The sequence below is a fragment of the Peromyscus leucopus genome, chromosome 20 (assembly GCF_004664715.2).
Source record: "Peromyscus leucopus breed LL Stock chromosome 20, UCI_PerLeu_2.1, whole genome shotgun sequence".
In the NCBI taxonomy this organism is placed as follows: Eukaryota; Metazoa; Chordata; class Mammalia; order Rodentia; family Cricetidae; genus Peromyscus; species Peromyscus leucopus.
Window position 1 is genome coordinate 14742453 of NC_051080.1, and position 70739 is coordinate 14813191.

Sequence of the window (70739 nt, forward strand, 5' to 3'; positions counted from 1 at the left end):
TGAATTTGAGAAGCAAAGGGAGTGGAGGACATGGGAAGAGTTGGAGGTATGAGAGGGAGAGGAAAATGATACAATCATATTTTAATTACATAAAAAGATTTTAAAATTGCAAAACATATTCAAGTATAAAATTCAAGTATAAAATTTAGTTCTGTGATTGAAAGAGTTTGCTTGAGTGAGAAAAATCTACATGTGCTGGGGATGTTGTACCTCAGCCTGGCACACAGAAGTCCTGGGTTTGATCCTCAGCACTTCATAAACTGTAAGTGATAGTGCATTCTTGTAACCCCAGAACTTGGGAAGCTGAGACAGGGTGATCAGAAGTTCATGATCATCCTCAGTTACACAGCAAATTCAAGGCTAACCTAAAACTCAAGAGACCTTGCCTTGAACAGAGAAAACTTAAATGAAAAAGTTAAGATACATTTCTACGTGGTCACTTACATCATCCCTTCTTTCATATGTAGGAAATACTTATTATTTACAAAGTTAAATTATACCCTTTTAACTTTATAACTTGTTATAATAACTCTTCACATACAGGATAAATATCAGGAAGCTTACAGCATTCTGTAATCTGTATTGTCTCTATACTTCTCTCTCTGTGAGAGAAAAAAATTACTAATGGTTTTGTTTGGTTTTTTTTTTTTTTATTTCCTGACAGCAGTGCCTCTACAGGAAGTTTTTTTCTCCAGAGTTGCCACACCAACTCCAGTGTCGTCCATGTGACATGAACAATTATGTCAATAATAGCGGACGGGAGATACGTGTCCCATGGGACTAAGCTCCCTGGAGGTCCCTGGCAGAGTGCCTGTGTTATGCCTCCTTCTCGAAGGGGACGTGCTTTACGGATCATGAGCTCTCTGGGCTATGGGTTCTGTATAACTGCTTTTCTGATAATGTTCTAATTAATCTATGAAGAACAGCCAAAATTAATTAATGCTTGGGTTGTGAACTATGGAGAAAAGGGGAAGCTGGACATGGACCTTATTTAGATATAACAGAATGAGCTATTCCTTAAAGACCTCAAGCCGCTAGATAGTAGAAAGTATAATAGTTCAGGCACTTCTAGGGAATGAATACTCACCTACTAGGAATCCTTTAGGAATCCCAACTAAAATGATTTATGGCAGAAAACATTATCTCATAGGAGGCAGATGGTGAGCCCCTCTGTTGAGGAAGTTCAGCATGGAAAACTTAAGGACTACAGAAGAACCCCTTCCTCTTACAGGCGAAAAAGTACAAGAGTCCATATTCCAGCAGGTAAAAATGTTTTATATTAGAAGAGATATATGGTAAAGAACTGAAGAAAGACTTAGAGAGGATCTGCAGCATCCAAATTGGCTAAATGGGTCATGAGAACCAAAAAAGTAGAAGTGCATAATAAACTAGAGAGCAGCTGAGATAAAGATGAAGGACACAGCCGCAACCGCAAAGAAGCCTTCACTAGTCTAGGGACTGTACTAAGTTTAAAAAACACAGACTGCTCTTTGGGTCATAAAGTTCTTGTGAGTGAAGGGATATGTCTAGCGCCGATTAATAATTATATGCTTACTGTTTTTAAAGATGATGTAATTGAATTATTGCCAAGATCTTCTTGTTCCTTGTATGACTTGATAGTTTTCTTTTCTGTATATAAACTACTGATTTGCAGAAGCAAAATTGCAGCAGATTCAAACCACTTCTGAGTGTGTTGTCTTGTCTGTCATTCGCCAAATCCTTGCCTTCCTGACTACCCAAGCTCTGGTCCCCCTACGGTCGTGGTACCCCCAATGGGCCAGTCCGTGGCACAGAATGCCACACAGAATCAAGAAGTGGAAGTTATAGAACATCACACTTTTAAGAGAAACACTGAAGAATTTTCTATCTACTGCAGATGGTCAGACTCAAACATGAGTCAGTGATTTCTCTATAACTAGAAATATCTAAGCAAAAGATTACACTACTTCAGTGATATATATCCTAGCTGATATTCTAAAGAATAAGAGAAGTGAAAGTTGGCTAAAATAGCAAATTTTGTGTGAAATGTGTTAATACAATACATAACTAGAGGGGTAAGAGCATCAGAGGAACTGGTATTCTGTTGCTCTGGGAGTCTTCCCAGCTCTGGAAACTGTGTAGCAGCATCATAAATTTCTATAGAGTAAAATCATTGGCCCTTTCAGCCTGTTCCTGTTTGTTAACTTGGGCAAAGAAAGACACTTGGGAAAGAAAGATCTACTTATTTACATGATTTCTAATCCCAGAGCCAAACATATAGTTGGAATGGCCCCAGCCCCTTTCTAAACACATCTTATTGTCTACCCTGCAGAATTCATTCTGTCTGCACTACCTTTTGAACTGTAAATTCCATGAGCTGACTACATACATGTAAATAAGGTATCATGTTATTCTACTTGTTTCAAAACTGCCTATTTCTTACCAGAGGGAAAATTGAAAGTCATTTTTGTCCTCACAAGTCATTGGACAAATTGAATTTAGAGACAAAAATAAAATATTAATAAATCCTACAAGAAAAAAAAGTACTCACAGAGATCCAAAGGGGGTCAACTAAAAAGAAGTATTGGGGGTGCTGCTAAGCCGTCTTTTGCTCTTGGAGGGAGAATTTTCAGCCCAGATGATAAAAGTTCATTCAAACTATATTTATACACAGAATTGTGTGTATTGTAGGTTTTTGTGGATAAACAGTTACTAGTATGATTTCTAACTGTTATTTTATACTCCTCCCTCCTTCTTCTGTATTAACCTCCTTCTCTCCTCCCTAAAGATTTTCTCCATGGCTGATATGAAAAGTTAAATTAATTATAAAATTTTAAAAAGGGGAAAACATATTTTCTCTTTCCAATGTTCCCAGTCAGATCACTTGTATCCTGCCATTCCCATCTCTATTGCTTCCCAATTCCCCTAATCTGGTATGGTCTCTTTTCCCTTGTCTGATTTCTGTAGTTACTCCAGGATATGTATTCACATCTGAAGACTTGGAGCTAAGTGCCTCCAATGAGAGAGAACATGGGACATTTGTCTTCCTAGATCTGAATTACCTCACTTAATACGATCTTTTCTAGTTCCATCTATGGACCTGCAGAGTTCATGGTTTCATTTTTTTTCTTTACAGCTGAATAACATTCCCTAGTGTATGTGTAACACATTTCATTATCCATTTATTGCATGAAGGACATTTAGGTTGTTTCCATGTCCTAGCTATCGTGAATAGAGCAGCAATGAATGTGACTGGGTGTATCTCTGAAGTAGGATGTCAACCTTGCCATATGCCAAGGAATAGGATAGCTGGGTCATATGGGGGATTTGTTTTTAGCTTTTTGAAGATTCTCTACACTTATTTTCATAGTGGCTGCACCAGTTTAATGGCTCAGGACACTGACTACGGATTTCTTCTTCACTGCATCCCCTCAGCATTTGTTGTGAATTGTTGATCTTGGCTATTCTAACTGGGGTAAAATGAAATCTCAAAGTTGTTTTGATTTGCATTTCCCTGATTACTAGTAACAGTGAAAAGTTTTGTGATATTTGTTAGCCATTTTTTTCTTCTTTTGAGAACTCTCTATTTGGGTCCCATTTTCAAGTGGGTTATTTGCAGTTTTGTTTTGTTTTTTCATTCTTTGCTTTTTGAGTTCTTTATGTATTCTGTGTCTTAATCCTCTGTCACATGTAGAACTGACAAGGGCTCTCTTTCATTCTCTGGGTTTCTTTTCACCCAGTCAATTGTTTCTTTATCTGTCCACTTTAGTTTTATAAAGTTCCACTTGTCAGTTGTCAATTGTTGGCCTTAATTCTTGGGAAAATGAAGTCCTATTCAGAAAGTCCCTCCCTACACCCAATATGGGGTACTGCCTATGATTTCTTCTTTCTAGTAGTTTCTGTGTTTCGGCTGTCATGATTGGGTCTCTCATCCATTTGAAGTTAGTTTTTCTGTAAGGTGATATACACAAGTAGCATTATTCAGACTGAGCAGGTTATATTTAGGAATACATATGTGTATACATACATATATGCATATCACAATGAAAAAAGAGGCCATTAATTTGAACAAGAGCAAAAAGTGGTATAAGGGAGGGTTTGTGGGGATATAATTACAAGGAAGTTCATATTATGAAGTCTATTTGCTGAATGAGGTATTTTAAAGATTATCTGGAAACACCAATCCCTGAGAGCGATCACTTCACCTTATTAACTTTCCTTAATTAATGAGACTACTTACAACATAATCATGCCACAATGTCTCTCCACGAGAATTTATTTGGCACCCTGTCTAAGCATTTCCAGATTGGTGATCCAACAAAGCTTAGAATATCGATACTTAAAATTAAGCTTTGGAATTAAATTCTCAAGTGAAGCAGGAATACAGGAATGAAACAATCCACCCTATTTCTGGGACGGGAGCAGTAATTCTGAGATTGTTTTCTACCTCAAAATCGAGACAAAGATTCCCATGCTTATTGTTGATCCCTCGTCATCAACCCTTTTTTTTCTGTCAGTAAATCTCCTCAGACTAGGTTTTTCCACAGGTCTCAATTCTGTCCTCTACAGTACATCCTAGTTCTCAGTACAGAGGCTCTGGCCATCTGCACACAATGCTGCAATTCCTTCGGCCTTGCAAAGGCTCTTTTGACCCGGACCTATACTGACACATACTTCATGGATTTCTGAGATGAGTTCACTCTGCAGCTCACTTTATTTAAACTACTTCAGAGATTCTAAACATTACCCCTAGCAATGTCTCCTCGAGTGAGACTGACAGTCTGCTGGAGACACTGGCTATTTGATTTTCTGACTCCATAAGAAAGATATACTTTCTTCACAAGTAAAAGAAACAGTTGTTTTCATATTTAAGTTATATATTAAATCATTAGATATGTGGCCAGCCACTCCTTTGCCATCGTGCCAAGCCTGCTACAGGGGTTGCCATGAGCAAGGCCCACCCTCCCGAACTGAAGAAATGTATGGACAAGAAGTTATCGTTGAAGTTAAATGATGGCAGACACGAATAAGGAACACCACGGGGCTTTGATCTTTATGAATCACGTGATTGATGAGTGTGTGGAGATGGCAAACAGTAGGCAACAGAATAACACCGGAACGGTGGCCATACAAGGAAACAGCAGCATCATGTTAGAAACCTTGGAAACAGTCTGAACAATGGCTGTTCACAGGGGCTGTTGAGCAGAGAAGTCTGCCTGCCTCCCCAAAGGGCCTCTTTGGGGTGTAGAATTGGCTCATGTACATTTTCCTATGAAACTTTTTGATAATTAAACTTTTGCGATACTCAAAAAAATTATTGGATATACATAGTAAATAATTCTTTGGAAATTAAAAGCAAAAGTCAAGACGACTAAATTGTAGAGCTTCCTGAATTTAGACATATTCCTTCACTGCATTAATTGCATTTTTGGAAAAAAAGACTTAACCTCAAAAAAGAAAAAAAAAGTAGCAAAAACAGGGCTAGGACTATTAATCAGTGGTAAAGCACTTGCCTGGCGTGGGCAAGGCCCTAGTCTCAGTCCCCAGAGCCAGGGAAATGTCAGGGGTTTCTTGCAAGTGAGTGATTCTATGACTCCATGCTAGTGTCCAAGACTGAATAGCGGCATTGACTTCCAAAGGTTTTCCTCACGAGGTTCCTCTAAAGAAATGAAACATGTTTTAAATGCCTCCTTTCATCATCAAGCTGAAAATAAAATTTTCTAACTCAAAACATAACACTTGCAACCTTTTTGCTATAAAACACTGTTGAGAGGAAATTTAACTATAGCATGGGAAGGACTGGGTCACCGTCACGCTGCCTGACTTCAGACTGATTACACCAAGCAATTCAATCAGTTAGTGATGACAAAATACAGTTTTTAAAAAAATCCTTTTATATGTTGAATGATCTTAATTTTACACAGTCAGTTATGATTTGATTGCTGGACTTTTTAAAAACAAGTGTGTACAAGAAGGAGCTGGAAACAGATCCTTCTACACCATAATATTAAGAAACCAAGGCAGTGGGCAGCATACTAGAGCTGACCCTATTGGCGGGGGATGCAGATGAGCAGGCCCTGAGGGTGTGAGAGCAGGAGAGCTGACTCTGCCCCCTCCCCTGTATGCCATTTGGTGGCATGGATGGAGGAAAGATGCCCCCCCCGGCCCCTTGCCACCTGCACAGGCTGGAGAGCTGGCCTCAGAGGCGTGAGAGGGGAAAAGCTGGTCCTGCCCTTCACCAGCTGCATCACCAGCTGCAGCCCTCACCTGGACAAAACAGTAGAGCTGGCCCTGGCAGTATGGGTGCAGGTGAGCCAGGCACAGGTGAGAGGGCATGAGAGCGGGAGAACTAACTGTCCCCCCTCCTTAATGCCTGCTGCATTGGGTGAGCTAGCCCTGGCAGTGCTGGAGAGCTCGCTGGGGTGGTGGCAATGAGGGAAAGCTGGCAGGCTGACCAACCCAGCTACCACCCAGGCCCAGGTCCAGGACTGCAAGGTAGCTCACCCCAGCACCCACCTCATCTATGAATGGCTGGAACATGTGAAGGGGCGGGACCTGCAGATCCAAAGCCACAGGATCTCCATGACACAAGGCAACAACAGGCTATCCAAGAGGAGTCCCAGCGAGGGTACAGGTAGTGTAGCAGAAGCCAGAGGCCTCCAACTAGACCCATGACTCTTTGCAATGAACACTTACAAGTGTTTGTTTGGTTTGATTTTGGTTTGGTTTTTGTTTGCTTTTTGTTTGTTTGGGTTTGGGTTTGGGGTTTTTCTTTTAGATTTTATTTTATTTTGAGGAGAGGTTGCAAGGGCAGAGAGTGGATACGAAGGCATGGGGAGATGAATTGGATCGGGATGCAGGATGTGAAATCCACAAAGAATCAATAAAAAGTTAAAAAGAAAAATAGCTGAGGCAGAATAATCATGTGTTCAAAGCCAGCTTATACTACGTAATGAGAGTCTGTCTATATGACACTCAGTCTGAAAGTCCATCAATGGCAGGATGGTTAAAATAGATAATGAATAAAAATTGGAGATATACTCAAATATGCTAATGCAATTGTACAAAAATGTTCAGGTTTCAATATAGTGTTAATGCTATAAGCCCAATGTAATAAAAACATATATTTGTAAGCCAAATGTAAGCATATATTAGTTTTTAAGTTTATTTGATCTTATATATATATATATATATATATATATGTAAACACAGGTTCATTTATGAATAGATATGAATTGCATTATACTTACACATCTACATGATTTCCCATGTGTTTGCTTTATATCTTGGAGTTGAAATTACTGGTGCTTTTTGCATTTTTGTTCCAATTTTACATTTATTTTTATTTTCTGCATGTTACACAATGAATAGTATGTTGATTGTATAAGTAACTAGAGGATTTGATAAACCCATAGAGCTTGAAGTTTGCACCCATTTTTCTTATGTGGTGTACCAGATACAGGAACCTGCTGGCGTAGATCATTTTCAGAGGCGTGAAAGGACACAAGTGTTGGTACTAACTTAATGACTTTTCTGCCTTCTAACTGTTTTCATCAATAATGAAATCACATGCTAGTTTTTAGGTGAAGCAGTTATTTTGTTCTATTAATCAAAAATGAGAGTGACAATACAGTGTGTCAGGAGTGCTTTTAGGCACAGACTAAATTACATGCACACATTCTGAGTGTTCGTTATCTAAAATGTTAGTGACCAGAAGGACTTCAGACTTCAGAGTCTTGTCACCCTGAAATATTTGCATATACATAATGAGGCAACTAGGGAATGGAACCCAAGTCTAAAACTTTTTTTTATATGTGCAAGATTATGAGGAAGTTGGATCTCTCATGGTTTGAGTGTAACTGAACAAGCTCCATTGTGAAGATGCCATCTTCTCAATTTTTTATATACCCATAGCCTCAAGGATATTCTATGTGATATTTTCAGTAATTTTGTACACAAAACAAAGTTTCATGATGTACGATTTTTCCACTGGGATCATCACTTTGGTACCCAGAAAGTTTCAAGTTTAGGAACATTTTGAATTTTAGATTTCAGATCAGGGGTCCTTTACTTGTATCATATCTAAAATCATCACCAAGATACTAAAAGGATTTAAGCAAAGAGAGGAGAATATTACTGAACCAAAGTCGAATGTACCCCCTTGAAATCTTAGTTTATTTCTTACAGCTCTTACATGTTTTCCTGTGACTAAAGTGTATCAAACAATACACTATGCTTTCCCTCCTCTGAATTCTTCAGATGTTGTTTATGTAACTTAGAATTCAGTCCAATATTTGCCTTTGCTGGCCTTTTGTTTTTCGTATGTGTTAGATCACTTTTTCCAAAGATAACATAAACAAAGCAGGGTCCAGATAATATTATGCATAAGCTGCTGACCCAATGCTGTGTGCAGAGCTGGCTGGTTCCATGGGTACAAGTGTGAGAAGATGGTATCTTCACAATGGAGCTTGTTCGGTTACACTCAAATCGTAAGAGATCCCACATCCTCATAATCTTGTACTTACTCCTGAATCAATTCTTTCAATCATCTGTCACAGCATATTTGACAATGATTCTGATGTACATAATCCATTGTTATTTACAATAATTATTGAAGGGCTCTAGCATGCCCAAGCCTGGCAAACATGGCGGGGGGGGGGTGCCCTTTCCCTTCCCCCTCCCTTGCTAAACCGTTACATTATATTCCTAAAGCTAGCCACCAAGATCCCTTTTATGGCCACTTTGTTACGCCTGACTCATTCCTGAGACTGATCACCAAGGTCCAGCAATCAAAATTAATTATTTTGGTTAACCTCATTAAAATACCCAATCAGAACTTACCAAGACATCCTAGCTCATTCTTACACAGACCTCCTGCTTTTCCCTATAAAATTAACACTTTGCAAATCTATTTGCTACTGTTTCTGCCCAATTCTGATTCAGCCACCTTGTCTCTTTTCCTTGCTTAATAGAGGATCTCTTCGTATTTGGTTTGTGCTTAGAAATTGGTGTTTGGGTATGGTCTGTTCCCAGTCCCGGGTCCAGAAGGGAGCACCCCACAGTACATGGGTCCCTTCAATTATGTCTTATCTGATCATGTGCATAATGCTTAATTAATCATGGAATGCTTTATTTAGGGAGCATATGTAAAAATTAAAACTAAAAGATAAATTTAGAGCAGGTTTTCTTGACATTTGTTTTGAATAATATAGGGTCATTAAAATATTCTGTTTAAAAAAGCAAGGAGGGCTGGGAAACAAAATGCTTGTATGGGGTCCGCTTGTGATACTAGGTTCAATTACAATATCACAGAAGAAGAAGGAGAAGGAGGAGGAGGAGGAGGAGGAGGAGGAGGAGGAGAAGAAGAAGAAGAAGAAGAAGAAGAGGAGGAGGAGGAGGAGGAGGAGGAGGAGGAGAGATGGTTCTGTGGCTGAACGCACCTGTCTAGCAAGCCTATGGACATAAATTTGAGCCCCAGAAACCACGTAGTAGAAGGAAAGAACCAACTCATGAAAGTTGACATTTGATCACTACGTGTGTGTGCACACACAAAATCTTCAAGAAGAAGAAGATGATGACGACGATGATTTCCATGGTAAAATAAGAATGAAAATTGACTACTTCAGCAATTCTTGGGGCTTCACATTGAGGGAATGAATAAATGAGCTGAATTTTGACTAGTGCACCATTTCTCAACAAAATTATTTTGTTGTGTAACATTCAATCTCATCTATCAAGCATACTTTAGGGAATGCAGATTGTGAAACTCATAATTCCATTTCCTCTTTCTTAAAGGTCATACCAAATATTGCACTTTGTTGTCAGGTTACCACCATATGGTTTAGACTTTAATTAAAGCAAATTAACTTCCTCAGTCTGTTGGGTCTACAGTTCTCCTTTGGGATCTGTTGTGCAGGTCTTCCTAATCTTCAGTGTCTAGGGAACCAACTATACAATGTATATATCTTGATGTTCTTAACCAAGAGTCATTTCATTTGCCAGAATTTTGGCTGGCAGCCTTCCGTTGACTCATGTTTCTCAGATGTGTGCTGCATTTCTCTGGCTCAACTTTAGAATGGTAATACTTAAAATATTCTACCCAAGAATGCATCTATCAACACCAAAGGATGCTGTAAATTACCCAGTGATAATGCTCACACACTCAAAAAAAAAAAAAAAAGGAGAAAGAGCAATGGAAAAGAACATCTATTTTGATAAAGAACAAAACCTCCTGGCCATACTTAAAACATTAAAGTCTGATTTGCAGCTGCTTCTATCTATCGCTCTGCAAAAACAGAAAGACAGTAAAAGCATAGAGCTGGAATAAGGTTCTGGATGCCATAGCAACGGCATATTCCATGATGGCATTATGTACCACCTGGCATGCTCCTGACTAAAGTGAAATATTTTGTCTCAGGATTAACCAAAATGGGACAAAACATAGACATAAAACAACAATCACATTAAAGGAACCTACCAGTTGGAGCATGAGGCATCAATCATTTTTATTTTCCTAATAATGTCTTTTTGTGCTACCAGATGTTAGCACCATGTCAAGATTTATGAGTAGAGCCAAACTTTGAAGTGTTCAAAGAGTAAAAGAAAAAAATGTGTATTATCAACCTGCTAAGAAGGACCTTACTGAAATGGATCTCAGTAAGAAATTCTAGCTAACCCTTCAGTTGCATGCATTCAACAGAAGGCTGAAATAGAGGAAACATAAAGGAAGACTGGCTATGACCACTAGACAATGTGACACCACTCTCCTATCTTCAAACCCAATGCTCTGTGACAGAGATACATGGCATTTCACAGAATTAGTACTGAACCAACCGCAAAACAAAGGTCTTGATAATTTCTATCTTCATATCAAAAGTAGGTTTAGACAATCTACCCAAGTAGAGAAGTATGGACTTAAATTCAACCCCAAAAATATTGGTATGTATCACTAATCATCTATTCACTGAGAACATGTGCTATATAGAACACTACAGATGTTATAGGGTATGTATGCATTGTCTATCAGCAAACATCTCTGGCTTTCTCCAGAATACATGGAGTTCACACTGCTTGATTAGTTTGAAATTAAGCACGGACATGTGCCTTGTTTGGACCGAGAGAATGTGAGTAATAAGGAAGTGTGTCACTGTCAGGCAGACGTCATAAGAACCAAAGTATCATTTGCCAAATGTTCCTGTTCCTGACATCAGAGAGGCACATGTGGAAATAATCTGTGTCACTTTGGGTCCTTGAGTCACCCCTTGAGAACTCAAAGCCCTGCTAGCCAAGGTTAGACCTAAAATCCAAAAGGAAAAATCTTGGTACATTCCAGGGAGTTGGGCTATTGGTTACCACAGCATAATTTAGCCTCTCTTGTCTAATAACCCTTTTTAAAGCACAAAGTACAAGCCACATTAAGTATCATTCCACCTTTGCTTCAGCATAATCACACCATCAAAATGTCTTTAATTTCAGTTAATAAGAAAGAAAATCATGTGTCAGAAAGGTAAAACAACTTGTCCAAGAGGGAGCAGATGGAAAATGACTAAAGCTACAAGCCAATCCAGGTTCTGAATCATGTTTTCCACCATCCATACAGCCTATTCTTGAGGAGGATTCTAGCCAGATTAAATTTTAAAAATATGTAACACAAAATTGTGAAGAAGCAATTGTGTAATGTCTACCAGAAAAAAAAAAAAAGCTCAGTTTAAAGAAAACATCTTCCCATAAATGCAAATATGAAAACAATTTCTTGGTTATTTGTGCCCTTTTGTGGTCCCATATGAATTCTTGGATTGGTTTTTCTAGATCTGTGTAAAATGCCATCAGAATTTTGATGAGTATTTCATGGAATCTGTAGGTTAAATTTGGTGGTATAGTCATTTTCACAATATAAACTCTGCCAATCCAGGAGTATGGAAGTTCTTTCCATAGTCTTGTGCCTTTTTTAATGTCATTTTACAATGTCTTAAAGTTTGCATTGTAGAAGTCTTTCACTTCTTTGTTACCTTTTATATTTGTTGGGCTATGTGGTGGGTAGCTGTTCCAGCTTTGACTTTGAAGCATTGCCCCTAGTGAGGCAGCCGGGAACTGCCATGCCTATGTATGACCTGCCCCAGGGGTATGGCCAAGACAGGGACCCTTAAGACCCCGAGATCCATACATGCCGCCCCTCTTGGCACCTCATGATCCTGAATGCTGGATTGTAGACCAAGTCAGAATTCTCCAGAGAACCACACTGGACTGCACCTCACCTCTCCTGGACCCTGTAACCAACCCCTTTACTGGTTGTAAGTTACCCCAAAATAAACCTCCTTTTAACTACCAGATAAACTATGTGGAGTTGCTTTGTTAAATCGATGCATTAGGGTTTTTTGTTTTGTTTTGTTTTGTTTTTTGGTTTGTTTTGTTGTTGTTGTTGTTGTTGCTGCTGTTGTTATTGTGGTTTGGTTTGGTTTTTTGAGACAGGGTTTCTCTGTAGCTTTTGGAGCATATCCTGGAACTTGCTCTGTAGATCAGCCTGGCTTTGAACTCACAGAGATCCACCTGCCTCTGCCTCCCTAGTGCTGGGATTAAAGGTGTGTGCCACCACCACCCGGCTTGTTGGGGCTATTATTAATGATATATTTTTTCCTAATTTTTTTCTCTGAGCGCTCATTGTTGCTATATATGAAGGCTGCTTTTGATATTGATTTTAGATCCTGAAATGTCACTGCAATTAGTTATCAGATGTGAGATTTTTTTTGAGCAGGAAGAGCACAGCTGGGGATATGATAGTAGCTGACTGTAATTTCTACTGCAAAGTTATAATGACAAAGACCGCATGGTACCAACATAAAAACAGACAGATAGGTACAAAATAATAATAATAATGATCCAGAAATAAACTGACAAAACTGTGTCCATCTTATTTTTCATCAAGATGCAAGACCACGCAGTGGGATAAAGAGAGCCTATTCAGCAAACGGTGCTGGTAAAATTGAAAACCAAATATCTACCTACAGAAGAATCCAACTAAGTCCATGTCTTTCGTCCTGTACAAAATCAACTCAAAGAAGATCAGAGACCTTAATTTAAAACCTGAAACACTGAAACTTCTTGAGGGAATATTCCTCAAGATGTTGGGGTAGGAGGACACTCTGAAAAGAACCCAGGAGCTACCCTGTTTGTGAGGTACTCCCCCACCCACCCACCCACCCCACCCCCCACCCACCCACCCCACCCCTGCTCCCATCTGCCGCTCCCATCTCTACAACCACAGGCCTAGCTCTAGAGCCATGGTTTTGGAGACGCCTTTGCCTGTCCAATTCGACGGCTCATGGCTCATTCACCAGCTTTACCTGGCCTTGTTCTGGTCCTGCAGCTCCTCCACTGGCCCAGTCTGTGGAAGGACAGGCTTCCACATCACAAGCAATGAGTAAAGTACACATTCCCAGGTCAAGTCATAAAAGCAAAAATAACATGAATAATGAAACCTACCTGTCTTCCATCAAAGTGGTCCCTGAGGAGGACTACCAAGACGAACCCCGGGACACGCAATTTATAAGAAAAAGCAATCATTAAATTTATCAAAGAATTCAAGAACTTTAAGGGAACACAAACAAAAATTTGGTTTAATTCCAAGAGGATAACAAGAAATGTCTCTGTGATGTTTAAGAAAACACCAATACACATCCACGTTAAATGACCCCTGACAAGCAAATTTAATATACAGGTGAGCATTCAAGACAATACAAGCTGAAATGAAAGCTGAGCCCTGAAAACCTTAGTCTCCCAGTTAGAAACTCAGTTGAATGAATCAAGCAAAAGATAGAATATGAGGACCTGAAGATAAAGATGGAAGATACAGACTGAATGAAAGAGAATGTAAAAAAGTATTTAAAGCACAGGAATGGAGCATTGAGGAAATGTGGAAGACCGTGGAAAAATCAAATCTTTGTCATTTCAGAGGCTACAGCCATAAAGTCTCACCCACATGACTGCCTAAGCATGAGATAAACCAGGAGAACGACAAAAGCCATGCCAATGTGGACAGAGGAGAACAAGGAGGCCCCGTCCCTCCACACCGAGAACTACAGGGAACTAAGGAAGGCCAAGAGTGAGGGAAAGAGTGTATTCCCCAGGGAAGTGCATGTCACTTGGTTATCCACTGTCAAATGGTCATCGGTGAAAACATCCATACGTCGATGAAAACATAGCATTATACAGACTGAGCAGGCTATACTTAGGAACACATATGTGTACAAACATACATATATGCATGTAACTACGAAAAATGAAAAAGGAGGAGTTTATGGGAAGGCTTGGGTGGAGGAAAGGGAAGGGGAAAATGGTGTCATTATATTATAGTCTCAGAAATAAAGAAAAAAATCAAATCTTTGAATTGGAGACATAGAAGAAGGGTAAGAGCTCAGGACAATGGCAACAAGATCACAGAAAAAAATTTTCCCCAAACTAAAGAAAGAATCACCTGTAGAAATATAAGAGGTATGCCAAACCCTAACTTGACAAGACCAGAAAAAGGTCTCCTAAGACATATCATAGTTAAAACACTAAATATACAGAACTATGTGTGTGTGTGTGTGTGTGTGTGTGTGTGTATGGTGGTATTGTGTTCCCCAAAATATTGTGTACCCTAATAAACCTATCTGGGGTCAGAGAACAGAACAGCCACTAGATATAGAGGCCAGAAAATGGTGGCACACATGCCTTTAATTCTATCACTTGGGAGACAGAGATCCATGGGATCTCTGTGAGTTTAAAGCCATACTGGAAACAGCCAGGCATGGTGACTCACATCTTTAATCCCAGGAAGTGAGCCCTTAATCCCAGGAAGTGATGGCAGAAAGCAGAAAGGTATATAAGGCATGAATACCAGGAACTAAAAGCTTTTAGCTGGTTAAGCTTTTAGGCTTTTGAGCAGCACAGTTCAGCTGAGACCCATTCGGATGAGGACACAGAGGCTTCCAGTCAGAAGAAACAGAATCAGCTGAGGAACTGGCGAGGCGAGGTGGCTGTGGCTTGTTCTGCTTCTCTGATCTTCCAGCTTTAACCCCAATAACTGGCCTCAGGTTTGATTTTATTAATAAGTACCTTTAATATTCATGCTACATATATATCATATATATATATATATATTGAAACTTGCAAGAGAAAAAAAATGTCACAGTATATGAGACAGACCCCCAAGGGTTTTCTTCTGACCTGAATACACCATGACGCATACTATGCTATGCACATGACCATACTTACACACACACACCACACACACACAAGTCTTCTGAGTCTACCAACACCTCAGTACAACATGTGTTCAAGAGGTAGCTGTATTCTGAGTCAATGGACAAGCAAGAAGATGTCTGTCAATCTCGCTTTGAATCAGTGACCTTCGACTCTGAAGGCAACCTATTCACACCTAATTATACTGGTTTTTAGAAGTTGTTAACCTTCACAGCACAGATTGTCCTTGTCACAATGCAGATTGTCACCATAACTTCACCTTTGTTCTTCAGCGGTATCTTTGAATATTTTTGTTTCATGAGGCTTTGTTTGGGCATTTTTTTTTTACATTTTTAGTCTTTTGCTTATATACTATAGTTTCCGATTTTGTGTGTTTATGGTGTACGTGAATACATGAGTGTTTGTGTGTGCATGTATATGTGTTTCTCGTGCTTTTTCTTTGATTTTCTTTTCCTGTTTATTATATTTTATTCCTGTTTGTTTTATTATTTGCCTGTTTGTTTTCTAAAGAATTTTTTTTTTTAAAGTGTGGAGTTGAATGGGTAGGGATGTGGAGAGGATCCGAGATTAAATGAGGGAAAAGAAACCAAGGACCATTTCTATTTAGTTTGGAACCCACACCAGGGCACAGGACAGGGTACTGCTGGCGGCTAGTGTCAAGAGAAAATCCCCCACCACCACACTCCGAGTCCAGTGTCATCAGGCTAAGACTCACTGAGCCTGGAAGATCTTCCTGCGAAAGTGATCCTCCTCTGCCCTCTCGTGGCCAAGATCCGCATCACACATACTGTTAAAGCAGAGGCCGACAAAGGCGGCTATTTGGAGACAGTGTTTGCCAGTGACAAAGCAAGGGGACAGGGGTGTTCATCGTGAGCTGTCACTGTGAAGAAAGCCTGGGATGGCTAGCAGAAGCTCTGCTTGGGTCAGTGGAATGATGAAGGAGATCCTAGAAAGACACCAAAGTAATCTGTGGCGCAGGGACAGGCACAAGGGAAAGGCACGGTGATCGAGGGGCCATTTCCAGAGCGTATGTTTTAGAATTTAGAATTATGGAGCTGGAGAGATGGCTCAAGGGTTTAAGAGCACTTGCTGTTCTTGCAGAAGACCCGGGTTCAGTTCCCACCAACCGCATGGTGGTGCACAGCCATTTACAACTCCAGTTCCAGGGAACCCAACACAAAAATAAAATAAAAATTTTCATTTGAAGTTGGGATTACACACACACAAAAATAATCATATTTCATTTACCAAAGTCAACTTGAAGCAACTTCTCCACATGGAAATATAATGGCTCAGGGCACCTTCTGAGCCACTGGGAACAAGGCTTTGGAAGACAGAGTTCTGTGTGCAGATGGCAGTATGTTTTCAGATCACATGATACTTGTATTCATTTGCAAACACACACACACACACACACACACACACACACACGGGGATGGGGGGGGAGTAATGATAAATATAAATTTTAAAAGTAAAATGCATGCTATCATACCAAATGTAAATAAAAATGATTTACCTCTTTTTCTATTCTTATGGTCCTATATTAGGAAGTATTAACTAAAGATGTCAATACAACATTGCATGATAGAATAGGATCCGCATGCCAACTTCTAATATATATATATACTTACATATTCCCATGCGTGTGCAAGTGAGCACACACACACACACACACACACACACACACACACACTTACAGGCCCTAAAATATCACCTTCCTCCCAATCACAGCTCTGTGTGGTGTGTAAAGACAGTCCCCATGCAACAGGTAGGGAACTGGAGGGTGGTGTTTCTGTGACCTTTTCCAGTCAAAGGGATTCATGTGCTTGTCCTGGGGGAAATGAGGATATGCACACCAGGCCTGGTGTGTCACCTTGTGAAAGTAAGAATTTGGTGCATCTGAACACAGACCAGAGTCTGCCTCAACACAAGCACATATCTTCTCTCAAAAAGAAAGCCAACCCCCACCAAGAAGGAAAGGTGCACCCACTCTCCAGTGAGATCCATGCTCACCCTTCAACCTGGCAAAAGTCTGAAGGTCTTCTGGACCCATGATATGGCTAGGGACCCCAAGGGCACTGATGTCCCTCAACAACTCAGGCCAGTGTTTTCTGTCTAGTCAAATGGGGCATCGTGTAGGGTACAGGTATATAGGAATAGATAGGAATATAGAAATAAGATAGGAATATAGGAATATATAGGAATATAGAAATAAGATAGGAATATAGGAATAAGATAGGAATATAGGAACAAGATAGGAATATAGGAATAGATAGGAATATAGGAACAAGATAGGAATATAGGAACAAGATAGGAATATAGGAACAAGATAGGAATATAGGAATAAGATAGGAATATAGGAACAAGATAGGAATATAAGAATAAGCTTACGGGATGGAAACTGACAGCCATCAGCTTGGCCAGCAAAAAGGGATTAACTTTTAACTGGACCTTCCGTGTTTTACGCTGGGCAGCTCTGCCAACAACCCAAATGTTAGTTTTCTTTTACTAAAGATTGCCCTTTGTAGCCATGGAGTTAGCTATTCTTCCATAACCCCCTACCACTCACTACGGAAACCAAAGTTAACTTTTAATGAGTTCTACATGACAATCTGCCCTGGGTTGTTTCGTATTCCTCCCCCATACCCCACTATGGGAACCCAGCTATGTCAGGGGAAGTTGCAGGTTTGGGCAAACATCAATTAACTGAGTCAGGGAGGGCTGCAGGAATATACAAATATTGTTTAGCTGAAAGCTCCTAAAACCTTGTTAGTGGGAAACTGTAAAAACCTACAAACAATTTGTCTCTAAAAGTTTAACTTCAAAATTGTAAAAATTCCTTTGTCCATGCCTAATGCTTTCCCCTTACTATAAAAAGGGGCTCATAACCCCCCTTCAGCTGCCACAGCCCCAGAATCCCAAACACTGGCTATGGTCTCAGCTAGGTGATAAGCTTTTGTGCCCCACGGTGATATTTCCGGGTTTTTTTCCCCCTCTTTGGTTTTTGGAATAAAGTCTGCTTCTGGTTTAACAGGCTTTGATGGTCTGTCCCCCATTATTGCATGACCCTGGACCCAACAATTGACCTCCAAATACCTCGATAAAAGTTCTCATTCTACAAGCCATATCAGGTATCATAGAATTCAGTCATTATCCTGAATCCCATAAACAAATGGCAATTTTTATAGTGAGATAATAGGAATTTAATCATTTGTGGTTGTGTGGCCCTAAGAAGAAACCACCCGGCATGGTGATAGATGCCTTTAGTCCCAACACTTAAGGAGGAGGTCAAGGATAGGCACATTCCTAGGAGTTTAAGACTAGTCTGATCAGCCAGGCAGTGATGGCGCACACCTTTAATCCCAACACTCGGGAGGCAGAGGCAGGTGGATCTTTGTGAATTCAAGGCCAGCCTGGGCTACCAAGTGAGTTCCAGGAAAGGCACAAAGCTACACAGAGAAACTCTGTCTCAAAAAACAAAAACAAAAAACAACAACAACAAATAAGACTAGTCTGATCTACATAAATAGCTCCAGGCTAGCCATAGTATGACCCTATCTCAAAAACAGAAACATAAGCATAAAGAAACTGGTTTTCATTAAGTGGAACCCCACATGAAATTATAAACTGCTGGGTCCCTTCTGTGTGCCGAGTGTAAAATCTAACTTTGTCATGCCAAAATAATAATAATAATGACAAATTCAGAAACCTACCAACCAAATAGAAACAGAAGTGAACAGACCATTAACATAATAAAGCTCACAAAAACTAATAATTGTATGTACAATATTTTGTAAGCCACATTAAATGAATTTATAATAATATTAGGAGAAATGAGCAAGTTAGGAAACTCTCAAGCATTTTGACTAATAAATTAACCTTTTACCTGCACTCCAGTACTACTTTACATAAAGATCCCAACTGTTCCTACTCACTAAAGCCTCTACAAAGGTCTCAAGTTCCTTTTCGGTTTTTGTCTTATTTTGGTTTTGTTATGGTGTCAAAAAACCTGGAGCTAACACCAAGATGTTTCAAGAGGAAAAAAAAAAATTAATTTTACAGCCAGGCCAAACTTACAGGCTCCTTGAGAGTAGGAGAATGAAGCAGCCAGAACTAAAAAGCAAGGGAGCCTTTTCATAGTCAAGCTCAAGCCTGAGGTGCATAACAAATGATTACAAAAACAGAATTTTTGGAGTTAGTAATTTAGTTAGCTATCAGCCAACTCCCTTAACAAATCATGAAACATTTTACGGTCAGCTAGTTCTCTTAACTTACCATGAAACAATGGAAACAATTTACGGCGTGTAAATCACGAGATTATAGAGGAAGAACAAAAGAGCAAACTGACTGACCTTTAGCTGAGGACATGATTAGAGAGGAGAAAAAGGAACAACAGAGAAATAAATCAAAGTCTAACACTGTTGAACTAAAAAAGGAAGAAAAAAATGGAGTCAACTGGCCCTTACCAGTTTTGTTTTGTTGTGGGAGCCTGCTGAAGTCCAGCTCCGACCTGCTCCTACCTTTGGAAGGGTTCTGGGGTGGAGGAGAGAGGAATGAGGAAATATCAGGTAGAAAGATAGAAAGAGACGATAAGAAAGACAGAGACACAGGATAGCTTCGGGAAGGCTCTGGATCCATACCCAGTCGCCCAGAGCTTTATTCAAAAGAACTTTTTATAATATGCCAAGGGGAGAAGCAAAAGACCTCGCTCTGTCAAGATCAAAGCACATTGAACAGCCAAGTATAGATCCTTTAAAACACCTGGTACCCACACCTGTGGCCAAATCATCCCATTATGCAGCCCTGCTGGGTAAAGCAAGCTCAGATTCTTTGACCCTGAGTAAGGCCTCACTAGGAAGCCTCTGTGGGCCATCACATTTTTGTTTTCTTTCTTCTTGGGGTAAAATTGTTTTTTTAGACTAGGAAGGACTCTAACCCACAGTTACTACTGCCTTTCACTCAACTTAAAGGTTTATCATACCAGGGCACAAACATTACTTTTGAAGTGGCTGTCTTCATGGTTGAGCATACAAGAAGGGTCCTCTTTGGGTTGGGGTGAGCCACTTTGTATACTATTTCTAAGAAAGCAGTTCTGGCTATGTAAATGAGAGCATTTATGTGGTATCAGGTTACAAGTATTTCTGATTAGCTGTGTAATTCTGCCACTCTGTGGCTCGAGTTGGGTAAAGAGGAACTCCAGCTTTTCTGCCCAGGGAATGCTTTATGAACCTTGATGGAAACTAGAACATGTACCCCATCTGCTCACTCTCTCTCTCTCTCTCTCTCTCTCTCTCTCTCTCTCTGTCTGTCTGTCTCTCTCTCTCTCTCCCTCCCTAGGAGACCTTGTAAATCCTGGAACTGGACTAACAGTTGGCCATTAGCTGTTTTGTGGGTAGTAGGAACTAAACCCTGAGGATCTAATGCACTTAACCACTAGGATATCTTTCCAGCCTCCACTCCATCCCTTCCCACCCCACCCCCCCCCCACATGTTCCCATGCTGCTCTCCGAATCACCAGTTTTCCTCTGCTCTTAGGTCTTTCCACAGTCTCTCCTACTCCACCTTTTACTGTTATGTTTGCTGTACAGAAGAGTATATGTAATGTACATGAACTCTAGCCTACAAAAATGATCCTGAGTTGCGCCATCCATTTAAAAACATAAATGAAGCACTCCTGTAACTGCAGGCTCCCTCCAGACACATCCAGGGCTGTGAGTACCTCCATTCCCTTTTCTTATGTTTTACCATGGTTTTGTCTGCACGTATGTCTATGCACCACATGTGTGCCTGGTGCCTGCAGAAGTCAGAAGGAAGTATTAGATATGCTGGAGCTCGGGGTGCAGATGGTTATGAGCCATCGTGTAAGTACTAAGAGCTTAACCCCAGTCCTTTGGCAGAACAGCCAGTGCTCTTTGGAGTTTTGAGACCAGGTCTCGTGTAACTTGGGGTGTAGTGGTATTTGCTCCACCTATGACCTTGGGCTATATGGACTGAAGGAGGCGGTGCTTCCTTCCTTCATATGTGACCTCTTAAAAGGAAAGGGAGAGGAGTCACATTCTTCTTAACTGTCGTGAAACTCCCTTTGCAAACCAGGCTGATGTCGAACTCACAGAGATCCACCTGCCTCTGCCTCCTGAGTGCTGGTATTAAAGGCGTTCGCCACCACCACCCAACTGTTACAGGCACAGAGTGTGGTGCTGGAGTTTCTGTAGTAGAACCAGAAAGAGTAACACAGGGAACCCTGTGTTGGGAAGAGTGGGGTAAACAGGGTAGGGGGTGCTGAGCACTGCCGGTGAAGCAAGATGTCATGGAACACAGGTAACGCCACAAAGCCACATGGTGAAACATAGACTGATAGAAATGGGTTGGATTAAGTTGTAAGAGCTAGTTAATAATAAGCCTGAGGCATAGGCCAGATAGTTTGTAATTAATATAAGCCTCTGAGTGATTATTTTGTAAAGAGCTGCAGCACCGTGGGGCGGGATGAGACTGAGAAATCTTCCAGCTACACTGGAGTTCCTTACTATGTAACTAAAGGGGTTAAAGTCTCCCACTCTCACAACTGAATTTAGGTTTTGGTTCCCTGAGAGGGGCAAAACAGGTGTCTCTCACAACAAAGGGCCATTTATCCGCAACATCCTTGCATTCAGGGATGAGGGAGAGAACACATACAAGGTCTAAGTCAGCCCCACAATGTCTCAAGGACAAATCCTGCAGCTCCCATCTAAGTCATATCCAGACTTGCCCAAAATTGTGCAACTATGTCCAAAAATTGGTAAGATTAAATCTCAGCCCATTAAAAGTATACTAGCGTTAACTGCTGCTTGCTTAACCAATTCTGTTTGAGATGACCCAACTGCTCCTGAAACTCCCCTAAACTATGCTTAAAAGGACCTGTGTGCCTTTGTTTGGGGTCGCCATTTTGTACAAGTGGCTGACGCCCCCTCCTCCATATGCTGGCTGTTTCTGCAGAATAAATGCTCTTTGCTTTTCCATACTATTTAAGTCTGGGGTCTTCTTCAGCGTTTCTGGACCTTACATAACCGTGATAGCTAATGTTGGTTTTGGTTAGGTCTTGGGTTAACTAAAAGACAGCATGTCTGTGAGGGACGTTCTTGATCTGCTAAAATTGAAGTCGGAAGATCTCCCCTAAAACACGGGTGGCACCACCTGTTGGCAGGCCAGCTTAAAGAAAGCTCAAAAGAAAAAGTCTCTTGCTGTTTGCCTGCTTGCTTTCACGACCGCTGGTGGCGTGTTCGTCTACTGTGTTGCTGCTACAGTGGCTACTACTGCGGCTTCTTTCTTTTGCCGGCATCAGAACCCAGCTCCTTCAAACGTTCCAATGTGTACTGAATCCTTCAAGCCTTCAGTGCCAGAAGGTGACAGCTGATGAGGCACCCAGCTTCGTTAGCTGAGCTGCCACCAGATTCTTGGCTTTTCCAATGTGAAGAAGACCATTGTTCGATGACCCAACCCATACTGTGAAAGTCAATCAACCTCTCTTTCTGATATATATATAAAAGCAATGGCACAGAGAGACTACCGAACTAGACCACTCCATGGACAGAGAGAAAGATTTATTGGGGGTGGGGGGATCATCTGTCAAGGCAGGGTGGTGGGGTTTGCAGAAAGAAAGCAAAACTTTGGAAAAGCAAACAGATTTTTATATGACAGTCAACAGGGCAGGAACCTGAGCTGATGTAGGAATCCAGGAGTGAGATAACCTTACCAGAGGTAGCTGGCCTTTGAGGGGAAGGCTAAGGGGGACTCCTGGAGGATTAGTTCTTGGTGAACAGGAACTACTTTAAGAGATCTGCTTTTCAGAAAATTGGGAATAAGTCTTCCTCAAGACCCAGTTATACCACTCTTGGGCATATACCCAAGGAATGCTCAATCTTACCACGGGGACACATGCTCAACTATGTTCATATCAGCATTATTCATAATAGCAAGAACCTGGAAACAATCTAGATGCCCCTCAACTGAAGAATGGATAAAGAAAATGTGGCACATACACAATGGAGTACTACTCAGTAGTAAAAAACAATGATATCATGAAATTTGCAGGCAAATGGATGGAACTAGAAAATATCATCTTGAGTGAGGTAACCCAGACTCAGAAGGACAAACATAGTATGTACTCACTCATAAGTGGATACTAGATGTGAGGGAAAGGATGGCCAGACTGCAACTCACAACTCCAGAGAGGCTAGCTAGCAGGGAAAGACCCTAGGAGGGTCACATGGATGATCCTGTGAAGGAAAAGTGGTTGAGATCTACATGAGTGGACTGGGTGTTGGGGGGTGGCAGAGGGTGAGGAGTGGGGGATGAGAATATAGGGAAATGGGAGGGTCAAGCTGGAACAGGGACAGAGTGGGAAGGCAGAGAGGAAGATACCATGATAGATGAGGAAATAGGAAGAGGCAGGGTGCTGGGGAGGCTCTCAGGAATCCACAAGGATGACCCCACCTTGGTCTGCTGGCAGTGGTCCGGAGGGTGACTGGACTGGTCTACTCTGGTGACCGGTCTAGCAAATAACCTAGCTGTTACCATAGAGACTTTGTCCAGTGACTGATTGAAGCAGATGCAGAGATCCATGGCCAGGCACCAGGCTGAGTTCCACAAATCCCACTTGATGAGAGAGAGAAGAGATTCTACAGGCAAGAGACATCAAGATCATGATGGGAGGATGTGCAGAGATGACCGGCCACACTAGTGGAAGCCCATGAACTGTGGAGCCCCCATGGGACTGGACCAGGCCCTCTGGACATGGAAGACGGTTGTTTGACTCGAACTGTTTGGGGGCGGGGGGCACCTAGACAGGGGGATCAGAATCTGTCCCTGGTCTATGGGCAGGCTTCTGGGAATCTGGTGCCTGTGGTGTGACGCCTTGCACAGCCTTGGTGCAGTGGGAAGGGGCTTGGACCTGCCTAGGCTCAGTATGCTGGGCTCTGCTGACTCCCCATGGGAGACCTCGATGTGGGGAGTGTGGGGATGCGGGGTGGCTTAGGAAAGAGGACTGGGGGGATTTGTGGATAGTATGTGGAGTGAGTAGAAAATTTCTTAATAAAGAAAAATGAAAAAAAAAGAATAATTTTTTTAAAAAAAAGATCTGCTTTTCTAGTAAACAGAAACCTTTAGGCTCCTTTGCCCAGTAGCAATCCTTCTGTTTACCCACCCAGAACCCTTCTTTTTAGGATGATGTCACCTGCATTGCCATTTGAGGGGGAGGGGTTTGGGCTTGACAATATATATTCATTCCATTGCTTCTGTTCTCTAGAAAATCCTTATTACCTGAGTAGCCAATCACGACCTTAAACTCTTGATCCACCTTCTCTAAATTCCAAGTACTAGGCAGACTTGCAGGTGTGCTCCATCACCTCCACTTCCTGCAGGGCTGAGGCTTGCACCCAGGTCTTCATACAAGCTGCGCGAGCACTCTCCCGACTGAACGACGCCTCCAGCCCTGTTTATTTTTGTATGTGTACGAAGTGTGTACGTATGTGGGCAGGTATGCACACGCGCCCATGTGCGTGCATTTGGAGGCCACAGACTGGCAGCAGGTGTGACAGGGTGAGACAGTGAAGAGGTTCCTCCATCTTGTATTCCTGCTGAGGCCATTTTAGGTTTGACTAGAATCTGATCTCCCTGATGGGATGCCCCATGGAAAATTACCCAACTGCATTCTAGGAACTTGAGGTCAAGATGCCTCAGCTAACTTAGCTTCTGTTAAACTACTTGCGAAACCTCCGCCTGCAGCTGCCAACCAAGATACCAAATATGGGTTTTGCATTTAAAAAACCCTTAATCTAAACGCTCAGCATTACACTTTGGGTCCCAAAATACCTACACGTAGTCCCAGTGGCTGGAATAAAGTTTTTCAATTGGCTATCGACTGTGTCCGAGTGTTCTTCTCCAGTGGGCACCCTGTAACATAGATATCTCCTTCAGTCACTCTCCACTTTATATACTGAGGCAGGGTCTCTCACTTGAACTCAGAGCTCACCTGTCTGGCTAGGCTGGCTAGCCACTTTGCTCCCATGGATCGCCTGTCTCTGTCTTCAGCTTCTGGGATTACAAGTGAGGTGAGCCACCACACATGTCCATTATTTATGTGGGTTCTAGAGATCTGAACTCTGAGTTTTGTATCAGCTGTACTAGTCAGGGTTATCTAGATGAACGCAATTTATAGAATGAACCTATGGGGGGGGGCTGTTACAATGGCTTACCAGTTCTGTTCCTGCTAGTCAAACAATGGCTGCCTACCAATGGAAGGTCCAAGAATCCAGTAGTTTTTCAGTCCCCAAGACTAGATGTAAGCTCTGATGCCAGTGAAGGAATGGACTTGCAAGAGTGAGAGCATTCAGGCAAAAAGAGAGCAAGCTTCCTTCTCCCATGTCCTTTATATAGGCTGCCTGCAGAAAATGTGGCCCAGATTAAAGGTAGATCTTCCCACGTCAAAGGCCCAGATTAGAAGTGGATCTTCCCACTTCAAATGATTTAATTAAGAAAAAATTTATCACAGGTGTGCCCAGCCTGGGTTTTACTTAATTACAAATATAATTAAGTTTGACAACTGAGAATAGCCATCATCACATCAGCTGAGCTGGCTCCCAGACCTGGTTTTGGGTTTTGTTTTGTTTGGGGGGGGGCCTGGGGGGGTTGTTTCTTTTTTCTTTTTTTTTTTTTTTTCTTTGAGGCTGTGTCTTGCTATGTAGCCCAGCCCAGACTGGTCTCAGACTTCTGGCAATCCTCCTGCTTCAGCCTCCCAATGGCTGGTATTACAGACTTGCACCACTGTGGCTATCTGAAAACATGACTTTTTGAAGAGAAAATAAAGAAGAGCTTTGCCACTGGGGTCGTGGTGTCTGCTTAAAAGATGGCTGGTAAATACCTGCTTGTTTTACCATCAAAGAAAGCCCCCCTCTCCAGGCACCTGCAACACCTGAGTGGAGCAATTAGTTGCTATCCTATACCCACTACACCCAGGTGTTCCAAAGGGCTGGTGTCCCTGCTGCTCAGTGGGAATTCCTCAGTGATTTGTTGGTCTCCCCCACCTCACTCACACATGCGCGTGCGCGCGCGCGCGCGCGCGCGCGCACACACACACACACAACCAGGCAGCTATGGGGGATGTTTTATCAGAACGAGAGAGGCTGAATTATGCAAGACAAGTGTACAACCCAGGAGGGAGAAAACCAGCCTCCCCCATCCCCATGGCTGCACTTGAGTGGCAAGGTATGCAGGACTTCCTTGCATTTTACTAACAAAATTGGCAACAAACAGCCCTCTATAGACTTCAGAAAGTGCTTGCTCTCGTTCAGAAGCTCTGTTTATAGGCCGAAACAGCTGTTAGCTGGAAGACTCAGGGTGAGGTTTCACTTCCTGAGTTGGTTGGGATGACTTTCAGAATGTTCTGGGGTCCCCAGCACCCTCTGTGCTGTGGCCCACTGCTCTTGACCTCATCTACAACTGTACAATTTTCAATGCTGTGTGTTATGATCTGACTTTGCTTTCTTAAGCCTGCAATTGCTGCAGATCCGCCTGTGAGGCTGGGAAGACAGTTTAGTGGGTAAAGCTCTAGCCATGCAAATGTTGAGGACCCTCAACACCATGTGAAAAAGCTGGACATGCCTATAACCTGTAACTGCAAATAACTCCAGTGTTGTGTGGGATGAGGACTAGACAGGAAGATCCATGGAGCTTGCTGGCTCCCGGCCTAGCTAGATAAACATGAACTCCAGGTTCAGAAAGAGACACTGTCTCAAAACAATCTTCCCCCAGGTGCACACACTGTGTACTCATATATTCTTTCTCTCTCTCTCTCTCTCTCTCTCTCTCTCTCTCTCTCTCTCTCACACACACACACACACACACACACACACACACACACACACACACACACGTGTAGCGTGAATTCCAATTGGTCTTAATAATAAAAACCTGGAGTCAGATATAGGGGTAAATGCTGAAAGATCAGAGAAGTAAAGGAGCTAGCCACAGCCACCTCTTACCTCCACAACGACTCAGACCAAAAAAGGGGATGAGCTCCTGTCTTTTCCTGCCTTATATTCATTTCTCTCTCCACCTAGTCATATCACTTCCTGTCTCCACCTCCCTAGTGCTGGGATTAAAGGCATGAGCCTCCATCAATGGACTCTGCTTCTCTTTTAGACTGGATCAATCTCGTGTAGCCCAGGGCGAACTTGAACTCCTGATCTTCCTGCTTCCTCCTCCCAAGTGCTGGGATTAAAGGTGTGTGCCGCCACTGCCTGGCCTCTGTGGTTAACTGGTGACTAGCTCCACCCTCTAATCTCCAGACAAGCTTTATTTGTCAGAGCACAAACAAAATATCACCACGTACTCGCTTATTAAGATAGAGGTTAACGACCCCTGACACAGACCTCTAGCCTCTACATTCATGCATTATTCACAAGCACGTAGTCCCTAAAATAACAATCTGCAACTTTTAATAGAACGTTTTTGGTTGTCTATGACAGAAATTAAGCTAGTTTCAAGGGGATGAAAGAAAATTATTGACATAATCAAAGAGTCAACAAGGTATCAGGTATGGCTGGATCAAGAGACTTGAGAGCATCAGGAAGCCAGCTATTTCCATCTCAATGACTCAGATTTCTTTGGTGTTGATTTTATTCTGTGGTTACAGCTCCCTGAGGAGATGAAAAAGAGCCCAGCAGCTCTGGATGGCATGCCAATGACTCGGAGAAGCTGTGAAAGTGATCCTATTCAGTGCACTAGTAAGAATTTTGGTGGTTCTGGGGACAGTGGGGGTCATTTGCTTTTGACATGCTAGGCCAGTGGTGGTGATGCATGCCTGTAATATCAGGAGGCTGAGACAAGAGGATCAGAAGAAGTTCAAGGATATCTTTGTCTACATAGTGAGTTGGAGGCCAGCCTGGGCTACATGAGATCCTGTCTCAAATCATAACTAAAGACAACAAACAAAACGCAGAGTGGTACCAAATGCCCTTGTTCTCAGCACCTAAGAGCAAGAGACAGGTAGACCTTGCAGTTCCGAGATGATCTGGTCTCCATAGTGAGTTTCCAGCCAGCCAGGGTTACACCAGTGAGACCCTGTCTCAGAAACAAAACAGCAGGAGGAGGAGATGGGGAAGAGGAGGGCGGCTTCTTGCTCCCACAGTAAGAGTTACATTTGGCTAGGGGACCATGCTCAGGTCACTTGACTCTTGTTATGTTACTTATTGTTGCCAAAACATCTGTTTCATACAGTGTTGGGGATCAGTCCTAGGGCCTCCTCATGTGTACTGGATTAAAGTGAAATCTCTTATCCTCATGACTAATTCTTGTTTTATTTTTCATCACAGAACCCACCACTTTGTGCTATAAAATAGGTTTATGTTTCTTTTACTTCCTAAAAAAAAAATTAATTTAAAGGCTAGAGAGTTGGCTAAGTGGTTAGGAACACTGGCTGCCCTTAGAAACGACCTGGGTTCAATTCCCAGAACTCACATGGCAGCTTACAATTGACTGTAATTCTAGTTCCAAGGGATCTGAGGCTTCCTCGGTCACGGCACACACATAGTACACTTACATACATGAAGGCCAAATATTAATAAATGCATGCATAAAAATAAATTATGTATATATTATACATACAAAAGTTTACCTTAACATTTCATTCACACACATAATAATTTTATTTTATTAAATTATATATGGGTATGTGTGTCTGCGTGTGTGTGCCTCTGTCTGTGTGTGTGTGTGTGTGTGTGTGTGTGTGTGTGTGTGTGTCTGTCTGTACACATGCAAAGTTAGAGGACTACTTTTGAGTATCACTTCTCTCCTTCCGTTGTGAGTTCTGGGTACCAAATTCTGATCATCGACTTTTGGCACAAGCTCATAAAGCTTATTTTGCTGGATGAACCATCTCACTCACCGTTTTTTAGTTCTTGCAGTAGCGTGTTTTAGGCCATCCAGGGTTACACCAAGAGACCCCTGCCTCAAAACAAAAATTCCGAAATCACAGGCATAGTGGTGCCCACCTGTATTCCCTGAAGAGGTGAAGGCGGGAAGATCTGGAGTTCAAGCTAGCCTGGGCTACAGGAGATGTTCTCTCAAAAACAAGGAGAAACCCATCCACTGTATTAAAACAGAAAGAAGGAAAATATCACGTTCCTTCAAAAGGAAAAAGAAAATGCCCCATTATCATATTCTCTTGCTGGCTGATGATTAAGAATTTCTCTTGGGTTCTGCTTTCCCACATCAACCTCAACTCTGCCCCGCATGCATATCCATTTAGATTCCCAGACCTCAAAAGGAACTGTGGATGAAACGGCTGGAGAAGAGTAGGGTTAATGCAGCACATTTGGACAGAAACCATGTTTGGCAAGTATCAAATGTCTTGAGTTTCTTTTTCTGGGCACCAGAGTTGACAGCTTTATTTATGACCATGGAAATTATAAAATTGGTGCCATCTGGCCAGAGTTGTAACATCCCTGATGGCACAGATTTCCCATTCTTCTGTCAGCACAGCAAAACCAAAATAGTGGCACACATCTGCAATCCCACCAGGGAAGCTGAAGCAGGAAGATCAGAAAGTCAAGGTCATCCTCAGCTGCATAGCAAGTCTGAGGCTGGAATACAGGAGACCCAGGAGGGGGAAGGTAACATCAGAGCATAAACCCCTGATTTATTTTGCACTTGCGTCAATCTGTAAAGGCGGGTGACTGTGAACTACAGCTCTTGGGCTCTATTGCCACCTAGTGGTACACTGCTGTTATCCTGAGACCCTGTCATCCTCAAGGTAGCTATTGCTGTAAAGAAACACCATGCCAAAGGAAACTTGGGGAAGAAAGGGTAAATTTTGCTTACATTTCCATACACATCAATCGCCAATTAAGAAAATGCCCTACAGCCTTGGCTGCAGCCCAATCTAATGAAGGCATTTGTTCTCTCCTCTCAGATGACTTAGCTTTATGTCAAGTTGACATTAAACTAGTCACCACAGAACCTATATGGGTAATCTTGTCCTCTTTTGTGGTAACTGCCATAGTGCCCCCATTTCAGTCCCTGCTTCTTCAGAGATTGGAAGATCTCATCCACACAATGGTTTTGTGTCTTTCCGTTCTGTTGCTCAGAATATTACAGCAGCCATGCTTGTCCTGTTGAAATGAAAATGGGATTCAAGTCAGTTTCACTGGGGAACCATTCACTATGTTGTAGACAAGTTATCCACACTCTCCGGCCTCAGTTACCTCCTATTTTGGATGAGAATAGTAACATCTGCCTCATAGAATTGTTACTATTAAATCAGTTACTATAAGACCTGGGGAGATGGTTCATTGGGTATAAAGTGCTTGCCTCGAAAGCGTGAGCAGAGATTGGCAGCACCCACATAAAGTGCTGAGCTCCAGGGTCAGCAAGAGAGCCTGTCTCAAAGAATAATATTGCGCACTGGAGAAATGGCTCATCAGAGAGAAGTGCTTATCTTACAAGTCTTGTGAGCTGAGTTCAACCCCCCCCCCCGGAACCCACAGAGAAAGTCATGTGCAGCAGCGTGCATCTGTAATGCCAGCACTCACACAGTGAAGTGGGAGGCAGACACAGGAGGATCAGGCAGAAGCTTATGAGCCACCTAGCCTGGAGTACACAGCATGGCAGAAACAAGGGAAACGTGGCAAACAAGGTGGAAAGAGAGATCTAGTTCCTGAAAGAAGTTATTCTCTCTCTGTCTTAGTTAGGGTTTCTATTGCTGTGAAGAGACACCATGATCACAGAAACTCTTAGAAAGGGAAACATTTAATTGAGCTCGCTTACAGTTCATTAGTTCAGTCCATTATCATCATGGTAGGACCATGGTGCCATGCTGGAGAGGTAACTGAGAGTTCTACATCTTGTGCAGGCAACAGGAAATGGTCTCCGACACTGGGCGTGGCTTGAGCATATAGGAGACCTCAAAGCCCGCCTCCACAGTCACATGCTTCCTCCAACAAGGCCACGCCTCCCAGTAGTGCCACTCCCTTTGGGGCCATTTTATTTCAATCTCTCTCTCTGTCTCTGTCTCACACGCACACACACACATACACATATACAAGGCAGGGGATGGAAAGAAAGGGAGAGAGGGAGACAGAAAGGAAGAGAGAAAATAGGCAGTTAATAAACTTAAGCTCACAATAGTATCCAACACAAACATTAAATTGTATAAAACACAATAAATTGCTATCACATACTTCCTATCATGATAGCAAGAGTGCTTAAGTGGAAACCCAGGGGTTCAAGTACTTCATACTATTTTCTTTTCTTTTTTTTTTTAAGTAAGGTCTCATGTATACAATGTCAGCAGCAACTCACTATATCGCTAAGGATGGCTGTTGTTTTTCATTAAATTCAGTAGCTGCCTCTTAAGCCATGGCTGTCCTAAGGCACTTGCAACTCTGAAGGTACCAGTTGCGGTTTGGCCACACTGGCCTTAGCCAGGCAGGAATTCTGTTCCCTCAGGCACTGGCTCTATCACAGTGCTAACAGGAACTTTATCTAGATCTCTATCCCTCTATAAAACTCAGGACTCAAAGGTTGAGGTGAAATTCTGCTCGCTCAGAGGATGAATAGCAAGTAGCTAACTTTCTCTCCTAGCTCGCATCTCCCCAAAAACAGGGCGTCCTTCTGTTCAGTCCCCACTTAAGAACCCTAGCTACACATGGTTCTCCCTACCATTTCCTGTCAGCTAGTTGCTGACTCAGCCTCCTGACCCCAGATTAACTTTATTTTATCAAACAAATGTAACACGTCTTTGCATCACTAAACAAATATTCCACCGCATAATCGAATGTAACACATCTTAAATTAGTATTCCACAACAGATGACCTTGAGCTTCAAATCCTCCTGCCTCCGTTGTGCACCATCATGACCAGTTTTTGCAGTACTGGGGATGAACAAGCATACCAGACAACCACACTTCCAAAATAATCTCCAGTCCATTTTCCCTTTTTGTTTTGAAAGGATTCTTCTATATAACCCAGGCTGGCTCCAAAACTCTCCATCCTCCTACCACAGCTTCCTGAGGATTACAGATGTGCAGCACCATGCCCAGCACTAAATAAACCAAAATTTGCTTTATGGTGTCACAGTGAAGCATTGTGATATAGTACTTGAAGATTGTGACGTCATAAGGAAACATCACATGCTCCAATGGGATTTTGCTTGTGTCAGAATAATGATTTATGATATCCCAGGTCAGCTTGGTAGCCTAATGGTACACTGTGATGTCATAATTTAATGTTGTGATGGCATAGGTCAGCATTGTTGTGCCGTCATCACATGGTGATGGCATGGTGGGGCATTGTATTGACTCAGTGGAACAATAGGGTATTTGGATGGTACAGTGGCACATTGTGGATCACTGTACTGTCACGGTGGACATTCTAGTGTCCGTTGGGGCACTGTGAGATCACCTCACAAGAGCCTTGTGGTGTCCATATCACATGATGGTACAACAGAGCCTTGAATTATCTCACTTTACCTTTGTGACATATGGGGATCAACTCACAGGATCTTACTGCTATGCGAATTTTGGTTATTTAGTGCTGGGCATGACGCTGCACATCTGTAATCCTCGAGGAAGCTGTGGTAGGAGGATGGAGAGTTTTGGAGCCAGCCAGTGTGATGTCACATTCCAGTGTTGTTTTAACACACTGGTACAATGCAGTCGTGAAATGCAGTGCTGTGGTGGCAAATGGGCAATAAGATTCCACAATTCATACTGTGGTGTGCCTGTTTAATTTTACATGTATGAGTGTTTGCCTTGCATGTATGTCTATGAACCACATGTGTGCCTGTGTACTCAGAGGCCAGAAGAGGGTGCTGGATCCCCTGGAACTGGAGTTACAGACCATTGTAAGCTATCATGTGGGGGATAGGCTAGAACCCAGGTCCTCCGGAAAAGCAAGAGCTCTTAACCTCTGAGCCATGGCTCTACCTCCCCTTGTTTTGTTTTACATCAGAGACGTATAAATGCTCACATTTCAGTTTTTGTAGATGTGAGGGTGTTTCTTGATATCCAAATCACCAGTAGGCATTGACCTGTTGATGTCTGTGGTGGTGAGAATAGGAATGGCCCCCCTAGGCTCATATATTTAAAAGTTTGATCATTAGGGAATGGCACTACTTGTTAGGGATTAGGAGGTGTGGCTTTGTTGGAGGAGGTGTGGCCTTGTTGGAGGAAGTATGTCACTAGAGGTGGGCTTTGGGGTTTCAAAAGCCCGAGCCAGTCCCAGAGTCTCTCTTCCTGCTGCCTTTGGATCAGGTATAGAACTCTCAGCTCCTTTTCCAGCACCATGTCTGCCTGCATGCTGCCATGCTACCTACCATACTGATAATGGACTGGACTATAAGCAAACCCCAATTAAATGCTTTCCTTTGCAAGACTTGCTGTCATCATTTTGTCTCTTCACAGCAATAGAACACTAACTTAGACGATGTCCATCTGTAAGACGTTGTTTCTCATCACAGTTAAGAACAGATGTTGATCCCTAAACATGACCTCAATGAGTGTATGCCTCACTCAGAAGACTTAGTAGCATGGTGTGTGTGCGCAGATTTCCATGTGCTGTGGACAGAGGAGGACATAGAGTGTATTGATGTTACTTTGTGAGTCATCTGTTAGATATCAAAAACTACATCGTAGAGTTGAGACTATAGCTTGGTAGTAGAGTATACAGCGCCTAGGTTCAAACCCCAGTATGGGGTGGGGTGGAGGAGGTGGTACCTAGCTGGAAGCAGATACAGGAGGAGGGTGAAGAGCACAAGGTCATCCTCAGTTACAGAGTGAACCTGGGCTACATGGGACTGTCTCAATAAATTAAAAAATGGGGCTAGGAAAATGACTCTATAAAGTACTTGTCACACAGCATGAGGACCTAAGCTTGATCCTCAGAACCCACGTGAAAAAGACAGACTTGGTAGTCTTCTTGACCGCACCCCTCCACGAAGAAAGTGGGTCCCAGGGTCTTGTTGGCCAGCTCCTTGAGAATCTGTCTCCAAAAGCCTGTGTATGCCCCTCCTCCCCCAATATCACATACATATACACATAAAGTGAAGTAATGGAAGAAGAAAGTCTGGTTTACACACACACATGCGCATGCACACACCGCACACGCACACACCACACCAGACTTCATGGGCATTTAAGCTAGGACTTTATGACTTAATTCCAAATTGTCTTCATTAGCTTAAACAAACATTAAGAAACAAGTCTCTAACCGTAGCTAAGCCCTCAAGTGTCTAGCGTTCGTTGGTGACTGGGAACAGCTCCTCACATTCAGAACTTGCTCACCTTGGTCCTGAACTCACTGCCAGGTCATCAGCTGCTCTGTGTTAAAGTCTGAAATCAGGTTCACCAAGAGCCCCATCTCCAATGAGGGAGGTACCGAGTGGTAGAGGACACTTGAGCCCTTGATCTCTCCCTCTGCCTTCTGTATGTTCACACACAAGCATATACACTCACACCCCACAACCGGATGAAAAGGATGCTTAATGGTGATTGCTAGGTATATTTAACAAACTTGGATTAGCAACACAGAAAGCACAGAAACTTAATGATAGGAGATGTTTCCTGTTGTCCTTGATGTTTGTTTCCTCCAAAGTTCCTAGGTTCTCCTTTCATGAAAATAAATTGTAGAAAGGTTTGTTGGTCGGCGTGTGGCTCCTGAATGCAACTCAATACTGCTGATACTGGCTCGTCCAGCCTACACTAGCCCACCACAGATTATCCGGTGATGGGCGAAAACAAGTCATTCTGGACTCCACACCCGCACTTGAATGAGTGTATAAATCTGTGTCCACACTCGGGATTTGACCTCCAGTTTCAGCTGCCTGACTTTGAAGCCTGACAGACTCTTTTAGGTTCAATGTGCACCAATCACCACACAGATAGTCAAGTAACACTGGCAGGGGCAAAGGGGATTTGTTTTTCTCCTTTCCCAATTAGATATTCACCCCGATACCGTGTCTGCACTCTTACTAGTTAGATGTGACCCTAGGCACGCTGTCTGCCCCCTTCCTGATTGGCTGTGCTCCCCCTGGTGTTTAAGATTCCCTGATTATCTGCCAGCCTGAATACAGATGTCCTTGTTTTTCCCAATTAGTTGAAGCCCTGGCACAGGTGTTTGCAATTTCCTGATTACCTACAGCCCTGAGCGCAGGGGTCTGCAGTTCCCCTGATTAGCCACACTCCTGAACACATGTGCTCTTGCTGTTGCAGACTAGCAGCATTCAAGAGCCCAGCTGTCTGCACCTCTCCTGACTATGTGTGACCTGGGCCACAGGTGCACTGCTTTATGAGAGCATACGTGATCACTCCTGTAGTCCTGAATCCACGCACAGTCCGTTACCTGTATTTTCACGTGTGCTGCCTGACTGGCAGAAGGAGAGAGCGCAAGAGGAGAAATGAGAGAGAGAGAGAGAGAGAGAGAGAGAGAGAGAGAGAGAGAGAGAGAGAGAACAGCAAGAATACATGTGAGAAGAGGGACAGAGACCAGAGATACAGGAGTTGCAGAGAGGAGAGAGACACAGAGGGAGAAATGAGGGAGAAAAGAGAGGTAGGAGGAGGGGGAAGACAGACCACTTTGTTCGCTACTGTAAGAGCACAGACTTCCAAATAGTGGAGTAGGAAAGGAAAGGCATTCTCAGCCTCCAACTGGACAGAAGGAAACAGAGGGGTTGTAGGGAAAAGAGACAGATGGCAGAGAGGAGAGAGAAAGGAGAGGAAGACTGGGAGAGAGAGAGGTGAGAGAGAGAGACACTAAAAGGAAAGAGAAGAGAGAGACAAGATAAAGAGAATGGAGAAGAGAGAGAAGAGCAAAAGAATGAGAGGCGGGGGAGTGAGGTCAGAGGGAGAAGAGAGAATGAACAATGAGTCGGAAAAGGGAGAGAGGAAAGAGAACAGAGTGAGGAGAGAGGGGAGACAGGAGAAAGTGAATGTGTGGAGAAGAAGAGGAAACAGGGAGGGTAGATAGAAAAGGGAAAGGATGAGAGCAAACAGAGAAGAGGGAGGAGATCAGAGAAGGAGTGAGGATGACAAAGAATGTGAGGAGAGAGAGACAGAGAGGTGAAATCAAACGAGAGAAGGGAGACAGAAAGTGATTAAAAGAAGGAAGAAAGAACAAAGAGAAGAGAGAAATCAGAGGGAGCATAGTGAGAGTGAGGAGAGAGAAGAGAGCAAGGCAGAGAGGAAAGGGAGAGAGCAGGAGAGGAGAGAGAGAGAGCGGGAGAGGAGAGAGAGTGGGAGAGGAGAGAGAGAGCAGAAGAGGAGAGAGAGGTCAGGAGAGGAGAGAGAGAGTGGGAGAGGAGAGAGAGCAGGAGAGGAGAGAGAGAGCGGGAAAGGAGAGAGAGGGGCAGAATGGAGATAGAAAGAGAATATAGTGAGGACAGAAAGGAGGAGGGGGTAGAGACAGGAGAGAGAGGGGAGACATAGGAGAGAGCAAGAAGGTGAGAGACACATTCACCATTTTATACATTACAGTAAGACCATAGACCCTGGGGTTCAATTCAATAAGTCAGAAAGGCAGGGCTGCTCTCAGGGAAGATGCAGCCTCATTCCTCAACCAAGCAGAAGGAAAGACAGAGACAGGAGGTACTGGGACTGTGGAGACAGGAGGATCCCTGTGGTTCACTTCTAACCAATGGGTAAGCTTCAGATAAAAGAGACCTTGTGTCAAAAAATAAGCTGGAGAGTGAATGGAAAGATACTCAGTGTTGACCTCTGGCCTGCACACACATGCACTCATATACAAACATACATATACACACAAAAATACATAAGAATGAATTAAAAAACAGAAATAGGGCAACTGTCCAGATTTGGGTAAAAACCCATCATTTCTTCAGACTATGGACACATTGTGTGGCCCAGAATGACCAATAAAGCTCATAAGGATGCTGTTATTTTTCTTTTACTCTAGCCCCACGTTGAGTACCAAAATGTTGTTGGCTGTTTTTGCTCTTTGGGGCGGGGGGGCCCCCCCGCACCACCTAGCTCCCAAATAAATCACACATGGAGGCTTATTCTTAATTATAAATGCCAGGCATTAGCTTGGCTTGTTTCTTACCAGCTTTTGTTAGCTTTAAATTATTCCATCTACCTTTTGCCTCTGGGCTTTTTCCTTTTCTTACTTCTGTATATCTTACTTTCACTCTTACTCCATGCCTGGCTGGGTGGCTGGGTGGCTGGGTGGCTGGCGTCCTCCTCTCATTGTTCTCTTCTCTTTCTTCTTTTCCTCCCAGGTTTCTCCTTCTCTTTATTCTCTCTGCCTGCCAGCCCCGCCTATCCTTTCTCCTGCCTTGCTATTGGCCACTCAGCTCTTCATTAGACCAAGCAGGTATTTTAGACAGGCACAGCAACACAGCTTCACAGAGTCAAACAAATGCTACATAAAAGAATGCAACACATCTTTGCATCATTAAATAAATGTTCCACAGCATAAACAAATATAACACACTTTAAAATAATATTCTACCAGATACATTGGGTTTTTTTTTGTTTTTTTTTTTTTTTTTGTGTGTGTGTGTGTGTGTGTGTGTGTGTGACAGCCTACTGAAGAAATGGAATGAGCAACTGAATGTGGATTTTCTAAAATGGGACATTAAAAGCCTTAAGAATGAGCTCATGTATTTCACAAGCATGCTAACACTCAGCATGAGTAGGAATCCAGAACTAACGCTGCTACCGCCTTCTGTCAGAATTCTTTTTTTTTTTTTTTCCGAGACAGGGTTCCTCTGTGTATTTTTGGTGCCCGTCCTGGATCTCGCTCTGTAGACCAGGCTGGCCTAGAACTCACAGAGATCCACCTGGCTCTGCCTCCCGAGTGCTGGGATTAAAGGTGTGCGCCACCACCACCCGGCTCTGTCAGAATTCTTAATGTGAACATGGGTTGTGCCTCCACTTATTTAATAAAATTGGTGCTAACAATGAACACAAATGGCTGCTAGCCTGATCGTAAAAGTAGACCACCAGCTCAGAACCCGAGCAAGCCCAACTTGAGGAAATGGGAGTGGCTAAGGGGGAAGCAGTTGCCAGATTAATGTAGCCTGATCTTCATCAGCAGATTCTGAGCAACATATTCCCCCGGCACAAACAAACAAGAGAGCTTCCGTGGAGAAAGAGTGTCAAAGCCTTGGCACAGCGCACAAAGGTGGTCCAGCAGCACCGTGTAGGAGGCAGTTCTGTCCCGGCAGGAAGCGGAAGTCTTACGACCTCAAACACACAACAGTGCACCCCATTCAGTCATTAAGAACAGCGTGATCTACCATCATACCTATGAAAATGTCTCTTAGGGCAAGGCTGGTGGGCTTCCCATAGCAAAAGTGGACCTTGCCAGGAAGAAAATACAATTTATTTTATTCATTCATTTATTTATTTATTCCTTTGTGTAGACAGTTTTTGTCTGCATGCCTGGTACCCACAACAGACAGTAAAAAGGTGTCAGGTCCCCTGGAACTGTAGTTACAGATGGTTATGAGCCACCATGTGGGTGCTGGAAATGGAGCTCAGGTTCTCCAGAACAGCAGTCAGTGCTCTTAACAATTTACCCATCTCTCTACCCCAAAGGAAATGTAATTCCTTAACAGCCATCAAAAGGTCAGAGTTGGGCCAGGAGGAGTGATACACACCTGTAATCTTAGCTGAGGTAGAAGACTGTCATAAATTTGAGGCCATCCTGGACCATAGAGTGAGACACTCTCAAAAAAAATTGTTTTAAATTCACAGTTGAAAAGCAGTCTCTAACAAAAGACAGAATGCAGGAAAACCAAGTAACTTAAAGTGGCCTTGAGGTCATAGAAGTCACACAGCCCCAACCAAATGAGGGTATCAATCCATCCACTTGAAGGACCACAACCCCACAAGTCCTGCCTAGTGCCTTCCCTCTAAAATTACAGGAGGCAAGTAGCCAAACAACAACAAGTATGATATTTACCAGACATTTAGAGTCTTCCTTGACATCGCACCTCCCTGGAATTTTACCTTTAAACATCTTTCAAGGCCCCAGCCTCGGGAAGTTGAACATGTCTGTCTCCCAGGACCCAAAAATACAGATCTGGCCATAAGGCTCCTTCCCTTCATCTTCAAGGAGCACCGTGATCTCAGGATTAAAATGGAGTTGCTATGGTGGCCAGGTGTTTCTTCCCGCCCACTTGGAACAATTCTCCCCATCCCCCGAGAGCCTTTGCTTACAAAGGCTTTTTAGCCAAACTGTCCATGTATGCTAGGTGTCATGCTCTGATGTATCTCATCCAGTCCTCCAACCTTCTCAGACACTGTGATCACACAACCCTGTCACTGCTCTAGGAGGGCCCAGGAGCAGCACATTCGGGGAGTCCACAGCATTAAGGCCTGCTTTCACAAATACCTGCCAGATAAACCCAGAACTGCTAGAGAAGGGTGGGGCTCCTCTCCTAACTTCTGTTCACATAAGGCTGTCTAGGCCAAAGCTTCTTACATGGTTTCTTCTCGTGGCCTCTTTCACCCCAAGAAATTTTTAGGTGAACTCAGGTATATAAAATAGGTACATGACTCAAACATTTACTGATGATAAATCATATAGAGTTGTGTTTTAACTTTATTTTACAACAATTCTCTGATACACATATAAATTTTAACATTTAAGACAAAAGCAAAATCTGGATGTGCTTGTTTAATTTTAGTTTTATTTAATAAGATATTAAGTCTTGGCTGAACATTTGATATTCCATTTTTCATAGTTGATTTCACAGTTTAGGTATATTATGATCAATGCTGAGAATGTTGCTATAGCACAAAAATGGCAGAAGTATGTTTGTCCTAATCCCAAGCCAAAATTTAGTCTTTTTTTTTTTAATGAAACTCAAGTCAACTCAAAACCTCCCTCCTCTCACCATATGGACCAACCCAGGATCATGTCCACTCCGACCTCTGGCTATGCTCTCCCTTTTATCAACAATAAACTTTCCCCAACATACTTAGGAGCAGTCATCTCCTTCCTTTTTATTTCTTTTTTCATTCAATTGCACGTTCAGAGACTTGATACAGTTACCAAATTTTTCCCACAACCCACACATTCATAAGACCGCCTAAATAGAATACAGTGACAGACCACAGATGATGAAAGTCGAGAAACTTGCTTAGATGTATCCTATCAAGGGTATCACAACCTGCAGCAACCTGTTGCTGGTCAGATGCCTCTCTAACCTGCGGTTCCCACTCCCAACCCTGGCCAGTAGTCCAGTGCACCCACTTTGTCGTGCTCCTGGCCAGTGGACCAGATAGATGTGCATGCATCCTTGGAAGGCGCCAGGCAGCCAGGCACTGCGCTAGCCAGCCCGCGCCCCAGTGGGGTCCTTCGGGCCATTGCCGGACAGCCCAGCTCGGGGTCCTGGTGCGGTCGCATAGCAGCGGCAGAGACGCGGCCAAGCCGCTACCGGAGTGTGGTCGCCTGTTAGCGGGTAAGCCGGCTGCCTTTGTGGTCCAGGGGCTGTGGTGGGCGAGCGCATCGGCGATGTCCCGGGTCCCCCCGAAGCCGAAGCAAGGACAGAGTGCCTGGAGAACCCGCCTGAGAGGTGGGGCGGAGGGAAGGCGGGGACCGGGCCGAGGCCCGACCGCAGTTCGCGAGTCCCTTGCGGGGGGGATGGTGGTTAGGCCTGGTGGGCGCCTAAAAAACGTTTGTCACACGAAAGAGAGTTTGCCCCCCCCCCAGGCCGTGAGGACAGTGACAGTCACTGAGGGGTTCCATCGCGAATCGATAGATGGGGTTTGGTCCCTTTGCAGGATGGAGGTAGAAGGGGGCAGAGTCCTCACGATGCTCCTGCGTGTGTGGAGGCCGTGGCTGTGCGGAAGGAAATACAGTCAGTCGTGCCAACGCGGGACCCTGTTGTTGTTTTTTTTTATGCCAGGCTTAGTGCCCACGCCTGTGTCCTAGCCCTCACTGCAGCCAGTTGAGCCCGCTTCGGTGTCCGCTCGAGTTAATGATCAGTGAGTGCGAATTCCTGCCGCTGTGCCTTGGTGTAATTGCTGTGCGCCCAGTCAGCGAAGAATCTGGATTGTTGGGCATTCCTAGCAGTTTTGCTTGCCGAGTCTTATTTGGGTGTGAAGCCAGTGGACCAGGCTAGAGATGATGTTGCACACCGGTGGTGACATTGAGTGGTAGTGCTGTCTTGTACTTAGGGAAATATGAGGAGTATGAGTTTGCACAGAAATAAAGTACTGTTTATGTTTAACATGTAACATTCCTATATGCCCTAGTCTCCAATTTACAAACCTAATGAGCAGTTAAATATCAGAGTTCAGGCAGTGAAGGGACAAAATCTTGGCGTAGGTGTGGTTTGCATCATCTACATTTAAGAAACGGTTGAAACTACTAGAGCAGCATTTCTCAACCTGGGGGTCATGACCCCTACAGAGGTCAAACGACCTGTTCGTAGGGGTCTCCTAAGATCATCGGAAAACAGAGGTATTTGCATTACAATTCATAACAGCCGCAATATTACAATTATGAAGTAGCCATGAAAATAATTTTACGGTGGGGGGGGGTCACCATAACATGAGGAACTGTATTAAAGGGTCGCAGCGTTAGGAAGGTTGAGAACCACTGTCCTGGAGGTTAAAAATAACACCTGCAAAAAAAAAGTGTTGAGGAATACCAAGGTGACGGGAGTGTGAGGCAGAAACTGATGTCAGCAAGGTGGGAAGGGAAGGTGGATGGAGAGTGTGGGCCAGGTACCATAGATTGTGTGGTTAGTGTCATCTCAGTTTTACCATGTGACTTAGGCACTGTTTGTTGTTGTTTGTTGCTTTGCATTTTACAAGTAAGAAAACTTGTATGTTGAATTTGTATATCTAGTGTATGGAAGGTAGGAGGGGAGTGTGGCCTGAGCACACCTGCAACAGGAAATGACGGGAGAATCTAGAGGCAAAGCTCCAGCCCTAAGACTCAGCAGATGGGGCCAGGTTGTCAGGATCGGGGTCCTTGGGCATGCACCATCGGCTGTTCAGGAAAAAGAAGAAAGTAGATTTAGTTGAAGGGAGATCTCATCTCTAATGGTGGCCTCCTGTTGACTTTTCCAGACAGTGACAAGACTCCAAGGCTGGCTCTTGTCTACGGCCAGAAGCTAATGGCAGGGGACAGAAGCAAGCATTGTGAGCTGGACCAAGAAAAATATGATGCTCATGACAACGTGAAGATCATCTGTCTGGGAGACAGCGCGGTGGGCAAGTCCAAGTATGTTGGGAGATTAGGGAAGAGAAAATGATCCCAGAATGGATTGATTAGAAAAGTCCTCCAGAGACAAAGAGTGTGGTTTCTATGAGCTGGTGAGGGGGAGCCTCGACTGGAGCCCAAGTGTGTGTGGCCGAAGAACAGCCTCATGTCTTCAGGCGTATTTATGAGGAAATGGGAGAGAGTCGAAGGGACAGAAATCAGGGAGTTTTCTGAGTCCCGATGGAAGTGGTAGAGCGGGTCACCCTGGGAATGGCTGGAGCAGTACAGAGTGCGGAGGTGGGGATGTTACTACATGTGTGAGGGCTGAGGGATGGCTGGAGTGGGACAGTGGGAATGGAGAGAGGAACGTGACCGGTAGAATAAAGGCGGAAAAGATGCTTTCTTGGAGGGACTCCCTGAGTTGAAAGCACAGATAGCAACGGTGATTGGCTGTGATGATGTTGAAGGATTATTCTTCCTTCTTCAGTGCCTGCCTGTGCAGGTGTACAACTCTCCACCTGGAGAGCTGAAGAAAGGTTCTGCAGTCCTTTTGGCTTATCTCCATCGGGCATCCTACCTCTCACCCATTTGGGGGTGAGGAGGTGAGGGTGAATGCCCATTTCTGCCTTCAGAGAATGAGGACAGAGTTGTTCCTACGTGAATGTCTGATTTAGTCTTACACCCCACCAGTTCCCAGTTCACCTCACATTGTACTTCAGACTCAGCTGTGAGGAGTTCCTAGAGGCCTTGCTTGTTTTAGGCCAGCTTCATGGATCCACATTCATTTCTCCACCTTACATTAAAGCTCTGCCGTCATGTTTTACAATTGCTTTAACCTCAACAACATCCCATACAATTAAGGTAAGGATTTGGAAGATTACCCAGTAAATATCAGCCCTTTGTCCACACTTGAATTTAGAACTGCCACAGGAGCCGGGCAGTGGTGGTACACACCTTTAATCCCAGCACTCGGAAGGCAGAGGCAGGTGGATCTCTGTGAGTTCGAGGCCAGCCTGGTCTACAGAGTGAGTTCCAGGAAAGGCGCAAAGCTACACAGGGAAACCCTGTCTTGAAAAAAAAAAAAAAAAAAAAACTGCCACAGGAAACCAACGTGGCAGGCAAGGGGAGACCATATTGTTGACTTAATAACTGATAGACCTTTGGAGAAATGTGAACTGGAGAGAAGCCCCAGGAGTGCCTCCTCAGTCAGCTTTAGCCTAACTTAATGCTTTTAAAAATGAACTAAGTTGTTAACAGACCATCAGAAGACTAACACAGTTATGGCTTCCAGGACATTTTGGAGACAAGTAGTTCCCAACCCCTTTCAGACCTCAAGCAGAATGTTAGAGAGAGAGAGACCATGGTAGAATCTGTCTAGAGGGAGCTGGTAGGGGAGAAAACCTCATTTCAGTTTCAATGGGACTCAAGAATTCTGCCAGTTTTCAGTATTTCTAGGCCCCAAGGCCCTTCTCCCAGGTGGTTCTAGACTACATCATGTTGACATTTGAAATTAACAATCATAGGAATGTTAAAATCTGTTTGTTTGTTTTTATTTAAAATGTATATACACTGTTATATAAATCATAGATGTATATGATTTTAATATCTTTCCAGGAGGTGGGAGGTTTGTTGTTTTGTTCTTTGTTTAGATTTACTGTGTGGTCTGATTGGGAGTCAGTGGCTATGACAGCAAGAAAAGGTTTCAAGGCTATCCTGTGGCTCCAAACTGTACACTAAGTGAAGCGTGTTAGCTGTGCTCACCGTCAAGTGTTCAGATACAGGCTGGGCACCAGTGCCCTGCCGGGACATTGGAAGCTAGCAGTAGACTGAAGATTCACTGTGCTGTGCTACATGCTCTGTTCTGGTTGATAGAGGCATTAAAGGACATCCACTAGTGTTTCTGTTGGGGTTCTGTGCAGGACAGAGAGGGATGAAAGAGTACAAGCTGGGTGGAACGTCTTACCTGTTACAGAGTCGCCTTCCTGCTCATGTGACATCTGAGCAAAGCCTTAAGGAATGACAGTCTTGAAACTAACTATTGATTGTTATTTTCAAGAATAGTCTCTTGGCCTCAGTTTCCCCTGCATAGATGGGATAATTCTATGTATAGCCGTATATGAGATGGAAATAAAAGATCAGAGGGCCTCATGCAAATTGACCCCTAGAGTGACACCAGCAGTTTGGTTGTGTGGTCTTGGTAATGGTGATTCCCATGGTGCAGGCTTGACTAGAAACTGTGGCTGAAAGTTCACAAGAGATAGAAAGCCTCAGGTGGCTTCAAAGTTGTCAGCCCCGGGGTGATAAAGTAGGGCAAGAAGACAGAGATGCTACGTGACCTGTGACCTCGCACATTTCCCTTACAGACTCATGGAGAGGTTTCTCATGGATGGATTGTATCCTTAAAGACTTGAAATGTCCTTCGTTCCTGTGGCTTTTCCCACTCTCGGGCATCATAACCTCCAGCCCACCCCTTTAGAGCAGCAGCCAGGAAAGACCTGTGGGCTTGCTTCACACCAGTTCCTCACTGGCTGACCCAAACTGCATCCTATAATCCAGGCTGTTGCATCCAAAGCTTACTTAAATTGGGGTTTCTACCAGGGAGGCAGGAAGAATAGCAGACAGTACTTAGTCTGTATCAAAAGTCTGGATGCAAATCTTACCTCCTTCTTAGTAGTTCTGATGGTGGGGAAATCATTTCACCTCTTTCCTGAGAGCCTAACAAGCCTTTGGTAGGAATAAGCTTTAAAAATGTGGGGTGCCAGGCCAGGCGGTGGTGGCGCACGCCTTTAATCCCAGCACTCGGGAGGCAGAGCCAGGCGGATCTCTGTGAGTTCGAGGCCAGCCTGGACTACCAAGTGAGTTCCAGGAAAGGCGCAAAGCTACACAGAGAAACCCTGTCTCGAAAAACCAAAAAAAAAAAAAATGTGGGGTGCCAGCTTTTCCCTCATCCTGTGCACTGTCCCGTTGTACAGATTTGGAGTAAGGAGCTGTAACTGAGACATCTTAAAGTTCCCCAAGTGGACCCCTGAGGGCTGCGTGCAAGAACTGCGGGACCTGTAACCCTCTCCCCTGACCTTAGACTGAGTCCCCGCAGACTCAGACCTCAGTCACTCAGTCTATACCAAGGACCACTCGTCTTGCTTCAGCTCTGCTCATTAAACTGTCCAACATATTTCAGCTTTGAGAGATGCTGTTCCCTAGGTATTCTGTCAGTGTTTCACACACAAGTACCTTCAGTTTGTAAATACTTTGCCAGCTGCCTGGCCTGTGGGTGGTTTTTACTGTGGGACAACCATGATGCGCTGGCCTGTCAGAACTCTGTCCATGAAAGACTCAAAGTGTCCACAGTTACATCTTCTAGCACTATGACACCACTTAAGACAACTATTCTGTAAAATCCTGCTCCACGTTACCTCACACTTAGGTACCCAGGACGTTCTCCAGGCCCTGTCTTAGACCTTGTGCCACTGAAGCTGGATCTGCCTGTCTGTAGGATTCAACTTGAAATCTAACTTCTTTAGAGGGAGGACAGAGTCAGGGGGATAGGCCACAAATTTGAGGCCACCCTGAGCTATATTGGAAAAACTGTCTCAACAAAAAGAGCACCAGGCATGGTGGCGCACGCCTTTAATCCCAGCATTCGGGAGGCAGAGGCAGGTGGATCTCTGTGAGTTCGAGGCCAGCCTGGTCTACAGAGTGAGTTCCAGGCTAGCCAGGACTACAGAATGAGACCTGTCTCAAAAGATTTAAAAAAGCTAAGTAAGGAGGGGGCCCATTTTCTCACCCAAATGCCCCTTCCCCATTTCCTTACCTCTTTTTATTCACCTTTGCTCCTTAACCTGCATCCAGTCAGCCACAGCAGCTGTCCACATACGCTCTGACTCTGTATAAACACACGGCCACAGTAGACGGCAAGACCATCCTTGTGGGTGAGCAGCATGGGTTCCCAGGCCACACTGAGTTGGGGCGTGGGGTGGTAGAAGAGGCTCATGGGAGAGTGAAGAAGAAAAATGGGAAGTCGGAGCATTTATGGAGGCACACGGGACATACAGTCTCCTAACACCCAGGCCAGGACTAGTGTGCAGGCCAGGATGTAGAAAAGCAGACACTGGAGGACTGTTCCTGCCAGAGGGAAAAGGAGCGCAGATGCCTTTGACAGGGAGTAGACTTCCCCATTGCAGGGATTATCATTCAGCCAGTATCAAGAAATATATCTGTGGCCTGACCACTTCTCAAATTTAGGACATGACCTTCCCCTGGGGTCACTAGGCCACATATCCCGACTGTCCACCATCTGTGGAAATTTCAGTCTTAGGACCCCATATCTTCAGTGTGGGGTCAAAGGGCACCTACATTCTCCCTTCTGGGACTCCCGTCTGCACTGTCCTTCCTTCCGTCTGGGTCTGGGTCTGGGTCTTCCTACACATAGCACTGCATACACACCTCTCACAATACATGCATGTTTCTGCATAGAGACCTGCATGGAAATGCTTGGGGCATGTGGGGGTCTCTCTGCCCTCCAACTCCCCAACCCCATTGGGCAGACCGAACTGTGTTCATATTGCAGACTTCTGGGATACGGCAGGCCAGGAGCGGTTCCAGAGCATGCATGCCTCCTACTACCACAAAGCTCACGCCTGCATCATGGTATGAAACCAGTGGGGTGGTAAAAATAAATAAATAAATAAATAAATAAATAAATAAATAAATAAATAAATAAATAAATGGTACTAGGCAGTTCGGGCCCAAGGGGTAAGGAGACAAGGGGCTCATCAGTCCTGAGCCCCACTACCAAATACAGATAATAAGAGAGGATTCAAAGCCACCCAGACGCTTCTAAAAAAGAATATGCCCAGAGGAACTGTCCTCAGATGGGAGCAGATAAAAGAAAGGCAAAGAAGCTGGGCTCCTGTAGCCATTGTAGTGCCCAAGGAAAACATGGCTGAGACAAGGCCATAGCTAGTTAGTGATAGAGCACACTCACAGTGAACTTCAAGACTACCCTCAGCCATTACCCACTGCTTATGAAAGGCCTTTCCCTCTCAGACCAGCCCTCACCTCCCTCCCAGGCTCTCACTGTACTGTTACCATGTACCATGGATAGTTACCATGGGTTCACCTAATAATGGATGGCTCCAGGTAATAGACGGCACAAAAGTCAGCAAAATTCAGTATGCACAGAGCTCAAGTGAGATTGAAACGCTGTCTCCTGGGAGTTCCTCCCTCCCAGCTCCCGGGCTCGTTTTCTAGGCCACCGCTCTTACATGCTTTGAAGAAATGTGTTTTTCTTTTAGTCCACGGAGAAAACATTCTCATGAATACCATGCTAAGCATCTGTGGCATGAGTCAATAGACTATTTAAGGTTTGATTCGGTTTGGTTTGAATTGGGCTTGGTACTAGGGAATAAACCCAGGACTTTGTGCATACTTAATATGTGTTCTAAGGAGCTGAACCCCAATCCCATAGTCTAGTTGTCCGAATTATGAACCCCTAGGGATTGTCACCAAGTGGGAACACTTTGTCAGTAAGAGCTGGTGTGGAATGGCAGCTAGAATTCAAGGTTGGGTGCCCAAAGAAAACCAGGTAAGAGCCATATGGTTTGGTAACAACTCTGTAAGTCACTCTGGCTCTAATCACAAAGGAAGCAGGTGCTGCATCTCTGATAAGAACACGTGGGCAGGGCCAGGCAGTGGTGATGCACGCCTTTAATCCCAGCACTCAGAAGGCAGAGCCAGGCGGATCTCTGTGAGGAGTTTGAGGGGCAGCCTGGTCTCCAAAGCGAGTTCCAGGAAAGGTACAAAGCTACACAGAGAAACCCTGTCTCGAAAAACCAAAAAAAAAAAAAAAAAAAAAAAAAAAAACATGGCTGGATAAGTTGACACCACAGCTGTAAGTCTGCCTACAAAAAAAAGTTTGCCCTGGCATTTTATAGCATTTAACACCACCTAACCCGTCTAGCCCTACCTCCTACAATACACATACCACTGCTCTCATTATGAATGGGTACCATCTCATCCATAAGGAGTAGCACAGGGGGATACAGAGAGGCTGGTCCATTCTTCTCACCATCCCCCAACTGCTCTTCCTTCTGCAGTTTATACCCACTCAATGAAAATGTTGCTTGTGGTCAGTCTCTTCTTAGATGCCAGCATCTCCATCAGCCTCCTCTGATTGCTCTTTCCTGACTACATGCACAGGACTCTTGACTACTTGTGTACATAGACTGATAGTGGTGTGCAGACCGGCCGCTCGCGGCACGGCACGGCACAAGAAGCCATGCTTCCCCACCCCCCTCCTCCCCACCGCCGCCTCCGAGGAGAACACACCGCCTTGACCGCAGCCAAGGGGCCGTAGGCGCGCTTGCACATAAAGGCCACCTGGAGGAGGAGCTTGTCAGCTAGTGGATGAGGACAGTGAGGGGGTCACAGAAGGGGCTCATCACCTGTTCTTCCACAGTCCCTTAAGCACAAAAGCCCTTGACAACCTAAAAACTCTTAATTCTAATAACCAAGGGTACTAAATATAAAAGATGGTGAAATAAGGCAAATGGAGCAATGTAACCCCAGAAATCACACACACACACACACACACACACACACACACACACACACACACACAGAGTTAGGGGAGGCGGGGGAGCATCAGCCATTTTAGTTTCAGTCCTGCTCTGGCATTTGGTATTTGAGCTTACCTCTTTTCTGTCTGGGACTAACTTCATCTGTGGTGTGTGCCCATTGGTTTCTCTATGGCCCTCTTCTGGTGCCGGTCTGAGTTTACATACACCTATTTGGGTGTGTGTTGTCTGGAACTGATAAAGTACTTTGTCACATCTAAACTGTCTTCTACCCTCTTAGGTATTTGATGTCCAGAGGAAAATCACCTATAAGAACCTGGGTACCTGGTATGCAGAGCTTCGGGAGTTCAGGCCGGAGATCCCATGCATCCTGGTGGCCAATAAAATTGATGGTAGGGCCACCCCTGCACCTGGGTGACAGTAATTCCTGGGGACCCAGCCTCACACATTTCCTTCTTTCCAAGGATGGGTAGCCTTCCAGTCATTTTTTCATTCCCAAGGTACTCCCTTCCCAGTGGGGATGCCAGCAGCAAAACCTGCCCTCCCAAGACACAGATCTCTGCTAACTAAGTACCCCTCCCCTACTTCCTAGCACAGAGCCTCCACTGGCCCTCCTTCCAAACTCTCCCCTTTCCCTGGGTGGACAGGCCAATGCTCTGCTTCTTTCTGCAGCAGACATACAGATGACTCAAAAGAACTTCAGTTTCGCCAAGAAGTTTTCCCTGCCCCTGTACTTCGTCTCAGCTGCCGATGGTACCAATGTGGTGAAGGTAATGGCAAACGAGAGGCAGTCTGCCAAAGTGGCTTATGGGTCCTGGAGTTCCAGGGAGGAGGGAGGGGAAAGGAGGAAAACAAGGACAGTGGGTGGCTGGGTGCAGCAGAGAGGACCACATTTGGTGAGACAGAGTCCACTGACTGTGGGATCAGGGTGATGAGAAGGCACAGTGGTCCAAGACCCTGCCCACTGCTCTACTTCTGCCATTTCTGCCTCACCTTCAGCTCTTCAATGACGCAATTCGATTAGCTGTGGCTTATAAGGAAAGCTCCCAGGACTTCATGGATGAGGTTTTACAGGAGCTTGAGGTAAGTCAGGCCCGGTTTCAGGTACGATAGAAAAAGTAGATGATTTCTTCAGAGATGTAAACGCATAATCCATCAGACGAGTCTTGCCTGCCTTTGCCACCACTCAGTGCCTTAGAACTGTAATTGGACAAATGCAGGCTTCACCTATGACCTTGTTCACAGAACTTCAAGTTGGAGCAGAAAGAGGAAGATACACCAGACCAAGAGCACAGTGGCATGGTCAAGAGCCCGTCTCCTTCTTAATCAAGAGGACACCCACACGTGGCTGAGTAGGGGTATCAGGGAGCCATTTGGAATGCCCAACATCTCTCCTCAACTTCCTGCAAACCCACTGTTCTGTGGTCCATGATGAGGTCAACACAAACACACTAGACAGGCATGCTATCCCACCAACTTCCTACAGCAGGATGAGGGATCCATGTCTTTCGAATCTCCCCACCCCACCAGCAGCCTGGCAGTGTAGAATCAGTGAACATGCTCATGTTTTCTTACCAGACATGCAATGTTTGTTGTCTTTCATCCCAAACTGACCTCAGGGATTCTCCTTGCTGCTGACAGGACTGCTGGCCCCTAACTACGCTGTGTCCTGCAGAATCTGTGGCCTCTGTCCCTTTGCCCTCTGAGTCTCCCAGCCAACTTTTTCAACAATATTTTGGACAGACGACTGTTGATTCCAGATTTTTTTAGTGCTGTTTCAGGAGCTGTTCTAGGTCAGGTTGAGAGCACAGGAACAGGACTCTGTTGCAGTCACGTGAAAACACACCAAGTCTAGCCATATCTGGTCATATCCGCACATTATTATTGCCCACCACGTGAACAACAGCTTCTTTTGAAGCCTCCATCTCAGGGTAGAAAGTGTCCCTCCACCTGTCTAGCATCTTCTGTGGGTGGCAGGAAATGGCATGAAGAGCTGCCCTGCTTCCTGCAGCTTGCTGGCCTGCACTTATGATTGTCTTCAGCATCATTTCCATTGTCTTTATTATTTTGTTTGTATTGTTTCCTTTTGTACAATAAAGATTAAATTTCATAAACATTAAGTGTCTCAGTTACTTTTCTATTGCTGTGACAAAACACCATGATCAAGGGAACTTAGAGAAGGAAGTGTTTAATGAGAGTGAGTTTCAGAGGGTGAGTCCAGGTTCATCATGCTGGGGAGCATGGCAGCAGCAGGCGGAAGGCATGGAGCTGGGGCAGTAGCTGAGAGTTTGCATTTGACCACAAGCACAAGGCAGAAAGAACCAATGGAAATGGTGAGTGGTCTTTTGAAGCCTCAGAGGCCCATCCTCAGTGACACACCTCCTCCAAGACCACACCTCCTCCAAGACCACACCTCCTCCAAGACCACACCTCCTCCAAGACCACACCTCCTCCAAGGCCACACCTGCTAATCCTTTCTGACAGTTCCACCAACTGGGGACCAAGCATTCACACATGAACTAATGGGAGTCATGCTCATTCAAACCACCATACTAAGTATCTTTGTGTACTTTGTGGTCTGAAATATACAAAGAGAAACATCAACCATACTGGTGAAGGAAGACTGCCTTGATCTGCTGCCATGCTGTAGCCCAAGTCTTGATTGACTACAGGAGACCATTTCAGTGGAATTTATTGTTTGTGTGTTTTTTAATTTAATATTGATTTGAGATCTCAGCAACAAGTGTTCCCCCTTTAAGTAAAATGATACGTGTTCAACTAAGACTTCTGATCAGGGATTTTCAGGAATGCATTGTAGCAGGAATCTTAAAAGTTCTTATTAATAAAATCAAACCTGAGGCCAGTTGTTGGGGTCCATGCTGGTAGATCAGAGAGACAGAACAAGCCACAGCTATCTCACCTTGCCAATTCCTCAGCTGGTCTTGTCTCCTCAGACTGGAGGCCTCTGAGTCCTCATCCGGAATGGGTCTCAGCTGAGTTACTGCTCAAAAGCCTGAATGCTTAACCAGCCAAAATCATCTAGTTTCTGGTCCTCACGCCTTATATATCTTTCTGTTTTCTACCACCACTCCCTGGGATTAAAGGCTCGCTTTCTGGGATTAAAGGTATGTGTCACCATGCTTGGCTATTTCCAATGTGGCCTTGAACTCACAGAGATCCAGAGGGATTTCTATCTCTGGAATGCTAGGATTAAAGGTGTGAGTGCCACCATTTTCTAGCCTTTGTGTCTAGTGGCTGTCTGTTCTCTGACCCCAGATAAATTTATTAGAGTACACAATATTTTGGGGAACACAATACCACCACAATGCATTACTCAGATGAGGTAAGATTTCTAGAACAAAAATAAAAACTTGTTGCTGAGCATGGTGGAACATGCCTTTAATCCCAGCACTCAGGAGGCAGAAGCAGGTGGATCTGAGTTCAAGTCCAGCTTGATCTATATAATGAATTCCAGGCTATCCAGAGCTATAGAGTGAAACTCTTCCTAAAAAGAAAAAAAAATAGTTACTGTAAATGATTAATCAGCTGGGTGGGTGGGTAGGTGTGTATGTGTGTGTTGCACATGTGTGTGTTGCAATTTGGGGCTTTGAATCTAGGACCTCATGAGCTAGTTAAGTGCTCTACCACTGACCTCCATTTTATCCCAGTAACTATTTCTTTTTATGTAAATATCTTTGTTGAGATAGACTTCGTGTACTAAAAAATGTACCAATATTGATTTCACGTAGCTGTTTTGTATCAGGTTTCCTGGAAGCAGAGCCTGAGAGGCAGTTTTTAGATGGCCTGCTGGGGCTGTTTTCTCCGAGGGAGAGTGCCTTTATCCACTGGCACTGGTGTTGGGGTCGGGGGGCTCACAAGGTACCAACTACCACACAACAGCTGTCACTAGACTGCGTCTTGACAAGTTTTAGGGGTCCATTGTCATGCTTCATGATGTAGCTGGTTTTTGAAGGGACCAAATTAAATAGACTAAATAGGGACATAATGTCTGAGATGGAATTCACATGACTGACCATTCAGTGCATTTCATAGTCACAATGTGGTATAACTGCCAGTTCTGTGTGGTTCCATCACTCCAAAGTGAAATCCTTACCAATGATAAACCTGTGTTCTGTCTCTGTGGATTTGTTAACTCTGAATATTTCATATAAGTAAAACCATACACTATGTGACTTTTTGTATCTAACTTCTTCCACTTTCGGGATTCATCCAGAGCAGAGTGTAGTGGTGTGCCTTTTATCCCAGCACTTGGGAGGCAGAGGACTCACTACATAGTGAGTCCCAGGACTATAGAGAGAGACCCTGTCTCAGATTATATATATTATATATATATATATATATATATATATATATATATATATATATATATATAAAGAGAGAGAGAGAAAGAGATTCATCCATATGTCATGTACTTTTATGGCTGGATCATGTTCCAAAATACTCGACGATTTGTTTATTCATTCTCTGATAAATATTTGCAACTTTTATTATTGAGAATACCATGGAATCAGGTGTGGAGGCACACACCTTTAATCCTAGCACTCAAGAGTCAGACATAAGCAGATCACTGTGAATGATCAAGACCAGGCTGGTTGATATAGTGAGTTCCAGAATAGCCATGGCTATACAGTGAGCCCTTGTCTCAAAACTTAAAACAAACAAAAAAAATTGCAAATTTTATCACGAGTAGATCAGTATAATCTGAGGATTATAGTCAACTATTATTATCAAATATATATCACCCTGAAGTCCCATTCTCCACAGACCTTATATAATTTATTCATACCTTCCATGACTTGGCTTTAAACTTTAATGGTTTTATACTCTCTGTACTTTGAATGAGAATGGCCCCCACAGGCTCATGTATTTGAAAGCTTGGTAGTTGGTAGAACTATTTGGAAAGGGTTAGGTGTGGCCTCATTATAGGAAATGGGTCACCAGAAGTGGGTTTTGATATTTCAAAAGCCCAGTTACTCCTCTCTCTGTCTGTCTCCTGCTTGACAAAAAGGGACATAAGCTCTCAGTTACTGGCCTGCCATGCCTGCCTGCCTGCTGCCATGTTCCCTACTATGATGGTCCTGAACTCACTGTCTTAGTTACTATGGCTGTGATGAAACCATGACCAAAGGAACTTGGAGAGGAAAGGGTTTATTTGGCTTATGTTTCCACATCACTGTTCATCAGTGAAGGACAGGAAGTCAAGAAGGGCAGGAACCTGGAGGCAGGAGCTGATGCGGAAACCATGGAAGGGTGCTGCTTACTGGCTTGCTCCTTATGACTTGCTCAGCCTACTTCCTTATAGAACCCAGGGCCAGCCGGGAGGTGGTGGCTCACGCCTTTAATCTCAGCACTTGGGAGGCAGAGGCAGGTGGATCTTTGTAAGTTCGAGGCCAGCCTGGTCTACAGAGCGAGATCCAGGAAAGGCACAAAGCTACACAGAGAAACCCTGACTCAAAAAAAAAAAAAAAAAAAAAAAAAAAAAAGAACCCAGGGCACCAGCCTAGGGATGGCCCCACCCACAATGGTGGAGGCTCTCCCCCATCAATAACTATTTAAGAAAATGCCTACCTGCTGGATCTTATGGAGGCATTTTCTCAATTGAGGTTTCCCTCTTTTCACATAACTCTAGCTTGGGTCAAGTTGACATAAAACTAGCCAGTACACTCAGTCTCTGAAAGTGTAAACCCCCAATAAAGTCTTTCTTCTATAGGTTGACTTGGTCATGTTGTCTCTTCATTGCAATAAAACAGTAACTAAGTCTTCATCATTTATTTTTTATTCCTAGGACAAAAACCTTGTTTTATTACATAAAATCGATGCTTATTTAAAGTACCTCTTTTTTAAACACTTTATACAAAAAAAATATAAACTCATACTTACATCCTTCTCAATAATTCCCTCATACACATTTACTAATTCTTTCCCTAAATAAGAATCAAATCCAAATAACATACATGGCACATTATAGCAAATTAAGATTACCAATACATACTTTTAATCACCAAGCTTTTTTCCTGTTGCAAGTCTCAAGCAAACTTTTTCTCCCCTTGGACTTTTATGTCTTTTTTTTTTCTCCCTGTGGTTAGAAAAAGAAAAAGAAAAAATACATTTTAACAAGAGCCTTGGGCACATGATCAAAATGATCTGGATGTGAGGGCATACTCCTTGAAAACAAGGCAGAAAAGAAAGCACACTCAGAGCCCAAACTCTCCATGTTAGCCCTGGAACTGCAGTTTGAGACAACAAAAGGTATTTATCAGAGTCTTTTAATCCTCTACAAAAGTCATGTGCAATATTACTTCATGTTTTCTTTTCCATCCCTTCTTCATTTCCCTGCATTAGTGGTATTGATCTGCCTCTAGAATCTTCTGTCCTTTCAAACCTCAATCTTGTGTAACTTTTTACTGTGTTCGGCCAGCTGTTCGTTACTAAGTGTAGCTTTACCATGCCATGTCCCAGTCACTCTTTGGTATTTAAGCCCGAATACTCCTTCATCTGATCCTTTAGCCTTTCTAGAAACACGGTAAGCCCTTCTTTTCCTTACTGTATATTAAAGGTTTTATCTGTAGTCTAGGAGTACTGGTTTTCCAATCCCTCTTATGGCCAAGTTTCAAAGATCCCTCATGTGGCCTCGATGAACCTCATTGTTATTATTCCAGGTGTGTTGTTGATTGGGTTTTTCTTTTTTTAATTTCTTTTCATCACACCCTACCCAGCCACAGCACTCCTTTTTTATCGTTAATTTTTGTGGGGTTTTTTTTGAGGGGGGATGTTAGATTTATGTGTATGAGTATTTTGCCAGTATGTATGTCTGTGTACCATGTGGGCTTGGTACCTTCAGATTCAGAAAAGGATGCCAGAGCCCCTGCAACTGAAATTCACAGGTAGTTTTGAGACACCATGTGGGTGCTGAGGACCGAATCCAGGTCATCTGCAAGACCAAAAGTGCTTTTAGCTGCTGAGCCATTTCTCCAGCCTCCAAAAAGATTGTGACCTCCACTTAAACAGGAATCTTGTCTTTGTGTTTTGCCTACATGTATGTATGTGCAGACAGCATCTTACCATCCCCTCTGTTGACCAGAGAAGGCAATACTTAATACTGACGTTAGGGACTGGAGAGATGGCTCAGCAGTTAAGAGCACTGATTGCTCTTCCAGAGGACCCGGGTTCAATTCCCAGCACCCACATGGCAGCTCACAACTGTCTGTAACTCCAGTGCAGTCAAAACACCAATGCACATGAAATAAAATTAATTAATTAAAAAAATACTGACATTAACTCAGGTCAGGTACAAAGTTGGGGCCCAAGGTATTGATCCAATTGACCAGACATCCCATATGGATGGTCTATCAAAAGCCTTAGTTCCCTTTATGAATTTAAGACCTCTGAACTGGGAAGGGGGATGTTGACAATACTTTTCTTTTCCCACCTAAGAAAATATTGCTGAATGAGAACATCAGTTGAAAAAATTCCTTTGTTGAGAAGGAAAGACTAGGGTACCCTGACACTGTTTGAAGTTCATTCTTAATTTAGAGATGGAGGGATAAACAGCAGCTGGTACCAGAGCTGGCCATTCAGAACTGGAGCTCCCAGCACAGATGAAAAGAGAGGTGATCAAGAGGACCCCACTTTTAAGGAGCTCTTTCTATTCTGTTTACTTTATTGCTGTTGTTTCAGAGAAAAGAGGGCCCCAGGTTCCTTTCTCCAGCAAAGATCATAAGCATCTCCTCCACACTCTTGGTCTTTTATCATTAACATAGTCTATAAGTTCGCCTATCTCGTGTGCTAGGTAATTTTTGTCAACTTGACACAAACCTACCTATATCTGAGAAGAGGCAATCTTAAGAAAATGCCTGCATAAGATTGCTCTATAGGCAAGCCTATATGGTATTGTCTTAATGACTGATGTGGAAGGACCTCTGATCTCTGTGAGTGATGCCATCCCCGGACTGGTGGTCCTGGGTAGCGTAAGAAAGCAGACCAAGTAAGCCATGAGGAGCAACACTCCTTCCAGGACTCTGCTTCAGTTCCCACTTCCAGCTTCCTGCCCTGCTTGAGTTCCTGCTCTGCCCTCCCTCATGATGAAGGAACCTGAGAGCTGTAAGCTGAAATAAACCCTTTCCTCCCCAAGTTGCTTTTGGTCATGGTGTTTTATTACAGCCATCGAAACCCTAAGACACCTAGTCTTAACCTGTTATCTCTTTTCCCCTTTTGTTCTAATCCTGGAGGACGTGCTTTAGATGACATTTTATTCTTATTGGTCTTATTGGTCTCATCTTTTATCCTTCTGCTTACCCAGAAAGGGAGCCTGGTTTCCCATCCTTATCTTGTACTGGGATGCCTTGATCAGAGGCTCAACTGCCTCTCTTTTCCCATAGTGAAGACCTTGGAAAACATCCGAGGTCATGTTTAACTTCTGAAGTTTTTGTGGACACCCCCATATCACCTGAGCTCTATGCAAACTGCTTTTTTTCCTCACAGGAAACTGAAGCTGCAGATCGGGAGTCCACACTTGCATCCCACTGGGTTCAACATTTCACTCACACCCACACAACCTCCAGGGTGTTCCAGCCACCAAAGCAAGATTAACACGTCCAAATTTTGTTGTTCTACATCTCTTGGTTCAGAAGCTGTCTTCTCAGAACCTCAAAATTCACCCTAATGGACTAAACGGGGAACACCAGACAACCATTTCTCCCTTTCCCAAGTCCTCCCTGGAGTTAAACACACACACACACACACACACACACACACACACACACACACCCCACAGGTTTCCTGTCCTTCCCCTGGACCTTTGGTTTTCCACTTTGAAGAGCCTGTGACTGACATCTCAGCCACATTCTCACTCTCTAAAAAAATAAATAAATAAATAAATAAATAAATAAATAAATAAATAAATAAATAAAAATTTAAAAAAATGCCCCAACCACATGACAGTACTCTATAGTCCAATTTTCTTACCTTGGTTTGGGCGTGGATGTTACCGGGTTGCCGTCATGCTCCTTTGAGGCCCAATTTGGGTTTCCATAGTTCAGGAGCTCGAGGGTGTCTCCATATCCAGAGTCCACTGCAACAAGGCAGCAGGGGGCACCTCGCAGATGGCAATCAGTTCCCAGGACCTTTGGTCACAGAGAAAGAGCCTCCCACATTGGGTGCCAGGCTTTTTAGGTCTGGGGGTCCCAAGAAGGTGATCATACAATCCAAAGTGTGTCAGTGGGGCAAGACGTTTCACTTCTGCATACGGGGACACAGCCGTGCCAGAGCAAGCGGGCAAGCACACCCAGCAGAGGTCCAGCTGGGCTCTCATTCCTAACACAAAGGGGTCAGAGCATGGCCTCACACTCCTACTAATTCCAAACAACAGAGCGGAAAAGCAAAGAACAACCTGGAGCGCATGGTGATTTCAAGGGGTGTTGCCTCTCTCTGCCCGGCCATCTTTAATAACAAAAGAAGTTCCTCCAAACACCAGATTTGATTCTTGACCAGAGTAAACCGCAGAACAGAGCTCATCAGGATGTCCTTCCCAGGACTTTGGAAACAAATGCGATCTGGATGAAGGCTGGCCCCAGCCTCAGGCAGTATGGGGCAAGTCTGACACCTGGACTGAGCATCCAGCAGCCGCTCTGAGGAAACTTCAGACCCTGTCCATACCTTGCTGGGCTCTCTCATCCTCAAGAAGGCTTCTGGGGCTGGAGAGATGGCTCAGAGGTTAAGAGCACTGACTGCTCTTCCAGAGGTCCTGAGTTCAATTCCCAGCAACCACATGGTGGCTCACAACCATCTGTAACGAGATCTGATGCCCTCTTCTGGCCTGCAGTCATACATGCTGTATACATAATAAATAAATAAATCTTTAAAAAACAAAACAAAACAAACAAAAAAAAAAAGCCGGGCGTTGGTGGCGCACGCCTTTGATCCCAGCACTCGGGAGGCAGAGCCAGGCGGATCTCTGTGAGTTCGAGGCCAGCCTGGGCTACCAAGTGAGCTCCAGGAAAGGCGCAAAGCTACATAGAGAAACCCTGTCTCGAAAAACCAAAAAAAAAAAAAAAAAAAAAAAAAAAAAAAAGGCTTCTGGCCCTTTCCTGTTGGTTCTGCATATCTTTGTATCATTAAAAAAGTTCAAATGAGGCTATTATGTTGAACTAAATGATGTTGTAAAATAAATTTACTTAAAAAAAAAAAAGCTTCAAATGATAAGCATCACTGAAGACAGCACCTGGAATTGCCTTGCGTCTTCTCTCTCGTAAACCTAAGATTTCCTCACTCTAGCATCCTTGACTATATATATGATTGTCCTTGAAAGAATGGTTTAATAAAGTAAGGAAAAACTTAAAAAAAAAAAAAAGGTTCAAACTGGTTTCTGTTCCTTACCATGAATGTTCTTAAATATCTAATGATGGTAAGAAAGTCATTCCAAACTCAGGTGCATCCGTAAGACACACCTTCCCCCACTGTTATCCCTGGAAAGCTTTAGCAAATAAGTTTGTATGTGCTTGAATCCAGGAACTAATAGATTTAGCTACAGGCCAGTAATAACCCTGAACAGGTGACATTCGAACAGTCACAAGCAAGACTATTTTGTGGCAGATACTTGTTTGGGCAGCCTGGTCATCCCTTGTGCTCTGAGGAGCCTTGGCCTTCCACACAGAAGCATCTCTGTGGGCCAGTCTCGTGGTAGCATTAAGAGAACATGGCTTCCTAGTGGGAGCATGTCCCTTCTTGTCTGGTCAGTTCAGCTGGTAGAGGTTTTTCATCCCACCCTCCCATTCCATAAAGAGGCCTATAACACCTGCCAGTATCAATAAGTATGGAATAAGGTCCATGCTTTGACCTTTGGCCCTGGTTTGCCTTATTCAAGTGTTCAAATTCAACGTCAAAAAAACCAATATGAATGTATGAGCAATTCCATTTTATTGGAGGGTGAAAGGAGGGAGGGGATAAATTTGATGGAGGGGAATTTGGGTTGAGTTGGGGAAGGCAAGAAGTCCAGAAGGCTTATATATTTATATACAAATATATGCTTTATTTCATCTCTCTTTTCTCAGGAATGGAGGCGCCCATGGGGTTTGTTGGAAAAAGGATCAAAAGTGGTGACTCGGTGGTAGTTCATTGATCCACTGTAACGTGAGGAGTCATGCATAGGATAAGTCCTAAACTTCAGGATATCTATGAGTTGCTGGACACGCTGGGCAAAAGAAAGTGTTGTGTAGTATTTCGTGTCATGTGTACCATAAGTAAAGGACACAGGGTGGGCTGGGGTTGGGGGTGGAGGTAGGGGTTTGAGCGATGAGTGGCCTTGGCCTAAAGACGGTCGATGTGGCAGAGGCCGAGGTGGTCGTGGCCGAGGTGGCATATGCTCGTAATACCAAGGCGGGTGAAAAGGAGAGGAGTGGAAAGTGACCGGTGGGTGAGTAGTAGGCTGGTGAGGGGTGGCCGGCTGAATCAAGTGCAGGGCGGTAGGGCCGATCTTGGAAGCAATCCAATCCAGGTAGTCCCAGGTGGCTGTGTAGACTCCAGGACGCTTAGCACGGGCACAGCCTACCCCCCAGCTCGTGATCCCCACGACCACAAAGGGGCTGTTGACGTTGTCTCTGCACATGAGAGGCCCACCACTGTCCCCCTGTCCAGAAGGACAGAGGGGTCACTTTCAGCCTGAGCCACTCTCCCTTCCCAGAAGGGTCATGGGGCTGTGGGAGAACAATGTCTGTGGCCACATAATTTCCTGCTGCCTTAGATGCAACTGGTAAAGTTAGGACTACCAATATCCATTGGAATGTGAAGGGCAAGGCCTGAGATGCCTTTCAATAAGATGAGCTCACATGTACATGCATGTGGCTTTCTGCATTCGTGAACCCTGTGGCCTTGGGTACTTTGTGTTCTGGGGAAGAGGAAAACATTATCTTCCAGGACCGGGTTCGGGCAATGCATTCTGAGTGCTAATGCTGGGATCAGATGCTAAAGTGTGGTCATTGCTTCTCAGTAGAGACAGATGGTAGATATCATCCCCATCTTAGCTGTGATGGTCAATGTTAAGAAGAAGGTATCGGGGAGGAGTCACTCAAGTGAGCCCTTGGGTGAGGGGAGGAGAGGATGGAGATCAGGAACCTAAAATGAGGTTTTCTCGGGGGTGTGGGGTGGGGTTGGGGGGGTGGGGGTGGGGGCTAGGATCCCTAGAGGAACCCAGGGGTCTGGGCACCAGAAGAAAGTTACCTGACAGGTGTCAATCTTGCCTTCAGGATACCCTGCACACACATTAGTTGTTGTGACACGCCCATTGTACCACTGGGTTGAGTTACACAGGTCGAGGTCAATGAGATCCACACGTGCCTCCATCAGGACAGGTGATGGCCTGGGGGCTGCAGCCAGGCCACACAGTGGTCAGTGCTCACCGGGGAGAGGAAGGAAGGAAGCCCCGCTTCCTCCCGCCCAGAACTTCCATTCGTCCTACGGAATGCTGTGACTAAACAAAGATTCCTCAGGCTCACCTCACACTCGAGGGGAGGAAATGCACAGTGAAAGGGCAAATGGGGGCGGAAGAAAAAGGATTTTGCCTGGAGGAAGAAAGGAAGGATAGACGATGTCTATATTAATGCGAGATGAGGAGCAGTGGAGGTTAGTTGTAGCTCTAACAAGCACACCTCGTATATGCCAAGCACTCAGTCTTACTGTTCCCCCTGTGGATGAGGGACTGGAGCACCACCCACCTACGTCAAGAGTTTGGCCAGGATTGCCCCTCTCCACGCCATGACTGAGACACACCTTGCTTTCTCCACTGTGTGTCTAGAAGTCACCCCTCCCTGTTTTTAATCCTCCATTAGGACTCCTCCACCCAGCTTCAGACGGGATCCTCCCTTGTGTCTCAGATCTGCCTTGAGGAGATTTTTAGAAGAGGAGAGCTGAGTCAGGGCCTCATTCACTACCACAGACTCTATCATGGGGTTTAGGAAAGACACAGTCACACTTCAGCTCATGCAACCAACATGCAACTGACTTAGACACATCCTCAGAACCAGCACAGCTGTGCCCCCTCATCACATGCAGCCAAGCAGCACCTCTGATAGCCCCCTCCCATGGCAGTGTGGGTTTGGATGTTATGTGCAGCACAGATGTGGTACACCCTGACGCAAGGCACACACAAAACACAACCATGCAAGTGCCGGTGGTAAGACAGGAAATGCATGCAGTCTGTACATGCATGCAGTCTGTACATGCATGGAGTCCGTACATGAAGGGCTAAACATTCGGCAGGCAGGCTGTAGGGATCTGCTTAATACATGTTTCCTGAGCTTTGGATATTTAAAGGATTTTTTTTTTTTGGTGGGGAGCAGGGGATGTTTTATTTTGTTTTCTATTTTCAATAGAACTTCCGCTTGTCCTCATATCCAAGCATCAGTGAGAGGTTTGTACAAGCACTGTTTCCTGGGGTGGGAATGACCCACCTCGCTAGTCATTAAGATAACTTTTTAGGTCTATAGCTGAGGTCATAGTCTTAAAAGTCATGGACCTCACTGTGAAAAGCCAGGTGTTCTGAAACAGAATGTTCTCAATACCAGACAATTTAAATATGAGGGTCATCAAAGCTCAGAAACCCAGGGAAAGGAACAATATCTAGGTACCTCTCCCAGACCCAAATCAGAGGCAGAACCAAGCATACATAAACAAGCTATGGGAGTTTGGGGCCTGGGGACTTTTAAAGACTGGGGCCTTTATAGGAGCTATGTGTTTGCAAGACAAAAATGAGAGATACCCTCACTAATGTAAGAGGATTCTAAGAACCAGAGACCAGCTACCTAAGGACCACAAGAACACAAACTGTGTATACAATCAGAGGGAAGACAAGACAGAGCTGAATAATGTGTGTCCTCATGCTTAGGACACCACAGGCACCAGCAGATGGGATGAGGTACCCATCCCCAGATCAAATAGCTACAGTCACATGCCAGCAAAGGCCAGTAAAAATTAAAGTAGCTAGGGTGGGACCCCCTTCCCTGAAGAACAGGACAGGTAGCAAACCTCTAAAGCAGTGGTTCTCACCCTTCCTAATGCTGCGACCCTTTAATACAGTTCCTCCTGTTGTGGTGACCTCAACCATACAATTACTTTGTTGCTACTTCATAACTGTAATTTTGCTACTGTTATAAATGTAACAGTAATGTAAATACTTTCAGAATGTAATATTTTCAGAGATAGAGGTTTATTGGTGGGGTCGCAATCCAAGGGTTGAGAAGTGCTGCTTTAAAGAATTAGATCACCTCTAGGGAAAGAGTAAGAGTGAGGGGAGCAGGAATTCCAAATTAAAAAGGCTGAGTTGTACACCCCAAATGACTAAATTGCCTCGAATTAGACAGCCTAGACTTTCCAACATCAAAGAAGACACTGATGACTTGACTCGGCTAGTTTCAGTCACATTTCCACATCCCTAATGTGACAATAAAAAGCTGTACAACCACCTATGAGAAGATGAAAGGACTGTCCATGAGCAGGGAACAAGTTCTATTTAGTCTTGTCCCACTGACAGTGCCCTGCTGCCTCCTGATGGGACTTAAGGATACGACATGTTACTTCTGGTACCAGCAGTGGCCCTTGACTTTAAGGGTATGGGGAGGTTGTCTGGGAGTCAGGCTATGACTCTGGAGTCATTAATGACTCTAGAACATTTCCTGTACCCCTGTCAGCTTGTCCACTATAGAAGACATCTCTCTACTCACTCTGTGCCATGTGGGCCAGGTAACATTGCTGCATGAAAAGATCTGAGCCAGGGAAAACGCAGACACTTTGAATAAGGACAGAGGGCTAAAAAGGCACTTATATTCATCTTGAATGGCAAAAAAAAATAATCTGCTAGACAATCCCAAGGGCCTTGAACTAATGACCCAAAGAAAATTATACCCACCACCTACATCCTTCCCAGTCTACACAGAGAACAGCAAGTAACTTGGAAGGATATGGTAAGTCTTGGTGCTATGACTCTCCAGGGAAGAAAAAATGCCCAGGTACCTGCTGCTGCTGCTGGTGGTGAATTAAGACATCCCTGAGACCACAGAAGTTAGAGATGCTCAACTCCGGAGGCCAGTCCTTCCATGCAATCGTGAGGAAAACACCATGGCAAACAAAGCCACCTCCAGAGGTCTTTTGCAAATACTGCTTCAGTTTAAGTTTCCAATGCCCAAAGTCTAGCCGTTGGGCCTCCAGCTGATAGACTCACACAGCTTTGTTACATTCTAAAGTATGTCAAGGTTCTGCTCGTACCCGCCACGCAGCCTTCCCATAGGTAGGCTATTGCCAGTCACGCCCTCAGACAATCCGGACTCAGCTTCTCTCACACTGAATTCTCTGGTTATGAAAGGGCCTATGGCAAGGCTCTACTCATGATTCCATGAGAACTGAAACAGCTCAGCCACGCATCAGCACATGACCCCTGCCATGGAAAGACCACAAGGAGAGTGGGCACCAATACCCACCAAGGGGCTCCCACCTATACTCACCCTTGTCTTTTATGTATCCCCACCCAGTCACGTAGCAGGTCTGGGGAATTTTGGGAGGACCAGCCTTAAAATGAGGTAGGCAGCCAGGCCCGACGTAGCCCCCACAGGAAACTGGAGGAGTGATCTTCAAGAGAGCAATGTCGTTCCCCTCTGTCACAATGTTGTATTTTTCATGGATGACAATTTTCTGCACGTATCTCTCCTGCAGAGGCTCTTTCACTGGCTTGTTTCTTCCATATTCAATTTCCTGTGCTCCAAAAACCAGTCTCCAGTCATAGACCTTTCTGTGGGCACAAAGGTAAGCCAGTCGTTCTCATTTACAGGCTGGCTAGACAAAAAGCCCGTGGTGAGAATGCCCCTCAGAGCCCTGTCAGAATCTGGTTACCATGTGGCCCCAGAGCTCCACAGAGATCCTGGGCATAGCCCCTGGGGAATGTCCCTTTCCATTAAGAGTACTCTGCAGACCTCCCTCTTTGGTGTCCCCCACGTACTTTTTGTTATCGAAGCAGTGAGCAGCTGTAAGCACCCAGTGGGAGTTGAGTAGGGTGCCTCCACAGGCGTGGTACCTGCGGCTGTTATGGGGCATGAAGATCTGTAGGCTGACCATCCAGGGCCAGGCCCCACGCTGCGCATTCTGCCCGCCGACAATCCGGATACCTGCTTGTGGGTTCTGCCTGAATCGTAACCCACAGGGGCCACTGAGGAGAGACCAGGACACTGCTCAAACCAAGAAGAGGCATCCAGTCTTTGAACCTCACCTGGGGGGAGGCAGGGACACAGGATTGGGAAAGATGGGGAGGAACTTCTGAGAAAGAGGGCAATCAAGGGAGGGTATGCAGGAGGCCACAGTCTCCAGGAAGTATCTATACAGGCCCTAAAGGTAGTGAGGGATCCCAGGACACAGTGGGAGTTCAAAGTGCCTTGGAGGCAGAGGGGTGTAACTGTTTTCCAGGACCAACCTTGGATGGGAGACTCAAGCAAGTGTCACGTGATTAAGGAGGTCTTAGGACCATAGCACCAGGTCTGGAGAAAGCAGCTGCAAGCCGACACAGTGGCTCACAAGCATTGGGGTCACTCTAGACACAGGGGGACTCCTGAGTGGGAAGCTCTGGGAACTGCGTCCCCAGGGAAAGGCTACCGATAGTTTTTGAGCTATTTGCATTGTGGTCCACTAGGAGTAAGAGTCCTCAGGTAGACCGCGGTGCAGCGGCATATGATGCCTTTGGAGTCATGCACAGGTGATTTACCTCAGTTGTCCATAGAAGAGCGGCTCCTAAAGTTTAGGACCCAATGCTTGAGAGGCAATGAAGCCAGTTACTGGCGGAGCAGTGGGAAGAGAGAGAGAGAGGAGGGATCTCTTTCTCTGGGAAACCATGGGCAGCTGGAAACTTAATGATTCTGGGATTGTGGTTCTGGAAGCAGGAAGGGTCTGAATTGGGGGTGCCGGTCACAGGAACTGAGACTATCCAGAGCCTGCTATGGCTCAGCTCACTACTGATCCTAGCACTGGACAAAGGGAGTCTAGGTGGGACCTATTATTCCTAAGATGCCCTAACGCCCACCCAGGTTCCCCCAACACTTACTCACACGTGTAGTTATTTCTGGCAAACGCGGACATTGCCAAGACCAGCACAACGACAGTTGGCAGCATCTCTACCATACTCCTGCCCTAACCTGGCCTGCAAGCTGTGACCTCACAAAGCTCCACAGCCTTCTGGCCAATCAGCAAGATGATCTCCCACCCCCGCCTCAGCAGTTAGACCAGGCAGGCCTCCTTGATTAACTGATGCGTGCTGAGGTGACATCCCAACTTCCTGCGCAAACTCCCCTGACCTTGGGGTGGTGAGGGACTCTTGTACATCCCACCTGCTCTGTCCTAAGACCTTCATTCATCCCACGTCTCCTGAAGTCTGACTTTACGAATGTTCAGGATGGGCTCTTTGGGGGCTGAAACCACTACACTACAGAGTCATGGACTGAAAGAGCAGCTTGGCCCTCCTGTAATGAGGTAGTACAGTGTGTTCACAGCTAAAAAGAAGTCAGGTTCCACTGACTGATAGATCCTTGGTACGTGGTGGGGATGGGAGAAGTATATGTCATCAGAATACTTTCAAATAGCCATTTTGAATTTTCTTGACTTATGACTTCAAAGCCCACCTTCCTGTCCATTGCTGAGCATCACAACGTTTCCCGAAGGTCTCCAGCTCTCTTCTTTTGAACCTAAGTGCAGCCACATGTGATCGTCGCCTATACTTAGACCGCAGGAATTTTCATCACAGCTATCTGCACATCACCGAGTGTTTTTTTTTTTTTTATTGTCAGAAGATCGTATGACATGAGCAACACATACCATGATGTTCCACCATCACTGCAACGATGTCACAAGGCCTTGTCTCCTCTGAGTGTAAGTCCCCACTACCCTGCCACAGGATGGAAAGGTTACATCTCCTCTAAGGGGTGTCACAAGATGCCATCTTTCCTACCCACCAAGACATTTTTTTATTTTTATTTATTTATTTATTTATTTATTTTGGTTTTTTGAGACAGGGTTTCTCTGTGTAGCTTTGCACCTTTCCTGGAACTCACTCTGTAGCCCAGGCTGACCTTGAACTCACAAATATCTGCCTGCTTCTGCCTCCCTTGTACTGGGACTAAAGGCATGCACCACCACTGCCCAGCTCGCCAAGACATTTTTATCTCCTCCTGTATGTTCAGTTCTTAGACTATGGGATGATCTTGATTTCTCCAGGTCTCTTCTCTAACTAAATGTCATACTTTCTTATATAACTCTTAGGAGGTCACATCTCCCTAAGCTAGCCATAAAGTCTTGAATATCTTACCCGAGCATCAGAAAGCTATGACTTCCTCTCCCCAATGTGAAAACAACTCTTCTTTTCCCCATCAGGGCCCAAGGTCTTATTTCTTCCATGAGTGGCACCTTGTCACATGTTCTCTACCAAAATCTAGAGATCTTATATCCTCTAGCTGAATATTGGAAGAGTGTACCTCAACTGTTCTCAGCTCCATAATGAAGTTTCAGAAGTACTCATTTCCCCTACCAAGAAGTCATCTCTCCCTGAGTCCAGTCTCATCTCCTACCTAAATGTCATATGCTTTCCCCTCCTCTCCAAGAATATCTCAAAGTCTTCTCTACTCTGTCCAGTTCTCAACTCAACTTCCTGTCTGCCTATCTCAAGATCCTATCCCCACTGCCTGAGTCATAAAATTCCGTATTTTCTATTTGAGTGCAAGAAAGTCTTACATACCCTACCAGAGTATCAGATCACAGGGTATCAGGGCATCCAGTCTTTATCTGACAATCAGGATTCATCTCTTTGGGCATGCATCTAGAGCAGTGTTTCCCAACCTGTGAGTCGCAACCCCTTTAGGAGCGCATATCAGATATCCTGTATATTAGATATTTACGATTCCTAACAGTAGCAAAATAACAGTTATGAAGTAGCAACGAAATAATTTTGTGGCTGGGGGTCACCACGTGAGGAACTATACTAAAGGGTCACACACAGCATTAAGAAGGCTGAGAACCACTGATCTGGAGGCTCATCTTTTCTCTGTGAGTGACCAGAAGATCTCATCCTCCCTCTTGAGCTAGAAATACATCTCTCCTGGAATGCAACAAACTATTATCTTTCCTACCTCAGCACCAAGTATTCTTCTCATCTCCTTTGCTAAATAGAGTATCTCCACACCCACACCCACCCCTCCTTTAGGGCTGTGTTCTGAAGTCTCAACTTATTAGCCTTGATGCTTTTTTAAAAATCCTTTTTGTTTAAAATTTTTTATTTTATTTTTATTTACGTGTATCTGTCTATGTGACTATATGCTGAGTGTGTATGGGCACCATGAGGCCAGAAGAGAACTTATCTGTCTATGTGACTATATGCTGTGTGTGCGGGCACCATGAGGCAGAAGGGGGCTTATCTATGTGACTATATGCTGTGTGTGCGGGTACCATGAGGCCAGAAGAGGGCTTATCTGTCTATGTGACTATATGCTGTGTGTACAGGTACTGTGAGGCCAGAAGAGGGCACTGGATCCACAAGAACTGAAATTACAGGCAGTTATGAACTGCCCAACATGGGAACTGGGACTCCAACTCAGGTCCTTTGGAAGAGCAACAAGCACACTTAATCACTGAGCCATCTCTCCATCCTAGCTCTGATGTTTAAGAGCCATAAGTGCCTACTCTCCCTCCAAGTCAGATGTCCCAGGTCAGGACATCTCACCTTCCTTTACCTGGAATTGATGAGACCTCATTTCCACTGTCTGAGATAAGAGTTCCATTACTGAGAACTTGCATGGCATAAACTTGACCCACGGACTGACTCATCTTCCCAGCCTTTTACTATCAGTTTTATATTATCTTGCTCCAGACCTCCCCCCCCCAAAAAAAAAGGCCCTTGAAGGTCTCCAGTCATTGTTTTAAACCTACAGCCACCTTGGATGTCTCATACAGCAGAGCCCTGCAGAAAGATCACTCACCAAAGGAAGACATTTATCTGTGACAGTAAGACTGGTTCCTAAGGCAGGAATAATCACTGTATTATGAGAATCTTTACATTGCTTCCATCAAGCAGTTAAGTACTTCTTTTTGTCTCCTCAGAAGACTTAAGTTTGAGACAATGATCCAGTAGATAACCCAGACTTGAGCTGGCCTGCTTCCTATACATACCTCTTGCCTCCTGCCCTACATAAACTTAAAGTTCATGTCAGAGCCCCAAAGAGACTTGGTTCCTCTTCCCAATATGCCACTGGTTTCTCTGCTTTCCATCACTGCTCATCTCTTCTGTTGGTTTATCGGGTCAAGTGGCCCAACACTGCCTGATGGGGCTCCCAGAGATGGGGTGTCTGCTCTATATTTAAACCCAGAATTATCTAAAAGGAATTTTTCACTTTAAGTGTTTATATGTGTGATTTTGTGGTGTCACAGTCTTGATGACTATTTGAATGTATGACAAATGTGTTGAATATAAGCTTTAAAACCAAAGGTAGTTACCTAGTTAAAAATATTTAGGAAGTTGGCCAGGTAGTGATAGTGCATACCCTTAACCCCAGCACTTGGGAGGCAGGGGCAGACAGAGCTCTGTGAGTTGGAGGCCAGCCTGGTCTACAAAGTGAGCTCCAGGACAGCCAGGACTACACAGAGAAACCCTGTCTCGAAAACCAAATATGTATGTGTGTACATATGTACATACATATGTATGTATGTAACATAACACACACACACGGTAAGTATGTAAGGACTGAGTCTGGAGATCTAGCGTCGACATTCGAGATGATTACAAGAAGTCACTGCAGAGTGAGCCCACTCCAATTCTAGAACAGGCTCTAAGCCTGGCCCCTGCCCTCGGGTTACAATGTTAAGTGAGGTGCACTGCCCAGCCAGGTCTAAGTCTGTCATTAAGCTTCAAGGAAGCACAGGCATTTCGAGGATGACTTTAGGACACCAGGCCTTTATCTGCTCCTTGAAGCCACTAGGCCACCTTCTTGCCCTGGGTAAAGAGGCCTGGGGCCTACCCCCCTCCCCCGCCCCCCAATTTCCTAACCAGCTCCTCCCTAGCCCCACCCCTGACTCCAAGATAACTTCAGAATCTGTCATCTGTGTTCCTAACAATGCCTGAGCCTCTAACCCACTTGCCTCTCTGGAGCACCTCCCTGCAGGCATGTTCCATCTCTTGATCCCTCCAAGATCGCTCCAACGTCTTGCTGAGTAGGAATCTGTCTGCCTGTTCACCTGACTGTGCTCCTGGCTAGACACCTGTTTCAATGCCACAGGGTGTGGGTCCCCCGCTATGTGACTGGCCAGTGACAGCTGGCCTGTAACGTGGCTGCAAACGTGCTCTTGAAGGTCAAATCTGTGTTTAGGGCACAGCTCAGGGTACCAGGAAAAGGTAAACATCACAGCCTTGAGAAGCTTGCCCCTTTGAGGGGGGACAACCCAAGGTTGAGAAGCACCAATTTTCTCTCATTTGAGACAGCACCGGGGGCTGCGAGGATCCAACCTGAACTCTGGAAAAAGCAGAACACGGGGAGTCCCCAGGAAGAAAGGACGTGGACCACAGCCCCGGAGGGTGGTAAACGGTGGGCAATCTAGGCAGGAAGCGGAAGTGAGCAGACAACGAGCCTTGAAGTGCCACCACAGTAGTCTAGGACTACAGGTCCTGATGCTGGGAGCATCATCTGGTAGGCCTGTGCCAGGCAAGAGAAA

General features: G+C 44.5%; 3 protein-coding genes and 1 long non-coding RNA gene across 12 annotated transcripts; 3 read left to right on the forward strand and 1 right to left on the reverse strand.

Annotated features, from left to right (window-relative positions):
* The first annotated feature begins 4925 nt into the window (after window positions 1-4925).
* LOC114693043 (small nuclear ribonucleoprotein G-like) lies at window positions 4926-5154 on the forward strand. Its single transcript, XM_037197277.1, is given in 2 exon segments — window positions 4926-5029; window positions 5031-5154. Coding segments are annotated over 2 exon segments (228 nt in total).
* A 35415-nt stretch (window positions 5155-40569) lies between these two features.
* Window positions 40570-51117, forward strand: Rabl2b (RAB, member of RAS oncogene family like 2B). Of its 6 annotated transcripts, XM_028869224.2 has the most exons (10): window positions 40587-40675; window positions 41123-41201; window positions 42294-42447; window positions 44790-44819; window positions 46276-46355; window positions 46994-47073; window positions 49282-49393; window positions 49674-49771; window positions 50001-50084; window positions 50247-51117. In XM_028869224.2, exons 2-10 carry the CDS (start codon window positions 41195-41197, stop codon window positions 50325-50327), a joined length of 726 nt encoding a protein of 241 aa, XP_028725057.1. In that variant the 5' UTR covers window positions 40587-40675; window positions 41123-41194; the 3' UTR covers window positions 50328-51117. The 6 variants fall into 6 exon arrangements, with proteins under 6 accessions (XP_028725059.1, XP_028725057.1, XP_037053331.1 ...); XM_028869226.2 differs by lacking the exon at window positions 41123-41201 and having other exon boundaries at window positions 40570-40675; XM_037197436.1 differs by lacking the exons at window positions 40587-40675; window positions 41123-41201 and adding an exon at window positions 40702-40789 and having other exon boundaries at window positions 49677-49771.
* Window positions 51118-60023: 8906 nt separating this feature from the next.
* Window positions 60024-66267, reverse strand: Acr (acrosin). Of its 4 annotated transcripts, none has more exons than XM_037197438.1 (5): window positions 66094-66267; window positions 65077-65208; window positions 64511-64794; window positions 61236-61381; window positions 60024-60645 (listed from the first exon to the last, which is right to left on the reverse strand). In XM_037197438.1, the coding sequence occupies exons 1-5, from the start codon at window positions 66168-66170 to the stop codon at window positions 60067-60069; spliced, it is 1218 nt and encodes a 405-aa protein (XP_037053333.1). In that variant the 5' UTR covers window positions 66171-66267; the 3' UTR covers window positions 60024-60066. The 4 variants fall into 4 exon arrangements, with proteins under 4 accessions (XP_037053333.1, XP_028725055.1, XP_037053334.1 ...); XM_028869222.2 differs by having other exon boundaries at window positions 65002-65208; XM_037197439.1 differs by having other exon boundaries at window positions 65002-65268; window positions 66094-66175.
* A 534-nt stretch (window positions 66268-66801) lies between these two features.
* On the forward strand, window positions 66802-69429 carry LOC119086354. The gene is made up of 2 exons (XR_005089618.1): window positions 66802-66914; window positions 68538-69429. It is a non-coding gene; the product is annotated as an uncharacterized LOC119086354 (long non-coding RNA).
* Window positions 69430-70739: the final 1310 nt, after the last annotated feature.

What these genes read in the sequence shown, in the direction of transcription:
- Acr (XM_028869222.2), bottom strand. Translation starts at nt 66,170, where the DNA reads ATGGTAGAGATGCTGCCAACTGTCGTTGTGCTGGTCTTGGCAATGTCC. An exon ending in AGAAATAACTACACGTGTGA is followed by an intron (nt 65,209 to 66,093) that starts GTAAGTGTTGGG and finishes GTCTCTCCTCAG; the next exon opens with TGGCCCCTGTGGGTTACGAT. An exon ending in GGGATACATAAAAGACAAGG is followed by an intron (nt 61,382 to 64,510) that starts GTGAGTATAGGT and finishes GCCTGGCTGCAG; the next exon opens with CCCCCAGGCCATCACCTGTC.
- Rabl2b (XM_037197435.1), top strand. Translation starts at nt 40,729, where the DNA reads ATGTCCCGGGTCCCCCCGAAGCCGAAGCAAGGACAGAGTGCCTGGAGA. An exon ending in AGGTTTCTCATGGATGGATT is followed by an intron (nt 44,820 to 46,275) that starts GTATCCTTAAAG and finishes ACCTGCATCCAG; the next exon opens with TCAGCCACAGCAGCTGTCCA. An exon ending in AGGTTTTACAGGAGCTTGAG is followed by an intron (nt 50,085 to 50,246) that starts GTAAGTCAGGCC and finishes CCTTGTTCACAG; the next exon opens with AACTTCAAGTTGGAGCAGAA.